This window comes from Bacillus rossius, chromosome 1 (genome assembly GCF_032445375.1).
Source record: "Bacillus rossius redtenbacheri isolate Brsri chromosome 1, Brsri_v3, whole genome shotgun sequence".
NCBI classification, from domain to species: Eukaryota; Metazoa; Arthropoda; class Insecta; order Phasmatodea; family Bacillidae; genus Bacillus; species Bacillus rossius.
The window spans coordinates 167,212,212-167,284,300 of NC_086330.1; positions in this window are offsets into that span (position 1 = coordinate 167,212,212).

Consider the following 72,089-nt stretch of genomic DNA (forward strand, 5'->3'; position numbering starts at 1 on the left):
TGTGCTGCCTTTTCGTTGTCGGTGCTTCCAAATGTGCTGCCTTTTCGTTGTCGGTGCTTCCAGAATGTGCTTCCTTTTTGTTGATGGAGCTTCTAATTTTAATGTTGTTTTGACTCTAGTATTATAATAAATTGTTCTTGATTTGACTAGCGTATTATTCCATACGGTGCATGTATATAAGCGAGTCCTAGACAGCAGGACGCTCAGTTTTGTTACTGACGTCGGCGGTGTAAGGATCACCTAGTTTGTTTAATCTGGTGCATAAATCGCGTAATTACCTGTTCTTGCGAACTCGATGGCATCTTTACCGGCTTTTACGTTGAACTCGGAGGTTGTACCATCGTCTACGGGAGCCTTGACGACAGTTACGACGGAGAAGGAGCAGATCCCGTTGGCAACGATGACGTCAACATTGGAGGAGATTTCAACAGATGTGATACCACCAGCAGAAGAGACTTTAATGCCGGTAGTGCTGACTGTACAGGAAACCTCGACGAACGCTGTTTCGCCCTCGATGGAGACTTCAATGGATGGCGAATCGTCAACAACTAACGAACATCGATGTCGTTACTGTGACAAGATTTTCTCAAACATCAGTAATGCTCGTCGACACGAGAAGAGAGAATGTGCCAAGAACCCTTATCGTAAAATGTTTGGTTGTATTAAGTGTCGCAAGCAATTTACAAGAAATGCTAATTTGAAGCATCACTTGGAGACATGTAAAGGACCTGCAGTGTGGCAGAAAGTAAAGGTTTCTATACAACAACGATGCATTGATGTGCATAAGAGTATGCCTGGAAATGATTCAGTTGCAGTAACAGCGACATCTGGCTCGGGTTTGTCTTCAACTAGGCATCCTTGTGGCTACTGCGACATGACGTTTGCATTTGCACATGATGTACGGAGACATGAGAGGAGTAAATGTACGAAGAATCCTTCTCGCATGAAGTTTCGCTGTGACGAGTGTCATAAATGGTTTACTCGAATTGATAATTTGCGCCGACATTCGATAAACTGTAAAGGTGAAGTCCGTGCGCCTACTGCTGAACTACCTGCAGCAATTACGACTCCTGAGTTTAGATTGGTGACTCGTGAGCGTACAAGTAAAAAAACTGATGTGCAGCAACCGATTGCTGTGGCATCTGAACATGAAAATAAACATAAGACTGTGATCGGAGCATTACAAGTGAACGATAATGGCTTCTACTTGGCGCAGTCTGCATTTCGTGGAACATTGAAAGACTACTATTATCCAAGTACGTTAAGTGAGTCAAAGGACATTTTTAATTTTCTTGATGATATCAGACAGGACATAATCAATCAGCTTACTGATGACGTAGCAACAAACGGACCTTTGAAATATAACTTGTGGTTGGACTGTATATATGGAAAGCCTTATCCGTTCGATGACAAAGTGAAGAAGTGTGCATTCAAGACATCGGCTGCAGTAATTTACAGTTCTAACGATGTCAAGCAAACTGTTAAACAAGGTATCCAGAAACTCTGTCAAGAAGAGGAGGACTATGTCTGTAAAGGATCTGGTTGGACTCTGTCTTGTATAAACCGATTGGAGCTAAGAATTTGTCATTTCACGCCTATGCGGACCTAAATGTTTGTAAGATTGCTAACCTTCGCAGGTGATCCTGTAGTAAAATAGAAATTATGTAATAAATATTATGTTTGTAAAAGAACTTGCAGTGTTTTTATTTTCGAACCTGTCATTTTTTTTAGGTATTTTTACATAAAAATTAAGATTATTTGCATCGATCGGGTATCGAACCGAGGACAGGAATCGATCGAATCAATATGTAAATTAATGAGTGATTTATTTAATGAATATTGGAACTTTTCCCGAATTTCTAGCTAAATAATTACGGATTTTCAAGATGGCGGCCGAATTTCAAGATGGCGGGTGTCATAGTAATAAATGATTACTGTACTCTAGTGGATAAGAACTAAACTAACATGACGTCAGCGCACTCTCGCCGACGATACAATGATGATGGCTTCCAGCATCGAAGACAAGATGGCGGACATGACGTCATACTAGGTGACGATATATATGCTTTGAAAAAAAGTGGTGGGAGTCAGTCTGCTAGCACCCACCACGGGGGAAGGATCGGTCGCCATTTTTAATTTTTTTTGCACTCGTCGGGTTCGAACCGAGGACTTCGAACTCCGTGTCGTAAATATTTGTTTTTTAAATATTTTTTATTAAAATTTTATTAAGTTAATTTTTTTATTAATTTTAAATTTTTTTTATTAAAATCGGATAATAAATAAAAAAGTTAATGATGGCGGCCGTAACGAAAATTGCAACAGTGACGTCATAATCCATGATGACGTCAGAGGCTTATCGTAGGCTGTAGACATGGATGCTTAAGCCTACATATGGACATTTCTATCCGCTGGGATTTTTAAGGACTAAAAACGGTAAATTTTCCCTCGAAACGGGAATTTTTCTCTCGAAAACGGGAATTTTTTGATATTTTTTGGCGGAATTTTTTTTCACAGAAATGGAAATTTTGGCGAATTTTGAGGAATTTTGGGCAAATTTTGCCCAATTTTGGCGGATTTTGACACATTTTGAAGGTCAAATGTCAAGGTCAAGGTCAAAGGTCAAGGTCACAACCATCCAAGATGGCCGCCGTGACGTCACAATCAAATATGGCGGAAAACACCACAGACACCACACCCTGGACCCTGTCCCAGTATGCCCATTTACATACTACTAATTATGATTTTAAGATCTCTGTCAATATTATTAATTGGTCCGGCACTTGGATCGTGGGCAGTGGTTGGGTCCAGTTGGTTTTCTGCGTGAGTTAAAACATGTAAATATTTTTTATAATTTTTGCTAAATGTTTAAGACCGTCCACAGAGTGTCGGGGGCGTTACTGTTCTTGTTTTGGAAGGACAAGGACAGTTTCACCTGTCAGCGAAAATGTTATCTTGAATACAAAAAAAAATTATATCGTTATACGTACAGAAACATAAACTTACTTAATTTAATACATTTAATAAAAATAAACATGAAAGTTTACGAACACATTTTATATCTCTAATATTCAAAATTAGTAGGGAGAGCGTGCCGACTCTGGAACATTGGCGAGGGGGGAGCGGGGTAATCCGGGGATTATCCCATTTTTTTAAGGTTTTTTACGCATTTTTTATGGTTTTTTATGTGCAAATCCAGTTTTTTATGCGCTAATCCAGTGGCTAATCCGCTAATCCAGTGGCTAATCCGGAGATCCGCAAATCCGCAAATCCGCAAATTCGCAAATCCGCAAATCTCAAATTCGCAAATTCGCAAATCTCAAATTCGCAAATCCGCATATCCGCAAATCCGCCATTTTGTATTTCTAGAAATTTCCACCAACTTCGAATCGTGACGTCATGATTCTGTGTCGTCTGCTGGAGGCCGCCATCTTGATTTCTTCTGGCCGCCATCTTGTTTCGTCTGCTGGAGGCCGCCATCTTGATATCTTCTGGCCGCCATCTTGTTTCGTCTGCTGGAGGCCGCCATCTTGATTTTTCCTGGTCGCCATCTTGTTTCGGCTGCTGGAGGCCGCCATCTTGTGTTACGTCATATAGTTCTGTTGGTCGCCACCAGGTAGCAGCAGGTATTATTTTATTTTAACTAAAATATTTTCAGTGCCGAGGCTGGGATTCGATCCATGGGACGTGAAAACGTCCAGGATGTCGTGGTTACGAGGCGGACGCCTTGACCACTAGACCACGAGACCAATTGGAATATGGTGGAATAAATAATCTATATATGCTACGTACTGACGGCAAGTTTATGATAAATGGGGGAGGGTGTTTTTGGCTTCCTTAATGCATACCTAAGGCGCCACATTTGAAATTAAAATTATTATACAGCCGCCATCTTTAATTCCAGCACAGACTACCAGATGGCACTAAATTCAAAAAATTAGTTGCCAGAGGCGCCGCCATCTTGGTTCTCAAGTTGGCTGGTAGATGTCGCTAGTATCGCGCGCCAAATTCAAAAATTAGTTGTCAGAGGCGCCGCCATCTTGGTTCTCAAGTTGGCTGGTAGATGTCGCTAGTATCGCGCGGCAAATTCAAAAATTAGTTGTCAGAGGCGCCGCCATCTTGGTTCTCAAGTTGGCTGGTAGATGTCGCTAGTATCGCGCGGCAAATTCAAAAATTAGTTGCCAGAGGCGCCGCCATCTTGGATTCAACAGCCCCACCATCTTGGAAGCACATGATACACCCAAGGACTCGTTCCAATACATGCACAGAGTGCACCGAAAAGATTGTTCCCTTACATGCACAGAGTGCACCATATTGAATGATCATGATATGTGTTCCTTTATATGCATCAGAAGCAGGCATAAGAAATTTTTTCTTATAGGCATACTTTAGTGTTAGCTTTCCTGTAATGCATTTAATAATAGTGTAAGCTCATTACTATTATTTAGTGATAGTGAATTTATAACTATGATGTGTAGTCTCATTCTCTTCATCTCGACGTGGCGGAAGATTCTCTGGAGTGTAAGCTGAAAAAATAAATAAATAAATAAAAACTTGTGTTTGAATTTATAGTGGTATGCTGCTTTCCACATCACCTTAGAGACTATGTCTCAGGAGGTACAGCATTAGATGCGTTAACTCCTTTTTTTTATACATGGCGATTTTCCCCGAGAGGCCTATTTTCCATGTTTAACAAGGGCGCAAGCATTATGCTTCACCGTCACTCTCTCCCAAGCCGCTGTCCACTCCATCATCTGGCTCCACTTGCTCTTGAGCCTCCATTACAGCTTCAAAGCATGCTATAATACCGTTGTAAAGGTATGTTAGAAACTCGTATTCCTCTGGAAATGCAGCGAACAAATTGATCGCGGAGACCTCTAGATGGTGTACTATCGCATCTATATTCATGCCGATGCAAGCATGAAGCGCATATTCAATGCAATCGCGCATTTCCTCAAAAGCAGCCATGTTCATTATGGAATTGTCAGAGACAGAATGAAGACTATAGTTGACCTGGTCTTGACGGAAAGATGACATGCAACAAAGTTTAACCACATTAGCATTTAAAATCAGGATAGACTCAAATTTACTTTAAATTATTAAACAGACTAGCATTTAAATAAAACTATCAGATTCACTATCTGAACCGTGTAAATAAGATGAGTGCAATCTCTACATGTTAAACATACTGATGGTTTTATCTCCACATGCGCAGTACAGTAGTGCATGAGTTCTGTCCAACATTCTTAATGTTTTATGGCTGAAGGGGGAGGCAATGAATCGAAGTTGGTTGCCATCTACCCAGTTGACCACTCCGAGCGGAGGAGGAGTTTGAAGTGCTGTTGTTTTCCTACAACTCGACTCGGAGCAGCAATGCTTATTGAGCGTACCAAGGTATGAGGATAGTACAAAAAAAAATAAACTGGAAAATTATAAAATAAAAAAAAAAGTTAGAATCTCTTATTATGTGGGGAACTCAGGTTCAGGGATCTAGACGGTAATGTCCCCATGGAAGCGTGCTAATTCCATCATCGGAAATGCTCCGCTTGTCGTCACCTGATGACAACGCCACCTTAGTCACGCGTTCAGTACAAACAATGTGATTTCGTGAACGAAAATGATATTGAGTCCCCCAAACCCGTGAATTTGTTTGCAAGCAATCCAGATATTGCTCAAAAAGTAGCGAGCTGAGTACACTGGCCTTCACACCCTTGGCTTAAAGCGTAAAAGCACCATCGTCCATCTTGTATGCATAAAGTTTGGGGCGAAGACCAACATACTCAGTAATGATGCGTCCAGCGGCTTCATCCTTCATGACACCAGTCATGCCGTGGTTGACTGATGGAAACCTTTGAACATTATCTGGAGCATAATTCGAAGTGTCGAATCGAGAAGCCAAATCGGGGAGAATCGAAGAATACACATCACGACACTCGATGTGGTACAGAAGAGAATCGGTATCTGAGTAAAGCAGGTGCAGAGATGGAAAGGGAAACTTAACCTGCATATAGTTATAGTGGAAATCATAGAGATGCAATTTGGATAAATCTAAGATGGCCACACCAGTGTAAAGGGGTTTGTTGAAGGTTACCGAACCTTTGGCTAACTCAATGAGGACCAGATTCTCATCGACGATCCGCCTTGCCTTAAATGATGGACGACCTATCAACTCTGCCGCACCATATATGGTATCGTACCGCGAAACCACACGTATGTCACGCTCCCTACGCGGCGACTGCAAAGATTTGCCAAAAACGGAATTATTCATTAATTTATAGAAGGATTTCTCAAAGGGGTTCGCTGCCTGAGCACGGCAATTCAGATTATACCGTACGTACGACGCCATCCAGGATTTTTGTTCAAAGCGCAAAACACGATGAACATTGTCAAGAACGGCCCCGTACGTAAGGTAGTGCTGCAGTGTTTTTGCATGTAAAACATAGTTCTTTCGCGGTTCAAGTGTCAATAAGAGCTTTGACATATTGCCGTTCACCGGTACGCCATTCACGGGTGCAAGCGGCAGGTCTGATAGCCGGTCATGACATTCACGCGGAAAGGATAGATCCACCTCTATAAAACATGAGCAGTCACCATCGGTGTCCATGGTGCTAAAGTTCCAGTTTGCATATTCGAGTTCCTGCACCCACTGGAAGTTGCCCACCGGAAGCTTACCAAGCATCGTATGACCATAGAGAGAATTTACATCGAAATAACAGATGTAGGAAGACGGCAGGCTGGAGTCATAATCGCTCATGTAAACATTGTTAGCCTTCGCATAGCGCCGACTAACGTTGGTGATCCCACCCCGAACAGCATTCTCCAAGAAAAGATAGATATCTGGATCGGTGACTAATTCCAGACACACCTCAGACTTGCTCAACAAACCGTCCCACGCAAGTGATGGGGCCGTAATGTAGTGCGCCGGATCTAAGCCATAGGACTGGCAACAAACTGAACGGAAATTCTCGAACACGTCAGCCAACAAACACGTATCCACCTTCAAATACTGCAACGCGTAATCGTTCAAAGTCTTACAGCGGAAAACATTCCACGCAGATCTAGCGTGAGCATAGTCCCCGTCACTCACGTCAGTCCCACTAAGAGCATTATGAAATGCTTCCCTAGGGGGTAGTGAGGTCGTCTGCAGTTCTGCCATACTAGTGACGAAATCGTATGGGAACACCCCTTTCCTACGAGCTAGATCAAACTGTGCGTCTTCTGGAAACTGGACACGAGTGAGGCTCAGCTGAGCAGGCGAGAGATTACCTGCCAGAGTATCCAGAGATGAAGTTAGGAAGTTAAGGGAGTCAATGAATCTTAAACGCACTGTTCGAGTACCTCCTCTCGCATCATTACCGGTAATCGGTATGTACTTTGTTATGCTCTTGTAACTTTCAAGAGACGTGCCTATAACCCTGACCTCCCCGGGGTTCTCCAAAATGGAGGAACCGTCAGGTTGTGCAATATGACGTGAGACTAATGGTCTCATCAAAAAGTGGGCATCATAATTCTGAAGATTGTGGAAAATAGCCACCAGTTGGTTCTTCTGCAGTCTAAATGCAATATTACACTTAGAATGCGCATAGCCACGAATCTCACCGGTCAGGTGGTCATGGTCCAACACTGACTTGTCACCTAGTGTCTTATTACATATATGGCAATGTGTCTGACTCGCCAACCGCGCAGCAACAGCAGGAGTCTGGGCTTTCATGGGAACGGTCTTAGCATAAATCGCGCACACCCACTTAGTCATATCAATCAAGGTAGAGACCATGTCGGCAACACAATTCTCCCCTTCAAAGTGCGCATATCTGGTAAGCGAAGCATCGTACGAACAAACTAATAAAATGCTACATGCATAAGGCACGTGCTCGTTCACCGTCGTGGTGCTGGAGGCATCGGTCTCCGGTAAACAGGTGGACATCGGTTTCAAGTAGGTCTCTGTATCGCAATAAGCGACAAAGCCCATACGTTCCTTCTTGGATACATTTGTGAACTCGAGCCATTTGGTCTCCTCAGTCGGGAATACTGACCGAACGGCCGTGTGTTGGCTGCACAAATCAGTGTGGGAGTTCAACTTGTCCGCAGTATGGAAATACTGAAGACAGCGGTCGCAAACCCACTTTGTATGTTGATCACGCGAGAGTTGAGAAGAAAGCAAGCGGGACAAATTCTTAATAGTCACGAAATGGAGATGAGCGGGAGCACCAGACGCACGAATAGCCAAAATATTCACATGGCGATCACATCGCATAGAGGTAATGCAAATCGGCTGGATACTTGCATCAGTGGGTTTGTTAAAATCCTCGTCAATAATCGTTCCCTGATCACTCACGCAAGAATAAATGTTCACGGAAATATTATTGAGACTCTCAAAGATCTTAACCTGATGCAGTGTCATGGGGAACGTCATACCGGTCGTATCAAAAACCTCGAGAGGATTAGGATACGATCCAGTACGAGTAACCATCCCAGCCGCCGGCGTCACACCTGCCATAACGGCATACAGAAAGCACATCTCACGGTCAGTCTCGATGTTTACACAAGCTTTGCGGTTAGACAAAAATGCAGGCAACTTTGTATGCGCGGCCCCCACCGTGAATGGTCGGTATGCAGAGACATGCATGTCGAGATGTTTTACATGACTCAACATCCATCCAGACCCGCGCAAAGCAAACTCACTTACATGCTCCATAAGCACAGAAACTAATGTGAAACTGAAAATTTCTGCTAGGTCCTCACTTAACAAAACAGGGATACTTTTGGAGGCGAAGTGGAAGCTTTCACTGATGGGCCCCTGCACAGGATCCTCCTTAATAAATACCGCGGCCAATGTAAGATAAATTTTGAATGGGCGGAGAACGCCACCCACTACGTCCAGAAAGGGTTCCCTGCACCTGGAGAGAAATCTATTAATGTTGGGGTCGGGCTGGGGAATATCATTCGCGATTCTGGAATCAACAAGTCGACCCTGGAATGCGGAATCTAAAGCGACGGGCTTCAGGCTAGGCAAAGAGGGAGGTGGCGTGTCTTCGATCTCTAGGTTGGATGAATCATCAGCCGACGATAAAATCACTGACTCAAATGATGATGAAGATGAAATCAATGAATCAATAGATGATTCATCGAGCTCAGACATCGAAGGCTCGCTTTCCTCAAATCTAGCACGCTTATTAGAGTATGGAGAAGACATTATTATAAAAGGAATTTAAAAAAAATAAAGAAGGATACGCTCAACAAGTTAGAACCTGAAAAATGAATAAAAGATGCTTGCTCTAATATACTGAAACCAACAGCTGTATCAGCACTTATTATTTTCCATAATATGTGTAAAAATTTGTATTGAAAAAATAAGTGTAAATATGAAATAATTGTATGTCATGAGAAAACTTCTTGTAATATTTATTTGTGAAGTATTTCAAGTTGTAAATAATGTAGAAATATAAAATGTTTAAGACATGTAAACAATGTGCAAGAAATTAATTATATGTCGGTATATTCTGAGAATGTAGAAATATAAAATGTTTAAGACATGTAAACAATGTGCAAGAAATTAATTATATGTCGGTATATTCTGAGAATGTAGAGAATTATTATTTACATGGAACATACTGTATTGAAAACAAATGTATATCAACTTCATATCACGCTTAATATTGTTTAAAGTTTGACAAAATTTATTTAACTGTTTGCAAGCAAAGAACGAGCTCTGAATGGTTGTTGTTTTTATAAATCGCGCATAGCGTTCAGTAACAGAATGAAAGATGTATTAAAGAAATATTAAATACACGCATCCCGTTGTAAAAATAATTATGAAAACAAGTTGATTCTCAATCATTAATAAATAAGCGAAAACAGGAATAATATTCAAAGTAATATAATCGCAACAAAAAAAATAGAGTTTAGTAATTTTTCCGTGATAATACACAATTTAAGTAATATAAATACATGGATTTAGTTATTGCTTAATTCGACCGTTTTAACGTGTTTATTTATTTAAAATAGTGGACATATTGTTAAATAAGAACTGTAAACACAGTGCGCGAACGTGTTTTAACGAAACGAATGTACTCCATCTCGTGTTGTCAGTCAGAACTGACAGAACACATACCTTATCTGGAGAAGAACGTCTCTCTGCGGAGGAGGTATCGAGGGCTGACGAGGGCTGGCTGCGATCAAATGAGGTTTCCGACCTCTGTGGCAGGTGTATATATATATAAATCTGCGTCGGGCGATGACCTGAATTCTCGCGGAATCGCCTACTCTGTGTGTCGGCTTTAGATGACAGTTATAAACTGAAAATTATTAATTTAAGAAAGTTGAGTAGATTATATTTGGTAAAATCATTTAATAATATGGTGATCATGGAAAACTAGTTAAACTATATGTTTTTTTGTTTTAGAAAGTAGATTTTCTACCATTCACTTTTTTCAGAATTAAAATTTAATTAATGTTTTTTTATTATAGCTTACTGAAAACATTTTTCTGCAATCGTTGTAATGCATTACAACGATTGCAGAAACTGTCAACCAAGTCTGTGACAGCATATAGACACCTCTTAGGTGCGACGACAGTTGTCTGGAAAAACAAATTCCTTTCTCTGAAAATAGAGAGCTTCATCCACGGGCTCTCGCTCGTCAACCCGCTGGTCGGCCCAGGAAGGCAGGACGTTTCAATGCTAGCTTTTATTTTATATCAGAGGAATACTTAAATCATAACAATAAATCAGAGGTTACACATTAGTTTTATTGTAGTCAACATACATTTCGTGAACGTGCGGGCGCAGAGACTGATGGATAATTTGAATACATTTTTTTTAAAATTATACTAAACCAGAAAATTATATAATTGAAAAGAGTATTAATAAAAAATACAGTAACCTACACGTTCTTTACTTAAGTTGCAAACAGTTTCGGTAATAAAATATGCATTATGCTTTTAACAATTTATTTTAAAACTTTATGCAAAACTGAAATATTACAAGAAAATCACACATAATGTTTGCATGCAAACCTGAACATTTACATACAAAGAGTATTAAAGTGACGATAAAAAAAAGATTTGAATGCTAACTTGAACATTTCCTTACACACAAAGAATATTATATTTACGTATTCAGCTGAAACATTTACATACACAAAGTGACAAAAATTCAATTATACTTTGCTTAATAATTCTAGAAGTAATGAGCGCACTGCTACCCGGGCCATCTCGTCAGTTCTTTGTATGGAAGCACTAGACTCTGTTTGAACTCCGACATCTTGACTCACCGGTCCTAAATGACTGAGATCTCTGGTTCGACTCTTGCGAGAGGCAGCAGGCTTTCGCTGTCGTCTGGTGGACTTCGGTGTCGCCTCGGTGATTGGCTCAGCTACAGGTATGATGGATGTTGGCGAATCAGGGCTGATTTGAATGCATTCAGGGATAACCTGAACCGATTGGGTAGCTGTCTGGTTGAATGCGTGTGCGTAGACGTCTTCACTCGTGGCAGGCAGCACTGTATCGTGTCGAAGCATGTTAACAATACATTATCCATAACCCGAGCAGTTAATTAATTCAAATGGTATGTCTTGAGGTCCTGGGTCGAGTATTTGTTTCGAGTGAAACATGCCGTCACAGCTTTCCGATATGTGTTTTAAATTGTCTTGACTCCACTCGCTGTAATCAACACTGCCTAGACCAGGATTTACACTCACGTATTTCTTGCTTGAATGAAAGTTAGACATCTTGCTTGGCACAGATCCTCACACCGACACAGTTTCAGCTCGACTGTCGACCCAGGAAGCGGCGATCCTATTTAAAAATATATTGCCCATCCGAATGAATAAATTGATTACGAAATTCCATAGAGTAGAGCATCTCGTAGAACAGTCCATTATCTATATCCCCATAGTTGCTTGCTTAGATGCGTCGACACCGAGAATTTGTTTTCTCGTAATAAACGACCTCTCGACAAGGAACACAAATGATTACTGCAAGGCGTGTCGTGAGGTGGGTTCCACATGCATGTAGCGGGATTATGGCGATAGTGTTTAATTCCGGTACACCATTCGGAGAAAGTACTTTCATAGTCTCTGTCACGGGATGTCTTGAGCTCATCAATAGTACAGGGAAACTTTGCCATTGGATGACTAAGATTTATTACACAGTCTTTATGCTGACAGTCGAAAACAGTCAAGAGAGTCACGGACTTGTATGGTCTATCAGCGTGCCACCTCAGTCGGAAATGAGTATTTTCGCGACAAAGTTCGAAATAAACGTATCGAAGACTACTCAATCCAATATCAAATTCATAGAACTCTACATGAAATTCAACACAGTTCAGACTTGCACGTTTGTAAAGATATCTATTTTCGGTATTGTCAAACAAAGTCGAAGGCTTCATTTCTTTAGATCGTGGATCAGGAGGATAATTAAAATATCTTGTCGCTTCATCCCATGTTAAGATGCTCGGTGCCCACAATTCATCTATTACGGCATCTTCTTGGCTTTGAGTTATATCATGGAATCGCGGTGATAACATGACTGACATAGGTATTGTCTTAGCTCTCAAACTTAAGCGAATGGGGTGAATCGATAAAGTTTACACTGAAGGAAACTACATGTCTCGTAGCAAACACTGTTTTCATAAGTTGTGTTGTGAACATAACCATCACACTGCTCCTCCCAATGCACAACTGTCTCTGGGTTCGTGCTGCGTCTCAAATCACACCTTACTGCAGAATAATCTGGTTCTGAGGTTATAGTTTCAGTAGCGGCTGCTGCCTTAAGTTCTTCTAAGGTAGTAGGAAATTTACTGTCGGGTCTCAAGTAGTGCACAACACAATCTACCTGATTGCAGGGCGTCTCAATAAAGTCCGGAGCCTCCAGATCGCAATCGGTGCTCCAGTGATGATTGAAGTTGCAGACTATGAGGTGGAACTCTCCATCTCCGGTAAGGTATGCCACACGACGAAAGCCGGGTGACACGTCTGCGTAGCGTGCCGATGGATCGAACGTCATTTTTCTTGAATATATAGTGAGTCTACGCCCGCACGACCGCGAACTGTACGCTGACTGTCGTACCCCGGGACGATGACCTCAATTTATAGCGCCTCCAGTCCAGACATGTTTACCGTTGCTTCGCTTGTTGTTGATTCCATTTCGAGCGCGTCATCCAACATTCCAGGATCGCTGTGTTCTAGCATCCAAGCCCTAAGCAATGCGACGTTACGGCGAGACGATACAGGTCTTATGCTGTCACGATTTTGAGCATACATTATGTCTAATTTTTTGAAAGCCGGGCAGCCATATTCCTCTTGTGCATCCACTATGTGCATGTGTTTGAGACAGTGTTTACCCAACCATCTTTTCTGTTCGCTTCCAGCAACTATTACAGTTCCACTCAAGTGAGTTGTCAAGATGGTGGAAAGACTGTTGTAGAGAAACAATCCGTGTTCCCATTTTAAACTATGGAAATTTTTAGTGAGCCACGCATTACTTCTCCGGTATTTACGACTAATGTCTCTCCGCTCAAACGGCGGTTTGAATGTTCGCGTAATTATGTTCCCCTCAGAGTCAGCAATGCTAAGTTCCTTGGTAATAAAGCCATACTGAGAGAAAAATCCTTGCAGATTAACATACTTCATGGTGGCTGAAACACGACTGAGCCTCTACTATGCTTAACTCAGTATTTTAACAGCTTTGTCTCGTGGATTATAGGAGACAAGTCTGTCGTGCAATATTATTGCAAATGCTTGTGTTAAGATCGGTAGGTTGTCTGAGCTTGTGATCTCCAACTTGCAATCTATGATATTCGAAGGTATTTTCTCAGCTTGACGGCTTACATCAAACATGAATAACGTAGCCAGTTCCTTAAACTGATGAGGGTCAAGCAAAGGTGCATTCTGCTTTCCATAGTAAGACTCTTGAAAATTTGAATACATATCATATGCGATTAAGTAAAATCCATTGTCGAAGTTTATGTCCAAATCCGTGTACGGATAACTTTCTGAATTCAAGAATAGTTTTATATTCTTTATGTTGCAGTGGTCAAACCTCGATTTATCGGCAGCCATTACATTATGTTTAGCCGATTGAAAGCCGACTATTATGTATCGTGGTTTTTCCATCGAGAAGCTTGTCTTTACTGACCAGCTGACATTTTGCGCTTGTGGCATGCTGGGATATGTTTCAACAGACCAAGATCTAAATGCTATATCTATATTTCTGCCTTTCTCCACAAGCTTAAGCAGTCGCGTGCGTTCCGCTGGAGACACTTGTATGTGTGGTACGGCCCAATCGATAGAGTTTATGGTTAAATTAACTGCTTGAGGCTGCGCACTCGCATCTACGATCGAGTTAATGTACGTATTTTCTAAAACTATAATTAACTCTTGTTTGGAGTTTAGAAGTATACGGTGATAATCCTCAGCAAAGCCGAGGAGATGGCTTAGCGGAACACAGATTTCGAAAACACCATCGGCTGTTAGAGGCAAGCTATAGTTTTCCTCGAGACACCATCCCTCCATTTTGCTGATGGCGTATTCATCACGAGTTCGTGAAAGATAATTCTTCACTGTAGATACCACTCCTAGTGATCTGGTCTGATCTATAAGAACGCCGTTCAGTTCAAATCCTATCCGATTGATCATATGTAATACACCATTGTTTATAATCTTTGCATGGTCCGGTTTCCGTCCGTCTGCCTTTACGAGTTTTCCACGTATACGCAAAAAGGATTTTGAGATGTTTGTGTATGCATCATGATTTTGAATCACTATACGGATTTCAGAGTTGGGGGCATAGGGTCCATTTAAGTATGGTTTGTAAATATGCAGTTCAGTTTTTGAAATAGAATCCTCAAATTGTGGTGCTTGCTCGACTTCAAGAACGGTGTTCTCCATGAGGATAAACTCTAAATCCAAGTTTTTTAAGGAATCTCACGTTAACAGATGTTAGCCGCTTGATGTCTCGTCGTCTACTGGATAAGGACACACCTGAACCGCTCCATTTATGCTTAGAAAAATATTTCACTCCCATTGTTTTTTCAAATGCAGTCTTAGAGTTATTTCTTCCTTTCTTAGGTTAACTAAGCGTCCTTCCTGATCGACTATTTGAATGTCGAGCTCCGATATCGATTGAACGGTAACTGGGACATAAATGAGCGTGGTAGGTCGTTCATTTATCTTATATCCCGGAGGTACTATGGGGGAAAATTCATGAATAGTGTTGTTTAATTTACCATTCAAGTATGTGTGTCCCACAGCATTGCTTGTAATTCGTATAACATTCACGGGGAATATATTTACAGGATTTGTCGATTCATGCAGCTCACCTGCTTTGTATACTTGAGAAGAAAATCCAAGCATTTCACCTAATGTATTTTTTCCACTAAAATCCACATGTATATTCTTGCTGAACATTATGCACTGTAAGGTGTTGGGGTTGCCTCGTAATAGAAATGTTGAATCTGCAGGTAGGTTCTGTTTTATGTAAGCTTCCATGTCACTTATTTCATATGCACCTGTTGGTAATTTCATTTCATGATGTTCATTGTTTGCGATGTATCGAAAAACTTGATTATTTTCATCAATGTTCGGTATCGAGTTATATGTTGTCAGATCGATCAATGCCATTGTCCACTCTCCATCCAATTACAAGGGAGGGAAGTAGTAGGTTCTCATAATCGAGCTCTTCCCAGTTAAAATTAATGTTATTGACATTTTGTCTAGTTTACACTGCGTCTCGCGTTGTGTGTGGTCTCTCTATAAACACTCTGTCGCATATGTGGCTTATGATAACACTAATGCTTCTTATATATTGATACTAAAAATCTTAAGCATAAGTGACCGCAATTCCATGAATGCAACTTTTGTTGCCTGTCATAATTATAGGTTATGTTGCACTTGTTTAAATATCGTATCAGTTCCACTGGTGGAGGCAAGTCTCCGAAGCTATCGTAATATTCAACGTTAGGACCGGTCTTGACATAAGCAGTCCAATGCGTTCCCGGTCCTTTGGATGAGTCTAGATTCAAAATAGCACTTTCATTACGCAATGGTTTCTTAGGTAGCGAATCGCGCATGTATATTTGTCTAAAGTATGGTATTTTCAATTCTTTTATCGCCTTCATTAACTCGAGGTTTGTAAGAGCTCGCTTTGGTAAGTTTTTGATTATCGCTTCCTGCTCCCGCGATTTTTCTTTCTTCTTCTTCCTCTTCGCTTTCCCCCACCACCCGACTGTGGGTAGGGGCGTAGATAAAGTCCTGAACCGTTTTTTGCTGCACGTGCTATCGCTTGCATACGTGCCTGACTCCGGACATCGGAAACAGTTTTAGCAACACCCGCAGCTCCACCAATTAAGCTGCCTAATGCAGCGAGTGCTGGAAATATAAATGGTAATAGACCACCCTTCTTCCCCAGGGCTTTCCTGACAGATTTACGGTTTCTCTTCTTTGATGATGATGAAAATCTTAAACCTGCACCCAGCTTACGTTTCACTCTCATAATCTTGTTAACGGTCCACGCGGATACTCTCTGTCCAAATTTAGTTTCGGGAGACTTTCTAATCTTCTCGGCCGTGTCAGCTAATATTTTATCCGCTTTATGTCTTTCAGCCAAGTTATTACTATTCGCATACACAATATCATGAAGACGACACGCCTCGTCTAGTGCATTCACACCACGATCACCTCTTGCTAGTCTCTCGGCTAGTCTCGTGCCAGGTCCACAGAAATTGTAGCCCGGAAGATGTGCCTCGAATGGTAGCTTATTTATAACAGAATTAACTAAGCCTGAACCTCTCTTCCGTCTCATACAAGACATATCAAGACACTGAGTGGTTTCACTATAAGGATGACTGTTTTATAGTTTTAGGTTTAGTATTAAGAATGGAGGTTGTTCAACAACAGCTCGCTTTACCAATTTCACTAATTGATGATGATGTGTTTAGTAAAACTGAAGAACGTCATGGATCTCTGTTACCAAATACCATACGGTGTATAGTGTCAGGTCCTTCGAATTCTGGCAAAACTTGTCTTATTCTTTCACTTCTAGAACACCCCAATGGGATACGTTTTGAGAATGTGTATTTATATAGCAAGTCCCTAGAACAACCAAAATATCAACGTTTAGCCCATGTGCTGGAAAATGTCGGGGGAGTGAAATTTTTTAAATTTCGAGAAAATGCTGATGTTTTAGACCCCAGTCAAGCCCTCCCCAACTCTGTGCTAATCTTCGATGATGTTGCTTGTGATAAACAAAGCATTGTTCAAAAGTATTATTCTATGGGGCGACACCACAAGATCGACTGTTTCTACTTGGTACAAACTTATACCCAAACCCGAAAGCAATTAGTGCGAGATAATTGTAATCTAATAATTTTGTTTAAAATGGACGATCTTAATCTAAAACATGTGTTTTCCGACCATGTCGGTACAGATATGAGCTTTGAGAGATTTAAAACTCTTTGCGGTCACTGTTGGAACAGTCCTAATGAGCATGGTTTCATTGTGATAGCTAAAGATTTTCCTCTACATAAAGGGCGTTACAGATGTGGTTTTGATCAGTTTATTGTGATAGGTTCATGAATCATGATATCAAAGTTCGGTGGTGGTGGACTTAAACGATCGCACGACTCATGCATGACGTTTACTCGTGAAGGGGACTGCGACTTAAGCTGGAAACATTTGAAGAGAGTTGGTGATCCTAAACAAGATGGTGATGCTGCTAATAAGAAGTATGTTGACGCAGTAAGCGGGGCTTTTACACATGCTTTGCATTCGATGACTGATGGTATGACACGACAAGTTACAGATATCAACAGATCACTTACTGTAACAAGAGATGTGCAAGTGGGGATTATGGAGTTCTTGCGCAATATGGAGGCTAAAGAACAGCATTTAATTGCTCAATTAAATGAAAGTCTTTCAGCTGTGTCGACAAAGTTGGGTGATATGTGCACCTCGTTGGAGAGCAGGTTAGATTTATTCGCACAAACATTTATAGAGGAACTAAATGATGCACTAAATGCTAACATGGTTGAGATGGTATTGAAAATTAATGCTGGAATTGTACAACAGCTTTCACAAATGAATCGCACTGTTGGTGTTTTGACGATTACTCCTGATGAATATTCTCGCGGTGTGTTGTCTAAGAAACCTTCACCTCCAAAACCAGCACCTGCAAAAACAGCATCTTCAAAACCAGCACCTCCAAAACCAACACCTCCAAAACCAGCACCTCCAAAACCAGCACCTCCAAAACCATCAAGCTCTAGACATGCCTAGATCACTCACGTATTGATGCTAGTTGTATATAAAAGGGTGATATGCTATCGCTAACTCTGCAGTCATGTCTCTTGAGGCTAGTAAGTTGGAGCGCGTCATAGAAAATGTTCGTGCAAAGTATCTACTTGCCAAACGAGCTCGTTTGGAGAGGGATGCAATTAATGAAGAAATATTCAAGTCTGTTAATTCGCGTTTGGATAAACTTGGACCTACTACATCGCTCGCACAGTCTATCGATACTGTGAAGCAGGATTCTGCGGAAGAAGCTACTGTGAAACAATATTTAGAATCAAGCGACAGTGATGACTCGAGCACTATTCCTTTAAAACATCACGGTGTTCCATATGATGATTCTTTAGGTGGAGTGCAGTCTTATTTGCAGAGCTACAACCTTCGCTCTGGTGATGGAACCTATGGTGTATCTAAACGACATAACCGCTGGTTTTTAGGGGACACGGAAGTATTTTTTCACGATAACAATATGATTCGCGTTAAAGATGAACTAATACAACCTGCTCCTGGTTTATTTGAACTTTTATTTCGCAGAGAGCCGCATACGTACTCGGAATCGGCCCTTAAACAATATGGTAATCTACTAGAGCTTACAAATGCTTATTTTAAAAAGAATGATCCTGCAACAAATCTCTATAAAAGCACGTCACATGCGAAATTTGATATCATTAAGCAACTGTTTCCACATATTGGTTCGCAGCAACGAGGAAGTGGATTGTTACATAAAACATTGGATTTAGGTCGTAAACGAGAGTTCATTTATTGGAATGATCCGAATGAGATAGTAGATCGACTCAGGTTGTTAATGGCCTCGCAGGCTTCTGGCCACACCGGACACAATAACGAAATCCTTTCGATACTTGAAGAGTTACAAGAATCAGGATACATTGCAAAATGAGCGACGCACAGCGTGGGATTGCATACGAGCTTCACCGAGGCAAACGTATTATATTTCCTCGCAGAAAGGTTTTAACATATGGACTCCATGATTTACTACAGATTGATTTGGTAGAAATGATACCATACAGTAAAGTGAACAGTGGTTACAAGTACATCCTGACTGCCATAGATGTGTACAGCAAACGTGCTTATGCAGTTCCAGTTAAACAAAAGACAGGTGTGATGGTTACTGCTGCCATGAGAAGTATTTTGAAAGAAGCAGGAAGTTTTAAAAGTATTCAAAGTGATGCGGGAACAGAATTTTATAACTCAACTTTCAGAGCTCTTATGAAAAGAAAAAATATTAATCATTATTCCACTCACAGTGAGATTAAAGCAAGTGTGGTAGAGCGGTTTAATAGATCTCTAAAATCGCTGCTTTTTCGCGAGTTTTCAGCTCAAGGAAATTATAAGTGGCTTAAAATTTTACCACAAGTTCTACGTGTCTACAATAACAGATTCCACCGCACCATTGGCATGGCTCCGAATCAAGTGAAGGATGACTCTTTGCTACAAAGTGTTTACAAATATGTAAAGACAATTGACCCTAGAAAGCCTAAGGCTCGTGTGGGGGATCATGTACGCGTGTCACGAAACAAGAAAGTTTTTGAAAAGGGGTTTACACCGAATTGGTCTCACGAAGTGTTTAAAGTAACAGCTATGAGATCCAGCTTTCCGCGTGTGTATAACTTGAGTGATATGGATGGAAATGAAATACAAGGTGTTTTTTATGCTTCAGAAATTCAAATTACAAAATACCCCGATACATACTTGGTAAATAAAATTCATCGAAAGCGTGGTGAAAGATTCCAGGTGTCTTGGAAGGGGTTTCCCGATACCGTGAGGACATGGGTAAAGAGAAAGGATATGGGAGTTTAAGATTACATATACACATTTTATTTTACCTTATTGCTTGTTCTCAATCGAAGCATATTCTATGGAATCGTTTGTGTGGGCTGTTGTTGAGATTCTATTCCTGCAATGTATTTATAATGTGTGGACTACTTCCTGAACACGACCCAGCACTCTGCAGCTTGGGAACAACAAGCTGTGACGTCAGCCCGCGCTGGGCGCCTCATTGGAATGTGTAGCGCGACATCGGGGTTGCATGTCATCTTTCCGTCAAGACCCGGTCAACTATAGTCGTCATTCTGTCTCTGACAATTCCATAATGAACATGGCTGCTTTTGAGGAAATGCGCGATTGCATTGAATATGCGCTTCATGCTTGCATCGGCATGAATATAGATGCGATAGTACACCATCTAGAGGTCTCCGCGATCAATTTGTTCGCTGCATTTCCAGAGGAATACGAGTTTCTAACATACCTTTACAACGGTATTATAGCATGCTTTGAAGCTGTAATGGAGGCTCAAGAGCAAGTGGAGCCAGATGATGGAGTGGACAGCGGCTTCGGAGAGAGTGACGGTGAAGCATAATGCTTGCGCCCTTGTTAAACATGGAAAATAGGCCTCTCGGGGAAACTCGCCATGTATAAAAAAAAGGAGTTAACGCATCTAATGCTGTACCTCCTGAGACATAGTCTCTAAGGTGATGTGGAAAGCAGCATACCACTATAAATTCAAACACAAGTTTTTATTTATTTATTTATTTTTTCAGCTTACACTCCAGAGAATCTTCCGCCACGTCGAGATGAAGAGAATGAGACTACACATCATAGTTATAAATTCACTATCACTAAATAATAATAATGAGCTTACACTATTATTAAATGCATTACAGGAAAGCTAACACTAAAGTATGCCTATAAGAAAAAATTTCTTATGCCTGCTTCTGATGCATATAAAGGAACACATATCATGATCATTCAATATGGTGCACTCTGTGCATGTAAGGGAACAATCTTTTCGGTGCACTCTGTGCATGTATTGGAACGAGTCCTTGGGTGTATCATGTGCTTCCAAGATGGTGGGGCTGTTGAATCCAAGATGGCGGAGAATTGTTTAAAGGTTGTAATATTTTTTAAATTTAAATATCGCGCCCTCTGGTAGCAACACTTGTTACTAAATATATCGATTATCATTCGACCTATCGAATGGTGCTGCGCCCTGGCAGCTGAAATATGAAATAAAAGTAAATATATCGATTAGCATTCGACCTATCGAATGGTGCTGCGCCCTGGCAGCTGAAATATGAAATAAAAGTAAATATATCGATTAGCATTCGACCTATCGAATGGTGCTGCGCCCTGGCAGCTGAAATATGAAATAAAGATGGCGACGGTGGCACACTCTGGTAGCCAACTTGAGAATCAAGATGGCGGCGCCTCTGGCAACTAATTTTTGAATTTGCCGCGCGATACTAGCGACATCTACCAGCCAACTTGAGAACCAAGATGGCGGCGCCTCTGACAACTAATTTTTGAATTTGGCGCGCGATACTAGCGACATCTACCAGCCAACTTGAGAACCAAGATGGCGGCGCCTCTGGCAACTAATTTTTGAATTTGGCGCCATCTGGTAGTCTGTGCTGGAATTAAAGATGGCGGCTGTATAATAATTTTAATTTCAAATGTGGCGCCTTAGGTATGCATTAAGGAAGCCAAAAACACCCTCCCCCATTTATCATAAACTTGCCGTCAGTACGTAGCATATATAGATTATTTATTCCACCATATTCCAATTGGTCTCGTGGTCTAGTGGTCAAGGCGTCCGCCTCGTAACCACGACATCCTGGACGTTTTCACGTCCCATGGATCGAATCCCAGCCTCGGCACTGAAAATATTTTAGTTAAAATAAAATAATACCTGCTGCTACCTGGTGGCGACCAACAGAACTATATGACGTCACACAAGATGGCGGCCTCCAGCAGCCGAAACAAGATGGCGACCAGGAAAAATCAAGATGGCGGCCTCCAGCAGACGAAACAAGATGGCGGCCAGAAGAAATCAAGATGGCGGCCTCCAGCAGACGACACAGAATCATGACGTCACGATTCGAAGTTGGTGGAAATTTCTAGAAATACAAAATGGCGGATTTGCGGATTTGTGGATTTGCGAATTTGAGATTTGCGAATTTGCGAATTTGAGATTTGCGAATTTGCGGATTTGCGGATTTGCGGATCTCCGGATTAGCCACTGGATTAGCGGATTAGCCACTGGATTAGCGCATAAAAAACTGGATTTGCACATAAAAAACCATAAAAAATGCATAAAAAACCATAAAAAATGGGATAATCCCCGGATTACCCCGCTCCCCCCTCGCCTATGTTCCAGAGTCGGCACGCTCTCCCTACTAAAATTATAATGTTTATAATTTTGTAGACTTTGATTAAATATAAATCTCTTATATATGTTTTAAAGTATGTATATACATTTATTTGAATGTAGCTTTTTTTTTTGTATATGGCTTTTTTTCATCCTGTGAAAATTTCGTTGCATGGTGCGCGCGCTTGGTTTAAATTTTTTAAATATAAAGAAGACTTGCAAATTAAGCTCTGTGAAGGAACATTTAGATGATGATGATGATGATGATGATGTAGGTTTTGTTTTTCTCGGTAAGCTTCTCGTTAATCTTGAGACTAATCCTTTGTGGGTGTTTTTTTGTATCGTACTTCAGATTAGTTGAGAGGTATCTGTTTGGTTGGTAAATTCCTGTTACCAAATCATAACTTTTATCATTTTAATCAGTTGTCATTCAAACAAATAAATCCATTGCTCCGTCGATAACTATTTAGGTGCAACTGAGAAACACTATCATGCATGATGATTCCCCTCCCCCTTGAGGTCTAGCGATCCCTTCCCTCTCTTGTGACCTGAAAGAGCATCCTACATCCCACCTAAAACCGTGACTCTTATAAAACACAACGAATTATAAATGTTTCATTCTTGTGTTATTATGCATGACTGACAACTTACGCTAGGTTGCACCCGGATATTTATTTTTAAATCTCGAACATTCTCTGAGTAATTACATAATGCGTCATCTGTTGGTGAAAAGCCGAACTACTTGGACCGTGAATTTTTTCAAATAAAAGAAAAAAAACTTTCGTTGATGGATTATTTAAATTTCTATTTAAGTAATTTCAATATAAAATTTCAATATGCATCTGACCACAGTCAAATAAGCTAACATGGATTCCGGATTGATTCCTGTAACATTAACAAACGTGCCGGAATTCATGATAAGAATGGTTGAGTTGAAAGACTGCTACGCAAAATGTTACGTTTTTATCGGTAATGGGCTTGTTAAGCCATGCTCACTTACAAGATAAAGGACCACGGTGGAGCTACTATGCTAAAGAAGAGTGCCCTGCAAGACGAAAATTATTTTCCTTGTCTTGAACATGATTATATCTATAAGTCTCTTGATCTCAGCAAATAACTTACTTAAAGGACTTAAAAGGTTTATGGAATACTGAAAACAATGGAAGATACATTACCGTGAAAAGTGAACTTACATTTAACCCAAATTCAATTAAATACTCTAAATTTTATTAAAATTATGGACATTTAGAAAGAAAGCTTAAAGAAGATGAAAAAACTTCGATGTCTTTCGAAATCTCACACTAATCTAAATAAAGATGGGAATGTGTATGTCGTCGATGATGATAGCTATGTTTTTGACGATAGTAACTTTAAGGTTGTTAATATACAAAAAACCATAAAATTCTCCATAATTTTGACAGTAAATGTGTGGATTATATGGAAGCAGCAACAGAAGAGAAATTTATTTTACATCGTGGAGCGATCCAAGTATATTGATTAATAAGTTAAGACATTTTATTGCTTCTATATGTGCAGGAGACTATTCTCGCATTAAAGAGATATCTTTCATACTTGAAATCCTAAGAGAAGCTGGATTTATAAAATAAAAACTTGCTATTTTGGTTAGAGAATATTTCAATTTCTTTTATACTTGTGATGTGAATAAAAAGTTAAATACTAGGTATTTTAATTTTTCATTTATGATCTAATTAAACAGAAAGTTCATCCATAATTACAACATTTGCGTCCTATATGAAGAATGTGCGGCCAAATATGCGTCGATGGATCAACATATGCGTCCTTAACGAAAGTGTACCTAAATCTGTGTTCAAATGTAGGTCCTAGAAGACGAATGTGCGTCCAAATGTGGGTCCACATTTTTTTAATAATGTGCGTCCTCTTTGATGAATGTGCGTCCAAAATGCGTGTCCTTTTTGATAAATGTACGTCCAAAACGTGCGTCCGTTTTATTTAATGGGCTTCCTAATGTGCATATTTTATATTGAATGCAAATCCTACATTATGTTTATGGAATCAGTGCAGGCAAGCCTTTAGTCACGACTGAAGATTTCATGGTTCAGTTTTTTAGTTAACATGAATAAATATTTCAGGGATTTTTGGTCCTATAGCATTCATTAAGTGCGTTGAGTATGATCATTGTAGGACTTCATGTTCGAATCTGATTGGTCAATCTAAAATTAATACAAAATAAAAATATTAAATTAAAAATAATGGATGAAAATGGTATTTGTTTCGAATCACTTATTATATCTGCGTCTGTAAATATATAAACAGGGCACAGACGACGAGACCCTCAGTTTTTTACTGGCTACGGTCGTCGAATGTGGGTCACATGGTTTGACTTGTCTCTCATAAAGTCCAGTAACTGGCTATTACGAAATTGTCCTCCAGTGGTAATGACATAAACTTTCATATGCGTGGGTGTGTGATACGCGATTGTAATAACTCTTAAAGTAACAAACCAGTGCATCATGTATTGTAATCAGTTTATGCACTACTGAAACTAGAAAATGCATTATAAGTATTGCAAAGAACTATTTGCACGTTCAGCAGGACTTAATTGTAAACTCGATAGCAAGGAATTTATTCACATGTCTAAAGCAAAGTGCTATGAAATATACTACTGTCCACTTAACGCTTTAGAAAACTCTTTCCTGTGTAAAATATGAGGCGAAAAAATCTGTCGTCCCGATAATCTCAAAAAGAATGACAAAATATGTAAAACTACAAACTGAATGTCACGTGGCTTTCGGGTGTCTTCCGTCGGACTCTCAGTTCGTCTTTGATTGCGGAAGAGTGAGGTTAGACTCGTCGTCTGTCAGTAGTTCTGCCTAGTTATTCCATCATCACTCTTTAAGGCGTGGTGGCATGAACCACGAAGTCCTCGATGGCATCCGTACCATCGGTAGTTGCCACTTCTTCAGCGCAGTCTGACCTATCATCCTTAAATTCTCTGGCAGATGTGACGTCAATGGCATCTACGTCGTCGACCATGGAGATTATGGTGGTAACTGTACCAATATAACCTACAGATGCAGTTGCACTAGGCAAAGGGATCTTAATGTCTATAATACCGACAACGGCGTCGACTTCATCATAAACAAATACTGTGGTGCTATCATCGCTTACACTTAGGTATTGTTGCTTCTACGGCGATAAGACTTTCGTATATTGCAGAAGTTGCATGCATCATGAATAATACTGTCGCTGAAACCCATCCTTACGGAGATACAAGTTTATAAGATATGGTAATCAAGTGTTACGAAAATATGCTTGAAAAAGAATGCCAAGACATGTAAACTATTGGTTTCAAAATAATATGAAATTGAATGATTACGTTATGATGATTGTTCATTGTACATATTGCAGTTGAGTATAATTCATGTAAGAAATATATTTTTTATAATATGTAGTTTTATTGTTTTTACCTAAAACCTATACTTTTAATGGTTAAATGTTAAATTGAGGAAATATATCATAAAATCAGTATTTTTATGCTAAAATAAAGTTGTTTTTTTTTGCGTTGACTAAGGGTTAAACCAAGACGTATAATCGTTCGAATGAATCAGTATATGTTGAATTATATTTTTTAAATTATTTTTGGAGCATTGTCCAAATTTCATGAGCGTAAATCAAAAAATTTAAGGTGGCCGACAATATGGAGGATTCTGTGAGATATTACTATCGGTTAATATATGCCAGTTCACTCTAGTGGATAACAAATAAATCAAGCACACAATAGTTCACTCTCGAAGATGAAAACATTAAGGTGGGATCCAAAATGGCTGCTGTAACATCGAATTGGTGGAATTAATATATGCCTTTGTATAAGTAGTGGGGTCAGACGCCAGGTAAATATAGTGGAGACAATATGAGAATATTTTTAATGGTTCTCAATGGAATACAATCTAGGACTCCGAAATGTATGACTTATGAAATACATTTTTTTTTTGTTATTTATATTCTTTGAAATCATAAATTATTTTTTTTATTAAATTGCAATATTTGGGTTATAACCGAGGACTCAGAACTCAATGTATTACATTTTTTTTCATTAAATGAATTTTATAATATTTTTATACTTAAAAATATTAAGGTTTATTTTAATTAAGCCATTTTTTTTGTTTTTATGTATAAACGGAATCGAGGTGTCAAATTACATACGAGGCATCTTATTTACACTGTCAACGCCCAGTTCCATTGGCTTGATTTATCATCTTTGAGGAATGCTTTGCCGCTATAAGGACTTTTTCAACCCTTCAACATTTATGGAAACACAAAATGGAAGTTTTTTGCCCAGAAAGGATTTTTTTTTATCCTCGAAAATTGGAAATTTTTAGTTAGTTTGGTAATTTTTTTTTAGTCAATTTTGGGAGCTTTTGAAAAAATTTTGGGCGCCGTGATGTCAAAATCCATGATAGATGCAGGTCAATGAACCGCTACCTGCTCCCCATCCTACACCCTGCGCTCGGACCGGGCAATGTATACTACTGAGACAGTTCTGTACTTTTAACACCACTCGCTTGTCAGGGCATTGTTTTACTTGAGAGTCAAATTATTGATCAAAAGTTTAATTACAAAAATGTTAGAAAAAATTATTGCTGCGTTATACTTTTTATCATTATAAATTTATAATCATCTCAAAATCAAAGTTATCCAAGGATAAAATTATAAAATCTCACGGATAACGTATTGTAATGAAGTAAACTATAGTCTCACTCGCCTTGTGTAATCAATCTTCTCTGAGCTGGCGACATCACGCTAGAGTTTTGTTTTCTAGACCACAAGTAGACCTAGCAATGAAACTTTCCCCATGTAACTGACTCTTTAGAGGAAGGTTGTCCAGAGCAGGGAGTTCTTAGGAATGGGAAGGTGGTGGTTATAGAGGGTAAGAAATGTAGATATCAACCGGTGAACAAGGGTCTGTCCCTGGAAGTCCGGGGCCAGCGGACAGCGTGATTAACGATCTTGGGAGAGGTGAAAGGTGTAGGTGGGGCCAGAAATTTTTTTTTGTAGAACACCGTGATAAATTAAGATACTCCCCCTTCCGTTCCCTGTCGCTTGTATTAACATCTCCCTTCTCGTGTGATAGAAGGGGGTGGGGTGTGACTTGCCCCATGGTTATGGCGGCGATCCATGTCATCCGAGCTGGGAGAGTTCCCCTGACGAGGGGGCGTCCCGTGGAAGGTCGGGAGGGTTGAAGGCCGTGCCGCGTTCGCGCATTCGCGTCTGTGTTGTTCGACTATGCTGTCTGATGGATTGTCTGTAACATCAGAATCACTTCTATGATGCACCTGATTCACGTGACCATACATAGAAGGCAGCACGGTAGATTTCCGTAGATATTTATCTTGGCTTTACTCGAGATCTTTATACAAAATAGATAATACTGTAAATATGTATTAATGGAATTTGAATAATTTTTCTTAAATAACTAATTGGACTCAACCCTATATTTATATGTATGCCTACGCACGTTTACAATTTTAATTACTTTTTCAGGTACGTCGATTACCGTTTCCAAGGCCAAAATATTTAGACATACAATAAATTTGTTTGTATGGAAATAATTATTTTGTGCAATTTTACAGTTTTTTTTTTTACTCAACATTCTTTCCATTGGCAAATATTCTCCATGACGTCAGAATCTGATTGTTCTGTCTGACATCGGAAGTTAAAGTTCTCCAGCTCTAGTCAGACATATCCGCTCCACGTAAATGTGCCGTCAGCACCTACGTCATAAGTTACATGAAACAATCCACATCCACAACACCAGCTCCAACACATTAGTTAGACGCAACTTCCTGACTGTTCTTGGGCCTTTAGTCTCATGGGTGACACCACATTAGTTCAGATCTCAGAATCTTCTAGAGTTAGTGCTGGAAAAAATCGTATGATTTTAGTAATCGGTTATTTAATCGATGTTATTAAATGTATCCTTCAAAACTATTGCATTCTTAAAACTCATTTATCTTACACATCTGATGCATGTACAGTATTTACATCCAAGATAAATTTTGTCTTTTATTTTCGTTTTCAGTGACATCTTCCATTCGAGGCCAGTTTACTGTCTCCATACCTCTGAGCTTTGATTGAAGACTGATGAGAGTGCTGTTTACGGAGTGTGTTTTCAAGAATAAAGGTTTTATTATTACAGTCAGAAAGTTTGTGCCCCAGCCACCCGTAAAACTATTAATACTTTGAGTAAAATGTATTTATTAAAGGTGAAAAGGTGCACAACTTACTCTTTCCCCTTTTAAGAATCATTGCCTCGCGAACAGAGAAATTTTGAAAATTGATACCACTCAACATTTTTTGGACAGCTTTGGCAGAATTACATCTCAACATATCGCCCCAAAATCCCATACTTTGAATTTCGGATGTATTTCAATACTGTCTGAAACATAACTCTTTGGGACAGAGTCTAAAACGTCGACGATAACATTCCGGCAGAAATAAAAGGTTTTAAAAAAAGCTTCTGAAAATTCAATAAAACAATTCAAATGAATTTCTAATTATTTATTTTCAAAATAATATTTCAGCTTACAAATATAAATATTTCAGATAAGACATGCAAACAAAACGTATTTAGTTTTCGGATACAATTTTAAACAAAGATAGGGATTTTCATGGAGATGTTATTGCGGCGTTCTATAAAACTCTCAGACCTACATTGATGTGGAAGAGACATTTAACCCAAATTCATGACCATATTTTTGTACCTTGCGCATACACTATATATTGATTTGGTTTTATAAGCAATAGTTTTATAGTAAGTTTGGGCTTGCAGTAGTATAGGTACTTTTGCATTAATATGCTTCTCTTTTTTAGTTTTCTTGTCTTTAACATTGATATCATAAGTGGTAGGCATTCTTTTAACATAATGCCGGTTAGCTGGAAAATAAATTGACTATGGCATAGTAAATATCTCAGAATATTTTGAAGTTATTTTCGAAATCCGTAAAATATCAGAATGAGGATTGGATCGGGACATAAAACTAAGTCGTTCGGAACGCGAGTTTAGTATTTAACATTATTTTTATAAATGGTTTGGCATACGTAATTTTCATTATCATAGAGCGAAATATCCCATTTTGTGACTTTTTTAATTATTTGCGTTAAGAACAGTTTTATTGGCTTTGAGAGAATTGTGACGAATTCAGATGATAAGAAAATACACCCACTTCTCAGCCGGGACTCGAACCCGTAGTTTCTTGCACTGAAAGTCGGCGTGCATCCAACCATGAAGGTTGGCATTGAGTCATTTAGCACCAGTTTGTTGTCGGTCATAAACGTAGATTTTTTTTGATATTATTGAAAGTATACAATTTAAAACACAAATTTAATTATTTTTCCCTAGATTACCTTTCAAATTCTTATTTTTATTTCCCAATAGCTTCTTTAAATGGGTAAATAAGGAAACTATCCACTGCAAGTGAAGTACAAGCGTATCGCAAAGTACTCGAGATATTTTAATTTTCTCAAGAAGTTTTTTTTTTCGGTCCACACGTGCCGTTTTCCAGCGTCGTTATTTCCGTAGCCGGGAGCTTGTCAGGTGTGCCAACTCGCGAAGAATTAAAATTTCATCGTTCTCCATCCCGCATCTGCGCGGATACGTGCAATTTCGCCCGAAGGGCACAGCTTCTAATTTCCAGAGGGAAAGACGTCGGGAAGCCAGTTTTCAACCCCCCTCCCGCCCAACCGGAACCTTTCCCACAAACCCAGAGCATGCCTCCAGATTCACTGGCAGCTCATCAAATCTTTACCTGACGTGGAATGATTAGATTCCGAACATAATTACTGAAGTTCAACCCTTAATTATCTTATCATATCAGCCACAAGGATGGCGAAGCTTCCGTCCCCATCCTACCTCGCTGCTGGCGAAAATGTATCGCGTCTCACCGCTGTAAACTCCTGAAACAGCTCACGAATCAGTTAATAGTATCTCCTGTTTTATGGGTTAGAGCATTAATGCAGTTTAATTTTTAAATGTGTTCAAATGCTTATTTTACTTCTATTGATTTGTTACTAGAAACTCCAATGTCTGAGGCTTCTCGGTACAGTCGCGCAGAAAGGTAGGATGCAGTACTTTGTACTAATCTTATAACGTTTAGCTCCTTAGATGAAACAATGAACTTAAATTAAACAAAAATGTAAAAAAAGGTCATTACGCAATAATGTTGTATGAACATAAACGCAATTGTTAATTCACGTATTGGGGGCCTCTTGGGGTCTTTTAAAGCGTCACGAGAATCGTTGGTTCGGTTCTAACCCTCGTCTTTGCTCATATTTGTGAGCTTCGAGATTACATGAGTTATTTGTGGACACTTCTATAGTGTTTGAAATCCCACTGTCCCTTGTATCTATGTGGTATTATATAACTTGAAATCTTGCTTTTGAGATTCCTCTTATATTAAACATTTAAGCTCGAGAACTTAACAGAAAACAACGTATAACATTTCAAATATTCTATTGCTCCAGTTATATATTTTAGGGAAGTTAAGTGAATAATATTTGTGATAATACTTCTTTTAAAACTTATATAAACGGTTAAGGTAGTATAAAATATTGTGATCTTTCGTTTATTTTCTGTAGGACTATATGCAAGTAAACTACAGTTTTTAAGTGGAAATTATATGTGTTCAATTCTTTAAATATTTCATATGCATGACAAACAAAATCGATGCTGTTTTGGTGGATCTAGTATATCTCTATAAACTCACTGAAATAACTTGAATGTGTTTTTATTATCGTGGTAGCTTAAATTGTATTGCTATTATAGCTTTCAATCATATGGAAACCGAAAGATTTGTGTCCATCACGACTTCACTGTCAGCAACAACACAACTGCAAATCTTCTCGTGTTATTCTTGGTGAACATAGAGAAACGAAACCTACTGTTTGTATCAACCCATTATTCAAGAATGAAAGTTGCACTCGTAATTCGAGCTAATATTGGAGAAATGGAAATAAGCCAAAGCCTCTCATATGAAAGTGTCAATGGGCTAGACTTTATTAAAGCTTTGTGGAGGCTCCCCCATAATTAGAGAGTGGGTAGGCGCAACCCCGCAAACATGAATATTAGACATAGAATAATTTTCGAAGGCGGTATAGATTGTTAATTTTTCGTAGTTGTGTGTCTTCTATGGCATAGCAAGCATAGTATAACTTCTAAGCTTCCCCCGCACGTCGTGTACCGCGGGTTCGTCGACCTGTTGCTTATATTACACATTCGTTGATTACCAAATTATTATTTTGGTTTAAAACTGGATTTACTCAATTTTTTTAATTATTAGAGATAAAATATTGTAATTATTGTAAGATATGTGTAAAACAGTATAAAACAATATCTGAATCACATTTTATTAATATAGCCATTTAGTTTTAAAGACTTGATTGTGGATCAAACCTCCAAGCATCCAAATTATAAGTACAGAATTCTCAAACGCTTACCAATTTTCTTACTCTGACAAAAAGTTAGAGTGTAGTTACCAACAACGTATTTATGTTGTTAACACAGAGGCCGTATTCTTATGGGTTGTTGGTACCATAGAGACATTCCTGCGATTCATGCAAGTTTTTAAAGGCTATAGTTTTAAGTGTTGGATATAAAATAATTAAGTATATTGTTGGTACAGAAGTTTGACAATTTCTACCTTTTAAATATTAAATATTAAAAAACTTATCAGGTTCCTTTTCCTTGTTTTTAAATCAAACATTAAGACATGATTTGAATAATAATTGAACACAAATAAGGTTCCAATGCTAACGATAAACTAAAGTTAATAAATTTGAATTCAAAGAAAAGCAAGCTTAAATTTATTCACTATTGAATTACCTCAGTTAGTTTTCCATTCAAATGGTCTTACTGAAAACATTTATTTTTACGTAGTGACGCAAGGTAACACTTGTAATTATATAGCCGACAAGAAGTTTCTGGCCGAGTAATCTGAAGCGAGGTTGAGTTCCCCGTCTAGTGAGGGGAAGTGCTGTGCTCGAAGTTACTATCTGGCGTCTCTCTGAACAGACAGCTGCGCTATGGACTATATAGCGCGCTAGATAGTCCGCGTTTCCACACCAACTGTCAAACTTGTGTAATAAATCATAACATATCAAGCGAAAATTATTCCATGACATCAGCTAGCGAGGTTTTCTCCGCCTCGAGTTAATCTTATGCTTATGTTATTAGTTTTTTATTGCATTTCTATCTTGGTCTCTTACTCTACGCGCAAACATAATTTACGGCTTAGATTTAAATTTGAGTTATTTCTAACGATCTGTATTTACCAGTTTATATTTCTGTTTTTTTTTTTTTGCTTAAATTATTTAGCTGTGGTCCTGTACATGTTTAAGTTTGTATACATTGAGTATTTGTATTTCTTAGTTTTCTATTTTATGTTCACGGTTCGTACCAGGGGAGTACCATTTTTACGTAGGATTATGGCTGGGGAACCTACCATAAATTTGGCAAATGTGGTGCTCCAACTATGGAAATAATGTGACGTTTGGGTGTGTTTTATCGGCGCACGAGAAAAAGCGCGAAGAGCCGAGGTGCGCTGCTACCGCCATAGAGAGACTACACCTGTGGCTGAGCGAGCCGCGAGGGGCGGCTGCTACCATGCGGTGCACGCCCCACTAGAGCCACAAACGTCGGAGCCAACGTATATATTACTTCTTACGCAAGTCTGTGACCGTACTAATTTTGGCCCTCAGGGGACCTTATTTTTTCCATTTATATTAACACAGGCGTAATGATCTAACTATTTGGTTCACTGAATAGACATTAACTTAGGACGCCTTTGTTACCAAATTGCTAGCAGTGAGAAACTTCATTTTATTTTCGATTGAGAATCCCTGCTACCTGCTTGCGAGACTGACTTTTTGCTTACGTAAATTAGGCTATTATGTCACGTTTGGAGTCAGAACTGTGTAGTAGCACAAGCACAAATTAAGCGCTCCTCATCCTACCAGCACGCACAGCTCTCCGCTCGAGCAAGCATCTGTCACTAGCCAAGGCACTGCTAGCGTAAGTTCAACTCGGCTGACACGTGGACGTGTCGCCGCAGTGCGTGACGTCAGAGAATCGCCGTTAAACTCTGCAGAATTTATTTTCACACATGTCCAAGTACGAATGTATTTCGCTAGGATTTGTTTAGCTGGCGAATGAGAATTTCGTCAATTAATTACGGAAACATAACTCTTATGCTTCATGGACAGTTAATTTGTTTCGTTGACAGCGATGAAACATTGCCATTTTTCGTTAGTGTTCACATAAACTCCGCCAGGTGTAAGAAAGTCTGGACACATTTTATAGTGTTGCTTTTCCTTCGCATCACCAACATTAGTAACTTTGCGACGACTTCACGAGACGCAATAACGTTGTCTTTAATACTATATGGTACTCCCCACAGCTATAATAAGAAGACCATTATTACAAAGACTGAGGAAATATTTTAGTTAAGTAAAATTTTTATTAATGCAGTAGGCATTCCATTTAAGTAATTTTATTAAAAACTGTAGTTTGATAAATTCATGTCTGCTCTTTTTACGCATATAATATAGTTTTCTGGATAAATTTTTGGTGGAAACAGAATGAAGCCGCGGTACTCATTTATTAGAGCCCTGAGTAATGTCGCTCCGTTACCTCTCATCCGTAACCTGAGTAATTTTTACACAATATTTTCAGATATTCGCATTTTTTTTTTTTGCAATCTAGAATTTCTCTTTGTTTTTATACACACATGCATGTGTGTCAATTGGGCCCAACTGTTTTTTTTTATATTCATACCTGTCAAAAATGTACCATTTTGTAGTAAACGTGGAAAAAAAATATTATTCTCCTAATAAATATTCTATATTTTTTAAAATTAAAAATATTACAGAAAAATAATTTTAACTAATCCATTATTTTATTAAGGTGTTTAAATAAAATAATGAAATGAAATTATTAAAGTATATTTTAAAATGTTTTATCTCGACCTTTCAATTGAAATAAGCAAACTTTTGCGTATTAGGTCATGCAAGTTCATAATTCTAGACTGTTAAGGCAAAAGAGTATAAGTCAAAAATAGGCAAAAATGAGATAAGTCATTAGTATGATTAAAAAAATTCAATCTTTCATTTGGTAAAAACAGTATAAGTCTAGTGTAGCAAATACTGTAGAATATGAGCATAAGTCAAAGTAGAATAAGTGAGCAGATGTTGGTGATGTTTAGAAAAAACAGTATAAGTCTAGTTATACTGTTTTGACTAAGCACATGAATGTTAATAACCCAGGCCAAAAGAGTATATGTCAAGTTATACTGTTTTGACTAGACACATCTTCCATTACAAAAGTGAAGTGTTCACTTATACTAAATGAACTTCATGGCAAGATTTCAATTATTAATGTTTGTACCATAACATTGTTACAATAATTAGGTATATATTGTTACAATAATTAGGTATGGTAACAAACTTGTTTGTGCTGTATCTGTAAATATTAATGTGAACTAAATATTATCAATGTTGGTACACATGTAGAAAACAAAAGAATTATGTTAAAATAAGTCATGTTGTTTGAGTATTTGTCCTGTAGTTTGAGGTATCATGCTCTAAGTATGCGAATGGAGTTGAATTGATGAAGTGAAAATACTAGTGGTTGGGAATGACAGATGAGTAATGTGATTAATAACAAATACTGTAGAGAATGTAGAATGGCGTCTAGGAGCTTGAAGATAATAGAACTGGCGAAGCAAGGCTATAAGCAAAACAGTGTGGCAAACCCCCCTTATACCGGGGTAGTTGATCACGTCCGCACCCGCCACGCCAGTCCCGTATATGCGTCTCTACCGACATATTGATAATGAAAGTGTAGTAAAATTAACTTAAATAGACGCGCATGGACTGGCTTAAAATTTGACCAGTGCGCAAAAGCAATCATTAACGTACTAAATTGACCGACAGCCCTGCTAAACTTATTGAGATAGTTAACATATATATAATGAATTACCAGAAATAAAATGACCAGCATTAAGTACGGTAAAAAGGGAAAGCAACCTATAAATCCAATTCGTGATACCATTTCAATTACTATAATTAAATTTAATGTACGTTGGTGACATTTGCGTACAAACACTCTTACACTATACTTAAAATAAACCAAAGTCCCATAAAGTCTATTGCGGAGGAGGGGAGGGTGGATAAACGAAATAGTGACGTCTAGATAGTTCTACCAGTAATTTCCATCGCCGCACTCTGTTTTAAACACGTCGCCCGCAAGTCAAACCAGCGGAGCCAAAAGTTACAAATCCAGTTCTCACACTTACTTGTTCTAGAGGCATACCTCTGTAGTCGGTGTGCGCCGGGGTCGGATGTAAACCCCGCTCACCTTGTAGCGCCTGTAGCCTCGCGCTACATTGATGACCAGTGCACTAGGCCCACGATATCGCATTCTCACACACCACGACTGGTGTTACTTCGCCGATAGTGTCGTGGCATTACCGTCATCTTCAATATTAATCACGTAACGTCACACTCGTAGCTCATCGCTGAAAAGCCAATTCTCGTCTCTGCCGACTATTTCCGCGGCCCGCGGTCAACACACACTGTCTGTCCGTCAAAAACAGCTGACCGCCGTTTCCCCTTCTCACGTCAGCTGACGTCACCCCCCCCCCTCCTGTTCTGCCGCCCCTCACTCCGCTCGATCGTTCTGGGTATTTCTAGCGGTTGCCACTACCGAATAAGAATAATAAGCATACAACTAAACAACAAATAAATAATTTACATACACCATTAACTAGTATAATACTATAAATAATATTATAAAACAATTTACTTATCTTAAAACAAGCTTTACGGACCATAAAAGTTATAATAAAAATCAAGACGGCTGAGGCCGCCACAAATGGCCTCAACCACCCCGACAAAAAAAAATAATTAAAAAAAAAAATTATAATACCCCTTTGAATTATCTAACTATTAGGTCCGCGTAAAGTAAGCAACACTAAAAGCAACACGTAGAAGACGAAGTAAGAAAGACTCAAAAGAGCCGCGAAAGAGAAAAACACAAAACTAAGACACAGAAAGCAAACTCGAAATAGCACCAAACACTAACTATAAAGCGCGACCCATAGCTAAACTCTCCAAAGGTTTTACAAATAAATTAAACTAAACTAAAATAATTTAATCCAGGATGTAAATTTAACCATTTAAAAAAAAATACAACGGCCATGAAACTTTCTTTTCAAACAAATTTTCCACAAACGGCTATAGGTAACTTACATAAACGTCTAATACATACTAAAATTATTAGAGTCCAAAAATCCAGCTACCTGCCAAAATCACGGCAAACATTACAATATGTAAATATAAAAGACTCGCTAAAACACTTTCAAAAATCACGAAATATATTCTTACAATCATAAATTAAATATAAATATAGATATGAAAGTATATAAATTTTCTCACTTATTAACATCACAATTCCTTTATATCAATTGGAAACCAAATTCGGGTGAAAAAAAGCTCATATTTTTCTCCGCCAACAACTTCTTTGCAACACAGTCCTCAAGTCTTTTAATTATAACAACGTAAAACCTAAACTATAAGCATAGCACATTATACCTCCCCCGATCCTTCTCTATCCTGATTGGCTTTGGCCTTAAAACAAAACTTTTTCAGGTGCCCATATTTTCCAAAAAACTCACACTTGTATGTATTTTTATTCAATTTTGTACAATTGACTTTGTAATGGCCCTCCTGCCCACATTTAAAACAAACCCTTTTATTACCCCAAGGGCCATTCGATTTCCCCTGCACCCTTTCTACTTTATCATTCTTAAAGTCCCTTGAATCACGCCGGGCTTGCCACACATTTTCCACTTCTATAGCCCAGGTAAACAAATCCCTTATTGTTGTAGGCCTCTGTACGAATGAGCATTCCCTTCTTTTGCTGGCGTACATATTTTCAAGAATTATTTCTATTAATTCTTTATCAGTAAGGCCGGTCCCAAATACTCTATTCATGGATAATATACTTTCAACAAATACCCCTGTGTTTTCTTCTTCCCCTTGAAAACGGCACACTTTCTCTTTAATCAGATTTTCCCTTAATCTACGAGGGAAAAGATTCTCCCACAAACTGGACTTAGTATGCTCCCAATCCATACAATTTTCCAAACAACGAACCATTATCTGTCTAGCTACGCCTCCACACTTTCCTACTAAACACCTTAACAAGTCCTTATCTTGGTCAAAAATACCCAATTCCCTCACTTTATCAGTTTCCACACAAAACTCAATCAACTCCCCAGCGTCTCCTCTTATAATTTTCGGGATACTGTTTACGTATTCTACCAGTTGATTTTTCTCAATTTGATTCACCCAACCCATTCTTTCACTAATCGACCCACTAATGCCCGGTACCTCCTCCTCTCGGCCTTCGGGAATTTCCACACGTAATTTGCTTTTCAAATGGGTTGAAAAAATTTTCCTGAGCCCGTCAATGTCCAGGTCTTCGCCCGCTACTAAACCTGCCGCTCGAATATTAGCCAACAATTCAGCTTTGCCTAAATTATACAACCAGCTAACGGCCATAGCTAGGCTGATCGTTTCAAGGATATTCAGAAACACTATCACAGTAAGGACCAACAACAAGACTGCCGTAGCAGAGTTGCGCACTTGTGGCCAACCCCCCTTATACCGGGGTAGTTGATCACGTCCGCACCCGCCACGCCAGTCCCGTATATGCGTCTCTACCGACATATTGATAATGAAAGTGTAGTAAAATTAACTTAAATAGACGCGCATGGACTGGCTTAAAATTTGACCAGTGCGCAAAAGCAATCATTAACGTACTAAATTGACCGACAGCCCTGCTAAACTTATTGAGATAGTTAACATATATATAATGAATTACCAGAAATAAAATGACCAGCATTAAGTACGGTAAAAAGGGAAAGCAACCTATAAATCCAATTCGTGATACCATTTCAATTACTATAATTAAATTTAATGTACGTTGGTGACATTTGCGTACAAACACTCTTACACTATACTTAAAATAAACCAAAGTCCCATAAAGTCTATTGCGGAGGAGGGGAGGGTGGATAAACGAAATAGTGACGTCTAGATAGTTCTACCAGTAATTTCCATCGCCGCACTCTGTTTTAAACACGTCGCCCGCAAGTCAAACCAGCGGAGCCAAAAGTTACAAATCCAGTTCTCACACTTACTTGTTCTAGAGGCATACCTCTGTAGTCGGTGTGCGCCGGGGTCGGATGTAAACCCCGCTCACCTTGTAGCGCCTGTAGCCTCGCGCTACATTGATGACCAGTGCACTAGGCCCACGATATCGCATTCTCACACACCACGACTGGTGTTACTTCGCCGATGGTGTCGTGGCATTACCGTCATCTTCAATATTAATCACGTAACGTCACACTCGTAGCTCATCGCTGAAAAGCCAATTCTCGTCTCTGCCGACTATTTCCGCGGCCCGCGGTCAACACACACTGTCTGTCCGTCAAAAACAGCTGACCGCCGTTTCCCCTTCTCACGTCAGCTGACGTCACCCCCCCCCCCTCCTGTTCTGCCGCCCCTCACTCCGCTCGATCGTTCTGGGTATTTCTAGCGGTTGCCACTACCGAATAAGAATAATAAGCATACAACTAAACAACAAATAAATAATTTACATACACCATTAACTAGTATAATACTATAAATAATATTATAAAACAATTTACTTATCTTAAAACAAGCTTTACGGGCCATAAAAGTTATAATAAAAATCAAGACAGCTGAGGCCGCCACAAATGGCCTCAACAGCAATTATGGTAAGTAAATAATCCTAACGTTCAAGGTTATGGACGTGCCATTTTCGCATTGTAATTTACTTATTTAAGTTTAATAAAGCAGTATCACCGTTTGCAATAAGTTTTTTAACCGAGAATAAACACTTAAAATGTTAGTAAATGTGTTCGTAGATGAGGCAGGAATTATTACGAAAAGTTAGCAACCAATTAATATTTGACCTTTGTTTACATACAATATCGTCATAGGAATGCAAGTCTGTTAATGAATAATAATAATAATAATGCGAAAAATACATAACCTTACAGTTTTCAGTAAGTTGGGGTTAGGTTATTAATTTGTTTGTTCGGATATTAGATTTAGATAAACACAACTTTTTAAAAGTTATGACGTTTCCAAAATATAGGTTTAATTAGATAAGAGAAATGAAAAGTTACATTTGAAATTTTTGCTATTCACAGTAAGTCAAACGTCGGAAAAATACTTTTTATTAATATACCTATACTATTCATCTAATAATATATTTATTTATAAATATTCCTTAATGGCAAACATATAAAAACGCTTAAGCTGGATTTACATCCATGTAACTTATGTACATAAATAAGTAAAAACACTGTGTGTGGATGCATTCACATTCAACTTACCACAACCACGCTGATTAGACCTGCGCTTTGCTTCTTACGCACATACAGAATTGTATGTTGTGAATTCAGCTTTAACAGAAATAGCACACCTCAACATGAAAAATACCAAGGCGCCGAATTAATTTAGCTTGGTTCTGTTCTAATATTTGAGTTTTTATTATCTATTTGATGGTTACTTATTCCTGTTTCATTTTCTTTATTAGTATTGTGGCATTGTTGTTCAGGCTGTTCAAGAAGAGAAAGTATAATAATTTATTTTTGTATAAAATGCTGTTCGTTTTCTAGATGTAATAATGTTAGCTCAACTACATATCCCGATATACCATTTCAAAGTCACAATTTTCAATTATTATTTTTATAGACGACTCAACAATATGCACATAATGGTATGATTACTGACACAGAAACTACAGATCACTGGCTACTACTTGAAATAATCAAACCTGTTACTGTTTTCCAGTTTTAAAAAATTGGGTTGGAATTTTTCAACCTCAAAATTTTGACTTTAGAATGACATTGTGGAAAAACTGGTTAAGTTAGGTAAATTCTTTTTGTCAGAGAAAAACTCCCAAGTAATGTCTGCAAAATTAACATTTCATTAAAATTTCTTTAGTTATGTTTCCAATTTTGATGTAGTAGATTTATTGCAGTCTTCTTATTTCAGGTCCTGTAGCAGGCCTACCACAAGAGCATGCATCAACATCTTTTAACGACAGTGACGATTACGTGGAACCTTCTACAGTGGCAGAGGGGAGTTTGCGAAATGCTGAAAATGCCTGCTTTGACTACGGTGATAGTGTACGTACTACAGGCTTGCAATCACCAGAGGTTACAAGTGAAAGTTCTGAAGCTTGTGTGAAACACGTTTCGGATGACAGTAAAACATCTACACTTGAAGAACTGTGCGATGACAGCGATATGGATCAAGATTATTTCCCGGAAGGTCATCAGTCTAGTAGTGCTGACGAAAATTTTGATGAAATTAATGTGATTTCTAAAAAGCGTTCAAGTAATAGTAGTGAAAGTAAAGCCAGAAATAAGTACACACCAACTTCAGATAAGGATCAGCCAGTATCAGGTGCTGATGCAAATGGTGATAGCGATAAAATGGTAGTAGAAAAAATAAAACGTGTTAAAGGTAAGGGTATGTTTACTGTGAAGAAAAATCTTAAACGCAAACACAATCGCAACAGGGGTAAAGAGTATATCACTAGCAAAGGAAAAACAATTGCTGCTAGAACATCAAGGCCACTCACGAAATGTAGATTGAACTGTCGATCTATATTGGAAGAGAATGCTCTGGAAAATGATGCCATTAAGGACGTTTTATTTAAAGAGTATTGGGCCTTAGGTGACAGGAACAAAAGAGTGGCATATGTGTGTGGCTTAGTTGATTCCAACCCACCAAAGACGAGTAGAAAGAGAACTGAAGATCCACAGAAGCAACGCAATAGATCTACAACTCACTACTTTCATTTCAAGATAAATGGGGAAAGGAAACAAGTGTGCAGACAGTGTTTTATGAATAAACTTGGTGAGACTAATATGTTTGTGACATTAGCATTAGACAACCGGAAAAGAAGTATGTCTGGAGTGCCACATGATGATTTGAGGGGAAGAAAACCACCGGCAAATAAGACAAGTGATACACGACTAGAAGAAGTGCGGAAGCATATACATTCATTTCCTTTGTACAACTCGCACTACACCCGTCGAAAAAGTAATAAACTGTACTTACCTTCTTACCTTGATTTACCAAAGATGTACCAACTGTACAAAGAGGCTGTAGCAGAACCTGTATCTAGATCAATATACGAGAGAGAATTCCGTAAGATAATATTTCCTTCAAGCTACCTAAAGTGGACACATGTCACAAGTGTGATTTGTTGCATACCAAGAAAAGATTAGCGAAAGATGAAACTGAACAGAATGGAATCGAAGAAGATATAAGTTTACATCATGAGGAAGCAGATAATGCATACCTGTGTAAATCACAGGATAAATTACTTGCTGCTGAAGATAATTCATTGAGATGTTATTCATTTGATTTGCAACAGTGTCTCCCAACTCCCTACCTTAATACATCTGTTGTATTCTACAAACGTACACTATGGACATTTAACCTCACTATGCACGAGACAAGTAAAAGGGATGTAAAATGCTATATGTGGCATGAAGGGGAAGGAGGAAGAGGAGGAAACCAAACTGCTACTTGTATTTACCGGGAGTTGACTTCGCTTTCACCAGAGGTGAAACATGTAATACTGTACTCGGATACATGCGGAGGTCAAAACAAGAACTCGCATGTGGCTTCCATGTTTTTCACTGTTCTTCAAGATAATGCTAACCTTGAAATAGTGGATCATAAGTTCATGGTCAGTGGTCATAGCCACATGGAGTGCGACATTGACCACGCACTTATCGAGAAACAGAAAAAAAAACTTCAGCTCCCTATTTACCATCCACATGATTGGTATCAGCTAGTTCGCACAGCTGGAAAGAAGAAACATTTTGAAGTTGTAGAACTTATTTATAGTGACTTTTTGAACTTTGCAGGGTTGCTAAAGGGTCCTTTGTTATTCAGTAAGAAGGATGAGACTGGAGAACCCTTTAGCTGGTTAAATGCTAAATGGTTCAGATACACCAAGGAGTATGGAATTATCAAATTCAAAAATAGTCTAAAAGAAGATGAAGAATTTAAAACTCTTAGCTTTATTAGAAGAGGGCAGCCTACAGCAGTTCTTCAGCCTCAGAGATGCTACACAGCTCCGCTGCAAGTAACGAAGGAGAAAAAGAAAGACATTCTCGATCTTCTACCTCTAGTTCCAGATGTATTCCATCAGTTCTACCAAAATCTGAAGACTGCGCCTTGATTGGCGGAAGTTTATCCAGATATAGAGGAACATGTGGATGATGATTAAATCACAGTCTACAGAAGATAGCATTTCAAATGTATGAAATTTACCTAAAATTATCATTTACGATTACAAAACTTGAAAAAATCTCTGATTTTTATGAGACATGCTACCCTTGAGAAAAGTTAAACGTATTGTTACTGTTTCGATTGTTTCATTAGTTATTTGAGACAAGATAATTTGCCTAATTATAGGTTTTCAATAACATTTGTGCAAAAACAATCTGCAAAATGGTTCATATTTAGTGATACAAGTTTCATTTTCTTAATTTAATTACATTTAATTAGTATATGTAGCTTCTCATTTTATTTTTCAATTGTAAACATGATGTCATTGTTAAATTACAAAAACATTATATAAATAATTGTAGTCATATTAGTATAAGTCAATATCATGAAAGGGTCTAAATAGGATAAGTCACATATATTTTATACTAATACGTAACAGAAAGTGTATCTGTATGACATAATGAAAAATGTAGTTTCAAATTGCACTGTGAAATTAACAATCATACCTGATTACAGTGCAATTTTATAAACAATAAAACATCCATTCTCGAAAATGCACTTTATCGACTTATACTCTTTTGCCCTAACAGTCTAGAATTTATTTATTCCAAAACATTTTAAATAAACCATACGCTGGTAATTATTCAAATACACAAGTTAACTTAACAAAATTTTCTAAACAATATTTCTGTTATAATTCTACCATTAAAAATCAACATTTCAAATTTTCATTTGAAATATATTTAAATGAATTTGGACACCTTAGTACTTTATATCTAGTAAACAAATATGTGCTAAATATATTTTTTTAATCATAGTTAGAGAATAATAATCTTTTTTGATAAAATACATTTAATTATTTTTAAATTAAATCAATAATTCGCTACACAACTTTATAAATAGTTAAGATATTTGGGGGCTAAATGAATATAGATAATATATCTGAATATCCATACATATAATTTGAAGTACCTGGTATTGCTTAAGCTCTATGAAGTGTCCAAAATATTTTAAAAGATAATTATGACATAAAAATAATTATTTATTCAACAACTTTACCTACTGGTGGATGAATGATGGGGAGTATTTTATTTCTGAATCAGGTGTAGACTATTATGTTTAGTCTTATTTTATAAGTAATGTGCAAAAATTTAAACATAATTTTTTAAAAATATATATATTTTAAAAGTGAAAGGGTAAGATAAGGTGGATATTTCGAAATCTTATGAAGAGGTAATCTTCCTTAATTTTTTTAATCAGACGCAAACAGTAATTTTTGTTTAGTGTGCAAAATTCCGCCAAGTACAACAATTCTGTTTAAATTGTTTAGAGAGTATTTTTAATTTTTTTAACTTATCATATGGACAAAATTTGATCCATGAGTACTAATAATATGTTTTAATGGTGGGAAAGTTGGATAGGGTGATTTTTGAAAAATCTCACGTAGAAAGTGATATATATATATATATATATATATATATATATATATATATATATATATATATTTCCTATACCATGTACAGACGATAATATTCTTCTTATTTTGAGCTAAGTTGAGCAAATTTTTATAAAGAATAATCAGATTTCCTTTTAACAATTTGTGGGAGCGGAATTGTAGTGGTTTCTAAAATAAGTTTACAGTGACGTTCCTCTTGTTTCGAAGGTCAAGTATGCAAAATTTCATCAATCTCGAAATAAAACTGTCGATTTGTATAAAAAAACAATCAATGAAGCTTGCATAAAAACAAACATAACTTTCTTTATGTGTCTATACGTACATATATCTTAATATTCCTGATAAATCACTTCGATTAAGTTTATAAAATTTATTTTTACTATATGTAATAACAATTGTTGTTTGCCTACATAGTGTAAAATAACCAAACCAAAAGACTAGGATATGCATAATAGTTATTATTAAAATTAATGAGAAATATCCAAATATTATTATATTTAAAAAATCAAAAACAATAATAAGTTACGCAAGAAAATATCTTTTTCAGTGACGGTATATGAACTTCGAAAACTTTGTTTGAAATCCACGCATTTAACCACTTAGCTAAATAGACTAAAAAAATATTATTACGAGTAGAGACCAACAGGTCCAGAAAAGCCAGCCCAATTAATAAAAATATCGTTTTTTTTTATTACCTAATATTGACACTGTTCGTTAGGTTAGTTATAATATGTTTTCTATCCGTCATTTCTATCTACACTTTCATTAATTACATGTTTTAACCTCCCCAATAGAGCTAGGCTCAACAATGGCTCCCTCTACTGCTCATATAACTTATTATACGCCCACTTCTTTTTCAACACACTTCCTCGTACTACTCACTCACACGACAAAAGGCTAACTCGATCCCCACTACACCAACCTAAGTCCTTCTAACACCGTCCGCTATCACTCGCCAAGAAATCAATCACCCTCTTCACTTCCTGCTCTCGCAAAGTCTCGTAGCCATCCAAAGTGTCGCGTCATCAGAATCTCAGACTAAACACTCGAAGCTTCGGAACAATGGCGTCCTAGTTACGCCAATTCACGCAGACGGGGCTCTGGGAACGTGCCGAACCCCCTAGAGTAGCAGAGAATTCTCCGGGCTCAATGTGAAAGAGCTGGGTAAGAAAATGGTAGAACCGAGGTGCCGCTGCTAATGGGGTTAGGCGTGTAGCGGCAATAGAGGGACGAGCGCTACTTGTATCGCACCTTACCCACAGGCAGAAGAGTGGGCTGGTTCGGCCATCATCATTGCTAAAGTTCTCGTAACAGTATTTTGCTGAAAAATGTGATTATCAATGGTTTGATCCCACGACAAACTTTTTTTCAAAAATTGTGATTAATTGTTTTTGTGGATTTAAAGTTTTATAGGATGCATTACAGAATAATTTTAATATAAATATTTTTTTGGCATACTGATTATTTTGTTACGTCCCCGGATATTCACGTGAGCGAATAAATATACTGATTAATGATGCCACACGCGGTAGACTACCTAGCTGTCTTCGGCACGTGGGTAAACCTACAGCAGAAATGTGCAGACGCATTAGACTTAATCATGATAAACTTCCGTTCGTGTTGTGGGCGCACGTCATTGCATTTCCGTTGCTTACTAACATTTCACCCTCAATGTGTCTAAACAAGTATAACTTCAAATTAAAAAATAATAATAAAGGTAATAAGCTTCCATTCACATAACTGAAAGTAGAAACTAAAGAATGTTGAATATATTTTGTATTTAACTGAGAACGAACGTCAAAGAATGTGTAAAATACACACTAAATTTGTTTTTCTAAAAAAAATTAATAATAAATAAATAAATAAAAAACTATACACTTTAAAATTTACTTGTTAGAAATAAATTTCCACGCTTTAATTTTTGATAGGCGTGTTGCAAATAATTTTCGTTCATAGTTTTGGCAATCATCACGTAGCCTACGTACCGAGTGACGGATAAGAGTAAGGGAGGATACGTTTTTATTTTCCGGTACATACAGACATATTCCTGTTGTTCATTCTCACTACAGCCCATGGCCTAGTTCCCTGAGGTGTACTTATGTCATCATGTTCCCAACCTTAAATAATGTTTGTCCATCGTTAATATAACCCCATTATCTAAAAACAATTTAATCAAAAACATATTAAATGAAAAGTATTATATTATATTTTAACCGATTTTCACAATGGTAAATTAATAATGAGAGCACGTAAGTATTGTTTTAATTTTTCATTTATGCACATGTATGTGTTGTCTGTTCCCTTAAACGTATTTGTTTATCTCTCGCCTACCAGACTTAAAAAAAAAAGTTTTTGTATTAGGCAAAACTACCTAATAGCAAAATTCATACTCTCTGATATTTGTATTACTATTAATATTATTTATTATAATATTAATAACTATAAATATTTAAATTATATCAAATATTGACAAAAAATTTCTAACGTATAAAAATCTATGAAAACATTGTTACGTGTATCTTTTTTTTTTCAAATTACTTTGACGTTAACTCAATTGTTTCTCTTAACTCTGCTCTTTAACGATTTTTAATGCCATTGGGTAGTAAAACATCTATATTTTTTTTAAATAATACTAATTCATTGAAATATTTATTCGCAAACAAAAGGACATTTAGGTCTTAAATAAGAATACCAGCAATACTTAAAATATGCAGAACAATAGTGCAACAATAGGGATTATGCTCCTGACTATATTTATGCATGTCTGAAAAGTTATCGTAGAACTTATATTTCGACGCTTTTGTGATAAAAAAAGTATTGAAGTATTACTCATATTATGATTACAATATAATTAGATTATTTAATTATATTTATATAATTTTTAAAAAACAGGTTTCATTAATATTGGTTGTTAGAAAATATACCTTAAGAAAGGCACTTAATTATACATACTTTGTTAGATCTTAAAAATTACTAATGATTCTAAAAATATCTGGAAATACAATTCAAATATAAAATCTTTTAATGAAACTTTAATTTTATAAGAGCACAAATTTATATGTGTTAAATAAATAATCGAATTTAAAAAAGTATATTTATTTTTAAATATATGTCAATTTTGTAAACATTATTTAAAAATAACAGCAATTTAATTAGTCTTTGCATAACATATTATATATTCTTAGCTCTAGAAACATGCTTCATGTTAATGAAAAATTGTATGACTAAAGAGCAATATTTTTTATTTTCTGTAGCAATAGACTTAAATATTTAAGAGTAAGTATTTGTAATACAACAACTTTTTGAGTCATTTATTTGTGTGTATTTGCACTGCCTGTAAGTTTTATTAATCAAGCACTTAATGTTCAGCAATCTCTAAATTTTCTAAATATATAGGTATAAACATATTAACTGTACAAAATCTTTATTAAACTTAATTTCACTCTGTAGGAATAGAAACAAAAATTCAACAATAAATGTATTTAATTTAATTTATAATTAATACCACTCAACTTAAACGATATAAATAAAAAAATAGCGTAGGTCTTTTCCTCATTAGCTTTTACTAAAAACGTGTATTTTGGTCTAAAATAACGTGTAAATTTTAAAATAGTTTATATAAGTACATATTTATGAATTTTTTGAAAGAAAAAAATATATATTTATTTAATTAATTTTGATATTAATATATTTATATATATTTATATATTTCAAACATCAAAAAAATTGCATATCTTAAACATTAATATTTAAATAATGTATATTTTTATTCATTTAACATCTTCATAAATATGTACTAATATTCAACTTGAAAAATCGCTTTTTAAAATATTGTAAAAAAAAACATCTTCTTTAAGCGTCATTTAAAATATAGGTATTATTAGAAACTTTCAACGCCTTAAAATAAACTAGGAAAATATAAATATATTCATTTTTTGATTAATTTGTTCTGCATATCCCACAATGTGTTGGGTGCACCGGAATATATAGCATCTAAATATATTAATTAATACATTAATATTAACATAAATTAAAAAAAAAAAACTCTCGCCGCAGCACTTCTCGTGAAACTCCATCGCGGGACTCTGTCACCGAACTCCGTCGCCGCCGTCGCACTTCCCTTCGCTTGGTATCCGCTCGGTACTCCGCAGGGAACTTCGCTCGGAACTTCGCTCGGAACTTCGCTCGGAACTACCGCGGAGGCCAGCGTCGTGGGTTAAATAGTGTAAGGTGCCCTTTCCAGAACCGACGAGCGCATTTGGGGCCAGTCGCGTCATCCTACACTGACCCGACACCCGAAGCGTCGAGAAAAGCAGCGTCTATTCGCTGTGGCGCCCTGCAGAATTCCCCAGGCTGCCCAGCGACAAATAGCGGCGCCGAGGAAGGACGATGTGCGTTGAGCAGAGGGGGGAGTGGGTTAGCGACAACCTTTGTAATCCGGCCAGGCACGCGTGGCATGCCTTACGCCATTGGTTGCCGCATGATGTCAGTGGCCGTGCGGGGCCGCCAGCCAGGTCCACACCTGGCATCGCCGTCTGGTCTCTCGCGTTCGTAACAATATTATCGTGACTCGTAACAACGTTAGTTTAATAACAGCATTTTATTGTTGTCTTTTATGTCAAATAATTTATTCGGAGAGTAGGAAATATGTTTTAATTTAACTTTTTGTGTATTTTTTGATTTAGTAAGCTGTTGGTGTTTGGTATATTTTATGGTTACAAATTTAAAATTTATATACGGCCATGTATTTAAAACCGTTTGGCAATATAGACAGGTGTTACGTCCTGCTGTCCTAAAATTTCCAGTATTCCTGGTGTTTTATGTGTGAATATATACATATAAATTTTTTTTCAATATTTTATTTCGTTAGGAATAAATAAAATTATTATTTATAATATTAACATTTGTTTTAAATTTTCCCTACAGTAAAACGATATTTTGTTACATTTTATATTATCTTGTATAATAAACAAAGTGAACTAAATGTTCTAGAATTAAAGAATTTTAACTAGGTGTCTTTGATTGAAATGTTTAACATTAATTATTATTATTTTTAAGTTCCTACCTAACTATTTACCCGGTAGCGCATTTTATAGCATCTAAACAAAAATATTTCAATTAAATTTTAAAAACAAAACTTTTAAATCTGAAAAGAATAAACTCAATTTCAAAATATTTTATTTGTCCTGCAGAAGCAATACTCCTGTGTTCAGTTGCTTACATATTGTTCTTTCAATATAAAATGTTAAGTGTTTTATTCTGATGGTAAAGGTTGCCATCACGTTTTCACCGATCATGAAGTATTAAAATTGTTAAATTTGCTGTTTCCTAAAAGTATCTTTGTGTTCTCTATCAATGCAACCCTAACCTAAGTAGCTTATAAATCAACGCTACATTTAGTAAAAAAACAACGGTAAAATCCGAATTCTTTCGACGATAACACCACCTGGTGTGTCTACAAATAAAATAAATTTCAGTAATGCATTTACAAATTTTCGAAAAATCCATTTTTAGTGTTATTTTTTTAATTTTTGCACGTTAAAGTTAATTAATTGGCAGTAATAAAGAGACATAAAATGGTGAAACCAGATATTTCTAACTAGGCTACAGACTATCGTTACATGTTTACTAAGAGTGTGTGCCACAAACTCCTTAAAGGGTACAACCATGTAAGAAGTAACACTAGCGACTCGTCATTTTACGAAAGCTACATCAGTGATTCTGTGTATCCTTGAAACTATTTTCAAAGTCAATAAAAGTTTTTGACAGTCTGCATTTAACAAGATTTTTTTATGCTAAAGGATTCTTTAAAGAGTTATTTGTAAAATAAAAAGGTCTACCAATTATTTAGGTCAGTTTTGATAAGTATGGAAGTATTCTTTTTTTTTTTAATTCGGATCTTTTGTTCTTTCGGTTTATTTTCCTTGAGAATCTTTTGTTACTGCTGCTTTTCAACCTAGGTATAAAATCGTTTTTATAAATATCTCACCTCAGTTCGTTAGACAGCAGAACCGGTTAAACGAATTTCAAAAGGACGCCCGCTCAGACGGAATAATTCTTACAGATGGGTCACGCTTTGCTGAGCAAATTTAAAAGCCTTTCTTAATTCCTTATTTCCTAACATTTATTGTGTTTTCCTTCGTCATGCGTCAACATAATGTTACATCCGTAGTGACTTGTGTCAAAGCGCTGCTCATGTGAAAACTAAAATTATTGGTTATGATGACTCTTGCCTTCAATTTACACTTCATTTCAATGAATTTTTACTAAATTATACAAACAATCTCATATTTTTAAACTATATCTGACCAATTTATACACTATTTACATAATATTTTTCAATGAAGTATTTAGCGAGTAAAAGTTTATTGGAAACTATTTGTGGTAATCAGGTACTTTTTTTTTAAGATAGCAGTATTAATCTAAGAATCACAATAATTTTGTTCTTAATTAATGACATGTTACAAATATTTTTTTTCCTAGCTGGCCTTTGAATTCCCAATTATTTAAATATTATTGTATTAGTAACAGAAATACTGTATCAAATCAATTTATTTTAACACGATAAATATAAAATATATAAGGTATAAGGGATAAAATATTTGAACCGAAAGTAAGCACCACGTATTGGTTCGCACGGTTGTACCAACACGATATTAACGGAACGATATTACCGGCACTTTATGATAATTTTGTTATATTTTTAACGGTTTCATTAGCTTATGCCAGCAAAAGTCTTAGTTATTCTTTTTCAGATTAAGTTACAAGTAATATGCTCTAACTTACGGAAAATTTTATATATTTATATGTAAAACGAGGTGTAATTTTTAAGTATGTACCGTTTTGAAATAAAAAAAAATAGACTATTCTTAAAAATCTTATTTCGTCATCAAAACCTGCATCTTATCAAATTTTCTATATTACTTCCATCAATATTAAGGCACTTTTAATATCGTACAACTATCGCATAAGTTTTCCGCCTGATTTAACGACCACTGCAGCACGTCAGATAACGAAGAAATCGTAAAACGTCTGTTTTCTCCCTCTTTGTCGTCAACATTCTGCAATGGCAGGAGGCGCTCACTTCGCTCCTTTCGAGCGGCCATATTTAAAAGCTCCAATTCATTTCTTTACTCTTCCAAAGATCAAAATAGAGTTCACCATACAATTCACTGATCTGTCGAATAATTTCAGCCGCTTTTACGCTTTTGGCACTTAGAAAACGAATTACTGCGCGTTTTTCGCAGCCAGCGGGATTCTCAAATCAGCGGGGGCATTTTATACACTCACAAACGAACGTAAACATGGTCGAATGTTTCCGTAATGGCGTCTGTGTCTGGCTAACAGATGTAGGTACACAGCCCGCATGCGCGGAACGCCGCAGCGCCGCGGCGGCCAAATTTTAAAACGTTACTTACTTAAAAATCACACCTCATATCCATCTGGTGTAAGGTATCTTTAAAAAATTAAAGGAAATTTTAATTCGATCCAGCAGTTTTCGAGTTAACTTCTTGCATGTAAACAAACAATTAGTATGCATTAAAGTTTCTCCTTAGCATTTTAATGTACCTACTTATTAAATAAAAGGAGGCATATAGTTAAAGTTAACTTACAAAATTAAGATATAACGAGATAAAACCATATATTTCCAAAATAAAATTTACAACGGTATTTTCATAATTATCATTTAATTCCAGTTAATTGCCAGTTTAGGTGTGAAATAAATGTTTTGGAACACTGAGTAATATATAGCAAATCTTTGTGTGTCCACCGACAGCGTGTAAATATTAACTAACTGAGTCGGATGCTGGGTGACGTGTACGTATTCATTGATTGCAGAAAGCTGTGAAATTGTTTGAAAAGTAAATATTTTATTACTTCGACACCAACTGCCACATTAAATGTACGAAAAATTGAGGGCTTCGCCTCCCTTGGGACACATAATACGTTCAGAGCTTCAGAAAAAAACACACGCAATTTGAAAACCACTCAAGCTATCAGAGAGTTGCGATTTTATGAAAATCATTTAAGAATTAACTAAGGGTTGTGTCGTTAATTCAATTTTAAACCGTATTTTTGTAAAAGTGAAAATGAATAAAACTCGTGTTCCTAGACATATTTTTTGCTTTAAACACCCAGTAGAAATTCTTAATAGCACTCAAAGTGCTTGCATTACACCTTTAATTTCGTGTGTCGGCCATTATATTGTAATGCCAACAGCTCAAATCTCATTGTTTCCCTGTGCACGACGAGAAGACTGCGCACCGGCCCACAGCCTGGCGCTGATTAGCGACATGGCGCTTGAAGCAGTTACGAGCGTCGCACTTACATTCCGCCTCACGAACACAAATACACCCCCGACTAGTAACCGATTTTCGTTTAGGTAAACCAATTCAAATACTACGGTCTACAGTGATCAGAACACTCACCTTACAGCTTAAATAACCCGGGTTTGGTAAGTGTGCAGAATAAAACCCGGTATTTGGCGAACAGGTGATATGGCGGACGTTGCCTTCTGTCAGCTGGGTCATGCGGGGCACTTCCCTGCCGATACATTCTATCGCAGCTACATCGCACCTTTTAAACTTTCACCCACCTATAATGACCTCTATGTGGACGAAACGTTAAACCATATAATATTGTTAAGATTTGCGGGAAGTATCTGCATTTAGTTTTGAGTAAAACTGTCCCAAGAAAAAAGTGACAATTCAAGCTCTACGATATGAGAGAAAAATGCTAATTGCATTCGAATTATAAAATTTTTTTGAAATTGTTCTCATTAACAAATAGGGAATTAGCGTCAATGTCTCTTATTAACAAGAAAATAGTTTTCATTATGCAAAAAAAATTAAATATCAATAATAAAAGTGCGAAAGGAGGGTGGAGACATTAATTTTCGTAACATTCGCAAGTTCCTGTGTTAACTGTGTAGGTCTTTAGCATTCTTTCGGTACGCGGTGACTTGCGTGAAGGTGTGATTTGTTGTCTCCTTCTTGTACATCTTACTTTGTTTCGTATGGTCAACATGAACATACTCAGTCCTGCACAAATATTATAGTCCGAAAGGACGTGTTTTTTATCATATGGCACAGCTGTTTTCGGTTTTGAAACTTTATTTTTTTTAAATATAATTAATATTTGTAAGTTGTAAAAAATTTCTATGTGATGTGTGTAGACGGTTCTCGAAGCGTCGCAACTGTTTTTTATAGAATGTCTTCTATGTTCATTCGTGATGTCTTTGATATGTATTCCGGATTATCTTTTTAGTTTCTCTTTAGTTTCGTCGGTGCATGTCTGTGTTGTCTAATATGTTTGTATATCTGTATTTACTATTCTTGTTTCAACGGTCTCCTCAGGTCACTGTGTTCATCTGTGCTGTATTTTTTTATTGTTACATTCCTTTCACGGAATGTTCTGTGCTGACTAGGTAGGTTTAATTATTTATTTTATTGTCTTATTTTAAGTGGCGAAGTTAAGGCGTGACGCTTTGTCTTACACTTAACTACATGCTAAATAAGCTTAATAACTTCTATAGCCATAAAAACGAAAAATACTTACAAATAAAATAAAAACTAAATTAATCAATCAATAGAAAATATAAAAATAACCACAAAAAATAACACATAAGATATACATTATTTATCCAACGTGTTTAATATATTAAAGATATATTTTAAAAGCTTTTTTTTAATCTATCTATTGCGACAGTATTAATGGTTTTAAAATACTTAATGACATAATTATTTAAATAAAAAACTAACCCAGACATCATAATTAATAAAAAATGCTGATATATATTTTTATAATAAAACATACATATTCACACAAATTCACGCATGAAGGCCACTTTTAACATTAGCTGAAATTTGGCTTAGTCTACGTGTGTTTATGTATTTATCTTTGTTGTCCATTATTGAGGAAATTTTTATAACAACCACTGTTATCCTGCAATGGCGTATGTCCGTGCAATTATTTTCAATCAATATTCCCCATTGCAAGAGTAATTCAACGAACGTGTAGTTACGTGTAAATGACCACTATGTCACAGAAGTGACGGACGTAGAACAATCGCGAATGTGCCAGGCTCAACTCGGCCTTGCGGTTTCATCCCGACCCATCGCAATCAAATTTTTTATAAAAATATAAAAACATAGCACCACTAAGCTAGCGTTCTCTTATAGCAACCACACGAACTATTCGTGCTATCAGAAAAATAACCTTTCTTGCACTGGCATATTCTTGCCCCCCTTCTCCTTTCTTTCTTCCACCCTGCCCTTTCACCCACCGAAATCCCTTACCCTACTCCTGCGCCTGTCCTATAATTGGCTTTTTTCATCTACTCAGGTAAGTTTTTTATTGAGTTTTTAACCTAAATATTTCACGGAGTCAACGAAGGGGATTTCCTGTCTGAGTATTTTTAATTTCCTGTCTGGGGTCGTTCTGCGCTTTGTTATAACTAACGAAGTGAATTTGCCAGCATTTATTTTTATTCACTATAGAGTGTACCATTTCTCTAAAGAATTTAATTGTCTCTGAGCTGATACTAAAGCGTATTCTAGATTGCCACGCTGTTTAATTATGGTTGTGTCGTCGGCATTCATTTGCACCTGCGCGTCTGCATGTGGAATGAAAAAAAATACAAGGAGAGTGTTGAGCCTTGTGGTCACCTGCTGTGATGTCCCGCCTCACCAGGTCCCCGAAAAGGCCTTGTCTTCCTCCCGTGCAGAAGGTCAGGCCATGAATATTCACGCCGCCCACGGTTGTAGAGTGCCGTGTTTGTGCGTGGACCGGTCCCTCTGCTGTCACGCTCTTCACCTCTCCGCGAACTAGCTCACTGTGACTTCTTCGGAACGAGCAGGTGAAGTCATTGCCCAACGAAGTGCAAGCAGGGTAGTTGAGCTGGAAAACTTCGGACATAAGCCCTTGCAGAGGAAACTAGTTCAGAAGTGTTTGTTCAAAAGGGGCCAATGCACACCTTAAAGGATTTGTGTAAAAGCTAAAGAAACGAAAAATGTAATGCACGAGGAAGATAATCCTAACGATTTACAGTAAAAATGTGAAATAAAGTGACAATTATAGTATTTTATAACAAATATCATGTTATATATCTTAAAATAAGCATGTATAATTTTAAATGAAAATCGAAATATAATCTATTAACAGACACTTCTCAATTGTTTGTTACATAATGCCACGGTATTTACAGTTTAAAATTTTTCCTGTAAACTGCTTGAGAGTTGACTATATAATGTTTCCGAAAAAAATTTCAACGAATAATTTCAATTTGAAAAAGCTGTCAAAATTTTGGTTCAATCATGATTTCGTGCAACGGTGGTATTTATAGACATATTTGCTTACTTTATCACGTCGTATCACTTTTTATTTTAATGAAATGAACCGTAAGTTTACCAATGAATTATGTCAGCCTTCAACGTCTTGTACACATAAGCAGCAAAGAATTACAAAAAGTTGGAAAAATTATTTACATTTAGCCTTTTTTTCAGAACCAAGGAACTTCTTTAAAATAATCCCACTTAACTACAGAACTCTTTTTTCTGGTAAAGCAGCTGCAGATTACACTGTAACCGGCTTGCGCAATAAAGTGATGTACTATTACATAGGTACAGTTTCCAACTGCAACTTTACTTTAAATATTTTATTTCAACTGCTTAAAGGAAATGAACACATTTCTGCCCTACAGACTAGTAGTACTTACCGCATTGTAACTGTATATTTATGCAATTTCTTTTAATGTCATGTTTTAAAATATTTTGTCTGTGTATTATAACAGTTATTTGTACATTGTTACTACAAAGTTGCAGTAATTTTTAATGTTATAAATTATAATGTGCCAGCTGTGATATGTAAAACATTTTTAGTCTTCAAATAAGTTGAACAACCGGGTTAAATGTCAGTTTGTTTGGCGCACTGTTCAAATAGTATTTTAACTCTGTTTTTGTATGGAATTATTTGAAAATTTGGTGTGAGTGAACCAGGAGGTAGAGATTATATAAGGGCACGTCTACCATTATGGAGAAATTAGTAGTATAATTTGGCTTGGCCCATTTTATGGCCTACCGGCTATTCTAGGAATATATTCGAGTTAAATACTATTTAATTTTAAACCTAAAAGAGCCTCAAAGTATTTTTGATATTATGTCTGTGCGATAGAAGTGTTACAACGAAGATATTAGATTATAAAAAACCAGTGGTTGATTTTGGAAATGGCCATAGCCATTTGGGTATTTTCTAAATGAGTTTAACTGTTCAGCAATTGAATTTAAATAGCTAACCATTTTTGACTGTTGAATCTAGATCACTTAATCAGCAATTTTTGATCAGCAATTTATCTGCAATTTATTAAAGCTAAATCCAGAGGTAATGAACTCTGATTTAAGAGACCTCTGTCTCGAACCGACTGAGCTATATACAATTTCATAATTCTTTTCGCTGGTAACCAGAGAATTAAGAACTAATGTCAAATTCCTAAAGTTAAATGAATTATTTTTACAACAATTTTTAACTTTTGCGATACAGACCATCAGCGTAATTTCTTAGCTAATTAATCAATATTTTCTTAATTATATTAATGTGGAAAGTATTCTTTTTCTCAATAACAACAATATATAATATCATTGCTAAATCTTTTAAATATATTCAAGGCAATCAAGTATTAATATAAATATAGCATTTTGTTGTTAGGTGTATGTTTTTTTATGTTATTAAATTAAACAGATATACATATATCGATAGTTACGTACTGCAATAACATCCAGATCGATATTGTTTCTAAGAGTGGATAGTATATAACATTACTACAATAAATAACATTATTACACTCATGCTACACTCTTCAGAATAACACTGTATTATATACTCAATCCCTTTTCAGTCAGGAAAATATAAGCACAAACGTTTCACTTTATAAAAATTAGTTATCCTTTCGTTTATTTGAAGTTACGACTGTGCAAATGTGCCTTAACTCCTTGACCATTAGCATAAAATATACTTCAGCTAAGTGAAACTAGTTTAGGATACGTCTAAAATTTGAGGAAACTTTTTTGACCAAGTATGCACAGTGTTGAGGAGATAGTTTTAGAACTTGTATAAATGCAGTATTTACAAAAAATATATTTTTCATTAGGAAATGTTACATTCTAAAGTTAATATTCAAGCTTTATTCTAATAACATCAATAATGCATCTATGGATTTCTCGTTATTCTAACCCAGAAACTCAAAATCTGAGAGCGATTTAAAATAACTTTCACATTATTTTTAATCCATGAAATATTAAGTGGATGTTATCTTCTATAGCAGGATGGCATGAAAATTCTAAAGTTAATTAATAATAAAGTACTTAAAATGCTATAAATAAGGAATCATCTAACCTAAAATAATGACCCTTTTATGTAAAAATTTCTTATTTAACAAATGCAATGTATCGCAATTAGTCCAAACATTTTAAAATCTATCTTAGTGATAGTTGAATAATTTCAGTTAAATTACAAGTTTTGATAACATCTTCCACAGTAGTGGTTACATCCCAGGCTAAATTAAGATAATTTTTCGTGTTGTTACAGCAGAGATGAATTCCATTAATTTATTCTATGTGTACTAGTATAGCAACTGTACTTCACGAGTAACTCGCCCGTCGTTTTAAGCGGCTTATCGACCCAGCTACGAGATTATAAAGAGACGAGTGATTCGAGCGAACACTAAAACAAAGAAACGGTTGAAATGAAACTAGCCTTTGTGACTAGCGCGCTCAGTGTGACTGTATTTGCTATAGACAAACAAAATAACGCTGTTGTGTGTGGTGGCACGATCGCGTAATTAGTTAAAAAAAAAGTTCGTTAAAAATTTCAGTGCTGTCACCCGAGGAAAAAATATTCACGTGCATGCAAATGCACGTGTGCCAGAGGGAAAGAATTGTTTAAAACTGAGGTTTCCAGCAAACGGGCAAAATAACTGAAAATAAATTATAAAATATACTCAGTAAAATCCAAAAAAACTAAAACGTTATATGTTTTTAATTATTAATTCATTTTTTTTTAAATTATAACAAAATATCATTTTAATAATTGCTTTAATAATAATATTTGTAATATTAATTTTTACTGTGTTAAGGAACAATTCAAATAACGCATTTGCTTTCAGTTTTTGAAAAATCAGAATAAATATATAGAGCGTTGCATTTTAAAAATATCGTAAACAAAAATGAACAAACAATAATTTTTAATAAAATCATTTTTAACTTGAAAATATAAAATAATTGGAATTATTCCTTAAATCAAATATTTTATTCTAAAAATAGTCTTTGTTTGAATAGGTGAGGTAGATATTTCAGAATTATGATAACCTATCTGGAATTCAGTGCTAACCGTAAATTTAAGTGTATACGATAAATCTCGGGAAACAAATATACACATTTAATAGCGGTTAGGATGAATTAATTTTTGGTCGATTGGATATAATTTATATAATTAACAATGTTCATACAAATCACATGAGGATATGAATATAGAAAAAAATGACAGTATTTTATAAGAAAATAATTATTGTAATTAGGCTACACAGAACATTAAACATAACTTAACCATTTAACCGTTGACAATTTCCTAAACAGTACACATAAACACTATAAAGGCATAATACAGTTAATAGATTCATATTTTCAATATTAAAGCAAACCAGCCTAGTAGTATAGGAATGGGGCCTGGCACAGGTGCTGGTTCGTGATGCCGACGGCCCTGATGTCACGGCGGCCATCTTGGATGACCTAGACCTTCAAAATTTAAAAAATAACACAAAATATCTCAAAATTACCAAAAGTTTCTCTAATTCGATAAAAAAAATTCCCTTTTAAGAAAAACTTTCCCGCTTTATGATTTAAAAAAATCAGTGGCTTGAAAATACCTAAAAGCGGCTTCAGATTCCTAAAAGCAAGCCGCCGAAAGCATCTGAGATCAGGACCTTGCATCGGCCGTTACCATTGCACTTGACGTTACGGCCACCATCTTGAAAATCCGTAATCTGGAAAAAAATTTAAATAAATAAAAAAATTAAATAATACAATTTTAATATAAAAATGGTCATATTACATTAAATCGTAACCGTTGCACTTTGTGTTACGCCCGCTATCTTAATGTCATTTTTAATGGGAAAAATTTTAAAATTTATAAAAAAAATAGTTTAATTTAATTTATAAACGTACCTACCTATGCCATTCAGTCTTCGGTTCGAACCTTCCGAGGTCAATCGATAAAAATAGTGGCGGAACCTTTCTCCACAGAAGTCACCGGCAGAGAGGCCTCCCACCACTAATGCCAAGTCAAATATTATGTTCAGTCAGTATGATGTCATGGCAGCCATCTTACGTGTATAGCCGACTGACATGTATAACTTCAATCAAGATGTGCTTTGTCACCGATTATGTGCCTGGCCAATAAATGTAAGAGTCTGGCCACCAGCTGGATATGCCTGACCAACTACATGACGTGCCTTACCGCCTAATGAACGTGTGTGGCCACTAATTAGATGTAAATTATTATTCGACTGTCATGTGGAGATTGCCTGAAAATACATGTCAAGGCATACAAAGGAGTCACTTCGTCTTCTAAGAAGACTGTTTTAGTGTGTTTGAAAGGAAAATTATACGTTATAAATTTTATGTAAGGCTTCATTTTCCTAAAAACACTAAGATGAAATCAATGTTAATAATATTCTGTGGAAAAAAGTATGACACGTACCACGATTTAATAATGCGTCAACAGATTGGAACAGACCAGATGGCGACCAAGCAACGTATATCAATAAACAGTCTTTAATATTTATTACAATGTAACGTTACTTGTTTTCACTTTTAAAAAAATAAAACTACAAAGTCCCGTTTGATTCTGTAAATTGAAGTCATAGAAGAGTTCGAGGCAGAGCCTCATCACCACAAGACTAGCACGTTCGTCACCGAGAACCAAAAAAAAAAAAGCACACTTGAAACTGTATAGAATTGGACTGTATCATATATTAACTTATCTCAGAGACCTGAAAATTCGCGGATTCATTGACCTCTAGGATAGACTCCACAGTCCTTTAAATACTCGCGGAAATGACACCTGTTCATTGGCTACTGACGCGTGAGATGTCTCAACTAGGCTGTCCGTAATTCGGCACTTTCTTGGTTCAGTGTTTCCCATTGGTTCACAGTTCCCCGGATAAAATGTGGGCCAATCGCAGAAGCGGTACAAAGGTATAGTTGTTTTGATGCTAGCCTATCGCGAAATGAATCCGCGAATTTTGCATGTCTCTACGTTATCATTGATAGCTTATTGAAGAATCTCTTTTTATCCGTGTCTGCTCTGGTGTAGCTCATGTGGCAAGCATAAGTTATTTTGATAACAATTAATGACTTGAATTTATAACCACATGATTGCATATAACTCTTTAGAAAACAATAACCGCCTTAAGTCACTTTGCATAACTTTGAGACGAAAAATCCCAACTATATCTACGACTATCCATTGACGTTTAATTATTTAATAACAGTGTAAATAGATACATATGACAGTTACCGGATACTAATTCAAATAAATTCTAAAAAATATTTAGTTAAATTTGTAACATCAACTTCAATATTCGATGTGGATTGAAAACAAATCTATTTGCTGATTACCACGATGATGATATCAATGATGATGATGACGATGATGATGTTGATGTTGATGGTGCTGTGTTGAACAGCCTAGAAAAAGGTTTCATTTTCCAGCCATCTCCATGGAGAATATCTATGGTTTTTACTTCGGCGGACTACACAAAATGATCCAGATATGGCTTGCCATTGACTTCCGCAGTATGGAGGTGAATGGAAAACTCAACACGTAGTACTAAATCAAGAAAGAAAATTCTTTAAAAAAAATTGGTTGTCTGTAAAGTTGGTTTACAGACGATAGTTTAACGTGACAACGTCATAACAAAACATTGATGAAATGATTGATCCAGAAGAAAATGGAATATAATATTCGGTCTGAGACTGAGCCGTAATAGGTTTTTGCAACCAAACCATTTAGGCATTAAAAATATTATATTCTTTGAGGAAGAAATTTTTTTAAAATTTGTTCTATCTTTTGTATGATAAAATCTACGTCTGCATACATTTATGAATAAAATTGAACCATTTTTATTGAATTATCACTATTTTGTATGGATACAAAGAAGGAAGGAAATGTAATCTACAATTTAGTTGATAAATTTACTTTTATTTGCATTTATTAAATGAAATATATTTATTACTTTTGTAGTGTCGCGCGTGCCGTATTTATTTTTACAAGTACAGAAATGAAAGTATTGTAAGTGCCATGATTCGATCCGTCAACCTATCGATTTGTAGTCAGCGATGCTAACCGCACGGTCACGAGGCCATATTGAAAACAATTGTTTCAGATGTTATATATTAATAATATTCCATGCACGATATTTGTTTGAATTTCTTTTAACTACTATATTCTCTGTTGGACACGAAATATTTACACGCTCGTGGGCTCATAACTATAATACGGTGTGTTATTTAGTTGATCAAATGATAACTCATGACAAATAATTACCAATGTCAAACTAAAGCGTGAAAAGTATCATACCAGCAATAAATATTTAGTTACACAGCTAAAACAATACTCATTCAATACTGTTTAAATATACTGATTTATACTAGTAATTAAAATAATACGTACTTGTAAGAACGCCATTTCCTTGCGAATATAGTCCCGTGGCGCGGTGCACAACAATAACCTCGAACCCCGCTATGTTGTCGTCTGCCCCAAGCCGTGTGTGGTGACATGCGCAGGCGTGATCCAACCGACGCGACCCGCCTATCCCTGCAGCATGGCGGGGTGAAACCTGAGCAGTACGCCGCCACGTGCCGGCCGAATTCTCTGTACCGTCCGCAAACATACCAGAGAGATGCCACGCATGCGTAAACAGGACACATCCGTAGTGGGACATCCGTAGTGGGACATCCGTACTTGGACAATTTTTCGTGCGTGCAGCCAGCGTTCAGCGATTTATTAGACGTTGTCACGTCAAAATCTCTTAAGACGATTGGAAATCTTACCCGGGATTGTAGACTCACCTATCAGAACTTTTAATCACTGATACAGCGCCGATAAGGGGAACAATGTGACAAATGTTTGAAACATTGTGTTCAGAAACGGGGGAGGGGGTGTCTTCGGGGACAGAAACCGCCTAAGTTCCCGCATTGGCCCTTTTTTTTATCAGTTTTTGACGTGACAACGTCAAATAAATCGATGAACGCCGGCTGCACGCACGAAAAAGTGTCCCGTTACGCACATTTTCCCGTTTCGCTGTATCCCGTTACGCTCATTTTATATTGCTCTTTGCTAACCTGAACATCCTAGCATTGCGACCGAGTCCGTGGCGTAATTATGTTTTAATGCATTTCAATGTAACATTTTCATTGCTTTTTGCTAACCCGTTCCTCCTAGCATTGCTGCAGAGTCCGTGGCGCAAATATATTATTTTTGACTGCATCTTGGTGTTGGGTAAGCCATTTTCCTTCACATCATCCTTGAAACATGCCCATTCGTTTCCTACTTTTCCTATCATCGTCCTATCCTTAACATAATAACACAGATTGGAAGAAGTTAAATAACAAACATGTATAAAAGTTATAGTTAAAATAATCTATTCGTTAAAGTATTAAACATATTTGAATTAATGAGTGCAAATAAAAGTATATTTGTTAATTAAATTGTAGATTTCATTTTACTCCTTCTTTGTATCCATACAAAATAGTGAAAATTCAATAAAAATGATACAATTTTATTCATAAAATTATGCAATCATTTCTTCAATGTTTTGTTATGACGTCCGTAAACCGAATTTACAGACAACCAATTTTTTTGTTAAAAATTTGGACGATGATGGGAAAAGGAAATCTATGTGTTATTAGCATGTAACTTAGAGTGCTCGTCAATACCTATTTAAGTTCGTGATTTTAATAAACCTTTCCAAGAATTTATAGCTAGATATAATCCAGCAGTTTAACCGAAAATTGATCGTAAGAATTTACTAAACTAACCCGAGGATAATTTAACAGGAAATAACACTAAAAACATTCTAAGGACGAATAAGAAAAACCAGTGTCGAAAATAATTAAAAATCCAGATTTTCTTTAAAACAATGTTTAAAAGAGATTATTTCCACAATTTTCCGGAGAAGTGACGGGGGATATTCCACAACCCGCCCGCCCTCGTTGCACTGACACTTCTAAAAGTGTTGTGAACACGTAAAAGTAAATAGCTCAGACCCGGCAAGGTCATTGACGCCGCTGCGTAGAAAACTTGCAGTTTTGGTAATCAATAAGTTGAAATTTTGGGGTCAGCTAGTTTTCATTTTTAAAGAACAAATAAAAAAAACAAATGTGAGCGCGTCATTCAGTACTTGCCAGTAATGTGTCAACACCTATCCTTGGTAACGACATATTCGTTTGTTCTCATTTTGTTCATTCTCCAAATGAAATTATAATAAGAAACTTGGATACGAAATTTAACATAGAATTCTTTAAAATTAGGCCAAGCGTAGTAAATTAAAAGTTAAATAAAGTAGTCACTTTTGAAATACAAAAATTTCTGAATGCGAAATATTTTCTGCGTCCGCCGCTAGAATTCGCTGACTGAACCGTAAACTTCGCATGCCACCATCAAATTCAGATAGCAGTTAGGAGCAAGAAACAATCGGAAATTTTAAACTTATGTAAACGGCTCCGATAAAACCTCGGCTTTGGACTTGATTGTTGACATTTAATTTTATTAAAATACCGCCTATTTTGTAAAAATTCACTAAACAGTTGTTATTATTATAAAGTTACATCGCACATTAGAAGTTAAACTTCTATCGTATTACGAAACTATTAACCTGAAATATATTTAAACACATATTGTAACCCTAAGTTTTTGTTTTGATATTTGTTTATGCTTAAACAACAGAAAATGGGTTGTAAATACGATTAATCATATACGTATTATTAATAAACACACCTTAATCTTATTAAGCTGATTTAATATTATTATATAATTTAATTTAAAAAAAAACTATCCAGTGACAAGATTCAAACCATGCCCCTTGAGACGACCAAGCGCGCCCTCTTCCGCTGTGCTACCAAATATTTTGAGAAATAGTAAGAAGAATATGAATTATAATTATTATAATGCCACATTACTCAGGTGTTTTAATACTTGGGATACTTTTTACTATGACTTTTTTAGTTTACAAAATATATTCCAGGATATCATATAGTTTGATATCATATATCATAAAAATTCATTTTGCCCACCAATACGTTCCATAATGTTTACGAAATGGACTATAAACGGGGTTAGGTTGCTACACGTGGGTCCGCAATGATTATGAAATACTTATGTTTATCCACTTCCGTTACTTTTTCACGAAATAACTTATATCAAATGCCGTATACCGAGAGCTAAGATGTTTACACATAAAAAAATAAATATAAGAATTAAGTGAGTCAATTTTCTGCAAAAACCTAACCAATTTTTAAACAAATATAACAAATTTTTTTTATGTTGTGGACTTCTTTGGCATTATAGTGACCGTTCTCAACGTGTAAAGCACTAAAACCTCGCTAGGAGCATTGCCATTCGCTCACGAAGAAAGCTAATGTGACCAAACTAACAGTCGGTAAACCGCAGCTAGTGCTGAAGAGAGGAAAACTTTATAAGCTTTTGAGTGTACAATCGTTTCGGAGTTTCGGCTCCACTCTTAGATTTCTATGTTTTTTTTGTTTTGCTTTTTTGTTAATTTGTGCAACATAGTCTCTTAAGTATTTCCTGTGGTCACGGCATTAAAGAAGGACTTTGTTTTATGAAAAATAGTTTAATGCTGTAAAGAGCCTTCTACTGAACATTTACCCATATAACATTAGTAAAAACAAACGGCAGTTGACAAAACGATTTGTTTCTGTAAACAAACGGCATTCTGCCGTCTAAACATTCCAGGCACACAATCGTTATGGCTTCTAATTCGTAGGGCCCAAATTCTTCGTTCTCTGCCTTTAACCTTTTCTTCTATGACATCAGACGCTTTACCACTATTTAAACCCGTCAGCTCTCTCAAAAATTCAACTTTACTCGACCGTTAGCTCAGATTATTACCGGAATTGTAACTGAGAATCATAAATTTAAGCTTAATGAGACACCAAGATGGTGCCTTATTTGTTTAAAACCTACAGTTAAATAGTTATTTAATTATAACAAGCCTTCAGAATTTTACTGCCAGAAAAAATTTATGTTTAATGCTTTCTTAAGTACATGCCTGCTTTCGATGAATGTGTCAACTTTTATTTCCAGACATAAAATGGGACATTTAATGCGGTAATAAAACAATAAACTACCCTGGAGTGGGCAGGCTAAAGCGTGTAGTATAAAAACAAGTAACTTTTATGCTTAGAAAAAAAAAGGAATAAACTAGGCTAAGGAATTTATTCGTCTTACAACTAGCACAGGCCATTAAAACTGTGATGCGCTCGACACGCCAGAGATTAAATGGTGACCCGTTAACGTCAGCTGGTGATATCATTAGTTTCAAGTGTGGTAAGCTTTATAAACAGTACACCACCATACTTGCTTAAAATAACCTATTCAGAAAAAATAACAGTGGTAGATTTTTTTTTAAATTTATTGTGTGAAAAATGAGTAAATATTTTGCTGGAATCTCACAAATTTGCTGTGTTTGTATTAAGTTCACATTTACTTAATTAAATTGATTCATAGATTTAATATTAATTTCAGTACATTCCAATGATTTAGCTATAAGCAGGAGATTTCAATTACATTTACTACCAATTGGCATATGTCTGTTTTTATAACTACTGAAGTTGATTACTTTGTAACACGGTGAAAATTTAATAATTTATTGTAGTACGTTTATATTTAAGGATATTTTAATTGCAAGGACATTCCTGATTAATGTTCAGGTAAGGAACATGCAAGATTTTTAACTAATGTACGTACTTAACTTTCTTTAAAATAGCTTATGTTTTATAAGAAATGTTTTGGCCACCAGCATCTGCAGTAAGAATATATTGAACTTATAAACATTAAAACCAATTATATCGTTGATTTAGCTGGTTACCTTAATACGCGGTTACACACGAAAAAGCTAGATATGGAGCGAGGTGGCACAGTTGTTAGGCACTGAGATTGCATTTAAGTCCTGTGTTCGGCCTCAGTTTTCCATTGTTTTTGCGAATTCACTCCAGGCCAGTTCTAAAATGGACCCTTTCTATGTCCCATACCATATTCCTTACCCAATATCCCTGGTCCTATCTATAGTCTATATCAGAGGACCCCCCCCCCCCCCAACGCTATGACTCACCCCCCTCTAACCTCATTTCGCGGCCCCCCCCCCCCGAAATTTTTTGTGCCATTTTCTCAATGATTTACTCATGATTTTATAATATTATACTTTTATAGTATTATATTTTGTCACATAATAAATAAATAATTAAAATTGATTTTCTAATAATAATTTTGGTCATATCAGGTAAAATTTAATATTATAATTTAATCATACATGTGACATTGTTCTTTTGAATCCTTGCTTGTTACCTTAATAGCTTAAAAATAAGATTAAATAGTATCGCAGCATCACTCACAATAGTTCAGTAGTACAATGGAAAATTTTAAAATTTCTGAATTAGACATATATTAAAAACAGTGAACATTGAGATATATAATATATATACATCTTAGCATAAACAAAAGTAATACAGATAACTGCCTGTTTGAAAATCTAGCTCAAATTGAATTTGTGTCTCCTTGTAATAACTTTCATTAGCAAAAAAAAATTGCATGATTAAAAATTAACGCTGATCTATATCCTTGGCAAAAGCTTATTCCTTGAAGATGTAGATCGAGAGAAGTTCTCAACGATTTCATCATTTGAAATGGATGCAAGCACATCTTTTTCCGAACACAGAACCATTAGATATGACAGCAATCGGTCACCCATGCACGATCTCAGCCTGTTTTTCACTATACGTAACTTACTCATTGCTCTTTCTGCGGAACAACTTGTTACTGCCAATGAGAGTAAAGTTGCATAAACAACTTTAATAGCTTTAAAACCAGAAAAGTTATTGAGGCATCGATAAGGTTTCAGAAACCCTTGGGTTACCCACATAACATTTTTCTTTTCATCTCCCTCATCTTCCTTTTCCTCTTCATCACCATCGATTTCTTCTGTATCTACCAGGTTTTCATTAGCCACTTCAGTCTCTTCATCTTCCTTTCTTGATTTTCTTGGGCTTTCTTTTACCACATCGGATAGTGAGATATTTGGATGTGTGGCAAGGTATAGATCTCTGAAGCTGTTCAGTTCTTCAGCCACCGAGTCACAATCCCACTTGTAGAAATCACACAACTCTTTGATGTCTTCATATTTAACATTATCTTTCTCTGCATTAAGAACTCCTGTGTGAGAAAATTGGCTCACTTACATAACAATTTTTAAGGAATGATCGGAAAATCTATCCTCGAGCTGATAATGCAGAGAATCTAAGAGCTTAAAATACATTTGAATTTTAAGTCTATGATTTAGGTCTATTATGGGCTCGTCAACTCCAATCTCGTCCATTGCCCTCTTCCTAAACCTTATTCTTCCAGGAACTGGTACAAGTGGATGGATGTCATGTTTTTTCGCAAAATCTTCCGATTTTTTTTTACACTTTAGACCAACCTTTGTCACTTCGGAGGTTCTTGATTTTAGTCTTAACACTGTAAATGATTGTTTGAACAGTCCCATAATCTATAACTACACCTTGAAGACTAACTGTCACAGGATTCATTACAGGGAATACAGACTGGGCGACATGAAGAGCAGTGATTACATTAAAAGAGTTTAGCTTGCTCAATAGCCCTTTCGCAAGAGTCACGGTTTCTCTGTCAAATTTTTCGCTGTCCTGAAAATCCTCTAAAGCTGACGTAATCTCCTTGAAGCACAATATTATAACTTTTATTGCTTCGGCTTTGTTTGACCATTTTGTTGTTTGCACCCTCTTCAGTTGCTTCCTCTTGTCGCTCAACTTTGTTCTCAAATCAATTTTCTCAACATAAACATCATGCATTTTATGCCCAGAGTTAAACAAGCGATATAATTCTTCCAGCACTGAAAACAATTCTCGAATCTGGGGGCAAAAATCAATTAATTTCTCAAGAACGAAGACGAATCTTTGCGAAGTGCACCAAACATAGAAGGCAGTGTCATACTCATTTTGAATTAAAGTTTTAAGTCCTGAGAAATTGCCCCTCATATTGCCAGCACCATCCATACTTTGACCAATCATATTTAAGGGGTTGAGTCCTACTTCCATCAAACGGTCTACCAACTTTGACTTCAGATTTGCTCTAGTGACATCAGCAGATGTGAATACATTTATTAGTCGCTCGCATGGTTTTGCAGATACTCCTGAATTGTCTACATATCTCAAAAGGACCGTAGTTGCTTCTTTCTTAGCGACATCTTGTGTTGAATCCAAAATGACAGAAAACTTGTTACTTTCCTTTATACTGTCAACTATCCTTTGGGTTACCATGCCAGTCATAATGGAAATCAAGTCTGATATAATACTGTAGCTTAGAAAATGATCCCAGTTTTTGTTTGCTCATTCTTGCATTTTCAATTCTTTCGGGATGCATTCTGGCATCAGTGTTGTGTTTAGCTAGAAGTTTAAACAACTTCGGCAGCTTTCCTTCAACTACAGTGTTTTTTCTGAATGCTAGCATTTCCTCAATCAAGTACTTGCAACAATCAATGACGACGGAGAGAATTTCTCTTTGGTGTCGAATGTTCTCATTTTCTTTTTCACAAAATGTACTTGTAACATGTTTTCCTGCAATCCATTGTACCCTCGCAATTTGGCAACCTAAGAGGTTTTTAAAAGTTTCGTGAACCTCAATATCTCTTTGGTCATTACCTGTGCGCCATCCTTGATAGCCGTTACCAGATGACCAAGTAGAATGATGGTTGGGTAGTGCAAACAGAAGGCAATGCAAACAATACGCAAAATCATTCCGTTTACTGTAAACCAACCAATTTCAATTTTTACCGTGCCATCAGGAATTTTGTACTTCTGCCCCTTCATTGAGAATTTTCTGTTGTTGACTGATGGAAAATCGTATTCAGGATCAAACTTATTATTTTCCAATTTCAAGCCAAACTCTATGTCTCTGGCTGTCAGTTTGATTTCACTCAGTCTACAAGGATCACTGTTATTCTCGTCGGAAATCAATTCAGCAGATGCCACTTCAGTATCCGGCATTATTATTTATGTGGTTAACTCAGGCTGAATGCTAGAGGGCAAGCTGAAAGGTATTTGATCTTGAAATTTCTCACCTGCATTAAATCTATGCGAAGGCTCAGGAACACTTGACATGTCAGTGGTGGATGACATCGACAGAATACCATCAGTCGCAGGAGGATTCTCAGCAGAGTAGGTGTTACCAAAAACGATGAAGGGTGAACCAGAAGTATCAGGATAAGTTGTTGACTGGCCCTGCAGAATATCTGAATATTCCTCTCAATTTGGTGTGACATCATTCCTAAAAAAATATATATATACTTTGCAAAATTGGGACTCTTTTGAAATGACTATTTCAATGGCCTAAAAAACATGTAATAATTGCATAATGAATTTACACACACACTATAAAATACTCTGAAGGGGCCCGCCTTTTATTTCTGCATAGTTTGTAGAAAGGTCCAGAGCATGCCCTTATGTTAGTGCCACATACATCCCGTGAATAGTTAGTAAGATACAGAAGCCTGAAAACCCGATTTTTGGCCATGTTCAGGGGTAATAAAATATTGTTTTTTTATGTACAGTTCATTTTGAAAATATATTTTAGTTCTTTCCTAAAGTTTGAGTTCTTTTCATACCGAATCCGATTTCTAAAATTTTCTGTAGTATTCTATTTAAACGTGTATTTTAAACACTATGTGACACTGTTCACTTGTTAGGTAGGCGAGCGCCTTAAGCAAGGGCAGTCGTTTGAAATGTGTGCTCTTTTCGTGAACACACATTTACATAGTTTCGGTATAAAAACGTGTTCAAACACGCTGCAGAGCGATTTTCTGGCATGTAGACGGGCCCCATAATAAGTGTCTGATACCGATATGTAACATTTGTATTGCTTATTATATTTTACACTTACCTTTCTCGTTCTGGTTCATAAATAGCAGTAGATGTCGATGTTCCCTCAACATAAGGTTTCCACGCAGAACTATCACTGCACTTCACCTCAATAATTTTTTTCCTAATTTCTAAATTGTGCTTAACTTTATAAAAATGTTTCTTCTTGCAATGGTCTGCCCACTTATCATGTCTAACAGTCCCTTCACACAAAATCTCTAAACATTTATATTTATATTGCGTTTGCTTTTTAGGCATAGCTACAATACCAGCATTATATCACGATTACACTTCAAAAACTAATTAATTCGAAGATGATAACAATAAGAATAACGCACAAGCACAACCCGACTTCGCACTGATACATTCAGTAATGACAGACAATAGCTTCAGTGTGGTCCAGCCAATTCTGGGCGTCGCTGCCAGCTATAACAAGCAAAACAATGAAATGAGAAGGAATGCGTGTAAAGTGATAACTCTTTTCCTTTTTCTGTCTATATCTTTTGACTTGTAAAGAAAGTGTGGGGAATAATCGGAAATATGGTCTCAACTATCAGGCGGGCATGAGCTGAACAGATGTATAGAATTTCCAACCCTGATAGAATGCATCAGATTCTCCTTTCAGTTGCACGGTCTGCGCAGGCGCGAAGCTTTTTTTTTTACTTTTGAGTGTGTGCGCTTATTGTTAAAGCGGGGATAGGGTCCATCCTGAACCGACAGATGCCAAACTGCTTTTGTTGAGGAAAGTGCGGGGTTGCCAATTTGATTTACAAGATCCCTTTCAATTATCAAAGCACCAGAAACGTATTTTCACATTAGAAGTTATAAGTATGTAAATAATATATAAATTTTTTTCTCGTCTTTTAACAAACACCCCCCCCCCCCACCATGAAATTTTAATGACGCAGTCTGCGTCTTTACCCCCCCTTGTGTGCAACCCTGTCTATATAATATTCCTTTCCCCTTATCACGGGTCACAGTTGTGTGTTTACGGTCTCTAATTACCTCGCTGTGGACTAGATGTCCTGCCCTATTAAAATAGACTGGATTACACTAAATATCTTAATAATTCCAGTCTTTAAACGCCGAAAATATATGAGTGACAGCTAAGTATTAAAACAACATTTAAATGTGTGTTGTTAAAAATCAATTTTAATTCCCAATTATTGAACATTATTACGTTGATTTTGAAGCAACAAAATTTGTATTTTCGTTTTGTGGATGAGTGATTTTCCCTTTGTATTTATACATATTTACTTATACGTTCAAAATTTATTTAACCACTACCACTTTACGCTCTCACCGCACCCTTTCTTCTCCCGGTGGTGTGGAGTAAAATTTTAAGTCGGAATAGTGTGATAGGGTCTGTGTTTGATTAGTTAGAATTGGTTGTAAATTGATTTATACTTTTATATGTATATTATTCAAGATTATTAAAGATATAAATATATATATTTTGAATTAGCAAACAAATACCAAAAACACTTATAAAATTTTTATGAACTTTCCTACGTAATGCTTGGTCCAAGAACAGACAAAAAGACAAACAAATTTAAAAGAATATATTTGTATCTAAATAATGAAAACAG